The following is a 56,104-nucleotide window of genomic DNA, read 5'->3' as shown; positions in this document are numbered from 1 at the left end:
TTGCGGTGCTTATCAACATGGCAAGAATTATTGATTAACAACATTTTGCAGTATTAAGGTAAATATTTTCATAATACAACCAGAAAAAGTCTTTAAATTTATATATAATATTTTTCCAATTTATTATAAATTGAGTTGGCACACCGACCTATTTTGCCAACAAAAACTTGCATAAAGGAACACTGCTCGTGAGACCCAATAACGATGAAACTCACACTAAGTGTTTACAGGACATTTACAACCTTAAAATAAGCAACCCTTTGCTCACAGACATTTTCGAAATTCGAAAACAGACGTTTTAATCAACCACTGGGACAGTGTGGTTGGACATTGCATTGGAATAACTTTAAACGACTCTTACCTAGAACTACTGTATAATCTGATTGGCAGGTTGGTGGAATCGTAAGTTATGAAAGCGAAAATATGCTTCCCGGAAAGTATTTTTTGCCTTCATGCTCTTTGACTCCTCAAGAAAAGTATTTTTGGTTAGGGGAAGGTGGGACAGGACGGGACACTTAACTTTAATCGATGTTTTGCAGAATTCCTTTTTATCAATATCGGTAACTTTGGTATCATGTTATTTCTATTGCACACCACTACCAACCAGCAAGATACAAAGACTCAGTTAGTATCGCATGACCTTATAATTAACAAAAACAAAAAACAAAAAATTTGTCCCATCTTGCCCCACACCTGGGGCAGGACGGGACGCGTATTGTTCATATGAGGAATCACCTGTAAAACCACAAATCTACTGATAATATCTTGTAAATTCAAAAATGACTTGCATTTACAGCACACGTAATTACATCAGGGCAAAATGACAGACTACTTTTTTCCATAAAAATCACATACAAAATTGCCACGCCCATTATAAGCAGAACAGATGTCCCATTCTGCCCCAAGCAGCTCTGTCCCGTTTTGCCCCAATGACTGACATTTTGAAATTTTCTGTTTGTTTATTATATATGCAACTCACATCTAAAAAGTCAGATGCCCCAAAAAGCACTTTTATTACTGTATCTCCAGACCACGTATCATCTTCAAAATTTTTCTGAAATCATGCTAAAATGTGAAAAGTTTTGATAAGATTTCTTATAGCAACTAGCCTCTAATCAGTTATCTTGTTGCCACGACCACGTTTTTTCTTTTAACATCTTTTTTTTTTGCAAGTCATCGAGAATCATGGTGTCCTTTAACATCTAAATGGGTAGAGGACGCTAAAGCTAATACTTTTAAAAATATCCACGGTGTCCCGTCCTGCCCCACGTCCCATCTTGCCCCACCTTCCCCCTATACTTGTGCGCTGATACCTTCTGCGGGCCACACAAAACAGCGTGGCGAGCCGCATGCGGCCCGCCAGTTGGTGACCCCTGCCTTAAAACAAAATTTATTCAAACTCTTGTGTCATTCCTGATCGGCAATAGGCCTATATAAATTGACCTACAATATGCAACAAAAGGTTAGCCTAGCAATTTTGAAAAGGTCTTTAAATTTTTATTTACCATGTGAAAGTAATATTATTCGGGTTCCCATAAGCTTGACAAGACAACGTGACCAGGTCGCCATCACTAGCATATACTGCTGAGTCCTTTGGTTGTTTGAACTCTGGAGCATCTGGAAGTAGTTTAAACGTAATATTAGTATCGTATGATATCAATGTTAACGCTTGTGAAAAAATTGATAGAACAACAAAAACAAACAACTTACAGATTATAAGATACGTTGACCAAGATTGATAACGTTAGGCCTATTGTAGGCTAATCAGCAAAACAAGACTGTTTACCGACTGTGTAGAAGAGTATAAATGTAGGAGCTAGAGGTGGATTGGTAGTGATTGCATCTCTAAAATTTTTCGTATGTCGAGAATTCAGACATAATGGAAAAAAATGAAAAAAAACTAATGATTTCTTGTTTATTTTATTAAAGTTATACTTCTGTTCGCTTTTTTTCTTAAATAATTAATATTGTCCTTTAATTGAAAGTGAATGCTTCATATTCATGCAAAATTAATAAGTTTGACTAGAAAAAGTGAATGCTTTTGTCTTTTTAAACCACGAGAGTTGGATAACAATGCAACCTGAAGCAAAAAATCAGCATTATAAGTTGGGTTGGATACGAGAGAGTCTAGAATTTCAAATTTTACAGATTTGAGCTTTTTAGATGGAAAGATGAGCATCAGATGTGCACCCAATGCTTGGATAGTAAGATATCTAGCCAATTCAGCATATTGTTAAGCTTGGCTAATTGTATACTACTATTTATTAGCGGCAGTTTTCATATTTTAGGTTTTTCAGTTATAATAATGAATAAAATTAGGAAAGCTGTCGTTTTCTTATCAAACTATTGAAAAAGATTTTTATGAGAGAGATCTAGAGAACATCGTCTTATGAATCAAATTTTCAAAGTTTAGGGCAGGCAGCAAAAATCAAATGTTGGTAGTGTCGCTTAGTGCTTCTAAAGTAAACAATCAGTAACTAAACTGTTTGGCCTCAGCATTCAAGGCACACGCTCAGGGCCGGATTAAGGGTACTGTAGGCCTAAGGCTGTTTACTAGAGAAGGGCCTAATTTTTCAAACCAAGCTACAAAAAGTAATAAAAATACATACATGAAAAATTGAAATTATTTACTGTAAAATAACATCAACATAACAGAAAAATGGCTAATGATGACTCGTGATTGGTTTTGGAAACAAACGCAATTTTTAGTGTCAAATTTGAAGCAGATGGAATAGATTTTGGAAAGAAAGAAATGGATAGTAGGTACCTATGGTAATACTCTACCTACTGACACTCTAAACCAGGAGTTATCAACCTTTTTTCCACCACGACCCCCTCAAAGCAATCAATGTAGTCTCGCAACCCCCCATAAAAGTATTCAACAAAAGCATATTTAATGCAAAATTTAACCAAATTTGATTCATGCCTCCATCCAGTTATGTTTAGTTTTGCTGTTCCAACGTAAACTTCTGAAACGAAAAACGTTTTTTTGCGATGTTATTAAGGCTTTTATTACATTTTCTCAGATTGTTATTTCCATTTTCTATCAAGCTTAGCTAGATAATAGGAGAAAAAATAATGAGAATAATCTACGTTTTCGCACTTTCACGGGTTGAATTTATTGCAATCTTTTATGGATTTATTTAAATCAATTTCAGTGAGATGGTTGGTGCTGCATTTTTTTAACTATTGCTGAAAGAACTTTCAAACAAAATAGCCGACACGCCCGACACTACTTTTTTTCAATGCCATTGAAAACGATACTGAGAAATCTATATTTTGCAAAGGATTCTACATAATTTTGCTTTTTTACCATCAGTGGTTACTGGTTAACTTCAGTCTGCACAAAGCAATGTACAAGAACTTGGTGAAAAATATCGAATGCTTTTCTATAGTTAAAGCCTTGCAGCGTCTGAAAGCTTAAACGATTTAATAACCTCAAGTAGAGGAATGGTCGATTGCGAAAAAACACAGTTTTTAATATTTTCTGGCAAAAAAAATTTGAAAACAATACACTGGAATTTCAAGCGCCTCGCGACCCTCCAAAAAACGGCTCGCGACCCCCAGGTTGAAAACCCCTGCTTTACACGCAATTTCGGTAAAAATGGCGCCTACATGGTTTTGGAAATGGGCTCTTAATATGTATTGACTCAACTCAGTCATTCGTTTTTAAGCAAAATTTGTACTGGTGCTGGATCTGTATCACTATCAGCCTTACAAAAATTTAACCAAAAAATTGAGGGCCGAATTTTTGCCAGGGCCTAAGGCTATAGCCTTATTAGCCTAATGGTTAATCTGGCCCTGCACTCGCTCCTTCAGCGTCGCTTGGTGGATAGAGGGTAGTGTACTAGCTGATTGTGTGAGATGTGATCTGTAGCTCAGAGTCACACTTGTCCGAGGAGGAAGAACAGACTGTTTTAAATGTTTTCATGTTTGCAGTAGCAGCAAAGTGAGCAAGGAGAAAATGCTATGCATTTTGTGAAGATCAAACATAGCAAGATGAATGCAGCTTGATAAATGCAAAAGGATTTTTATGATTATATTATCCTGTTCAGGTGTGCATCATTTCATAGATTTTTTTAAAGTGATAAATTTGCAATGTAGTCTATATGCCAATGTGCCTGTGCCTCATAGAGTTAACGTAATATGTAACGCATAGAGTTACATAATTATTATACAGTTCTATTGGCTACTCTTGATTGACTACACATCCCTGCAATGAGGGAATAAAAAATCTGCAATAAGTTTTGCCTAAGCCCAGTCATATAAAAATAGAACTCAGCTGCAGCTTATGAGTTGGAATAGACCAGTAGCCTTCGTGAAAAGTCGTTTATGTAAGTTGCTTACAAGTTACATCAAGGACTGTGAATGCTTCATCTTGTTCAAAACTTGGTAGAGGGGTGACTTGACATCGATACTTTCCTTTATCCGTAACAAGAACCGGATGTATTTCTAGAGAAGCTAATCCAACCAGTTTGAAGCGATCTGTGTCTTTGCTGATTTTTTTGCTATCCTGGAAATCAATTATGAGCAATTGACTACAACATATAAGAGGCTGTACAAACGCCTTACGGTATAGCCTACTTTTATTCACTTAGCCACAGTGATATCAATATGACGGTTCTGAAAGCCCCTTTCTCTTGAGCTCACGTCATACTCTATAACTACAAAAACATTCATTAAAACAATAAAATTTCCTAGCAGACTCAACCAATCTTGTTTAAAAAATGTTTCAGCATTAGACTAACGTCGGTCATACAAAAATTTAAGCGAGTTGTCAAATGCACGGTGGAAATGGTAGCTCACACCCAGCTACTGTGAAAAACAAACCATCAAGGCAGCCGAAAGAAATTAGTTATTTGGATGCCAGCTACTAAACTTTTTACCTTTTTGTTCAGCCACAGATAATTTCTTGGCTATAATATTGCTACCTATGACAACAAAACACGAATTCTTCAAGCCCGGTTTACATAAAAACCAGTAACAAGTTAATCTGATGATTATGAAGAAATATAGATGATAAACAGTGTAAAAACCCACTAGGCCTATAAGCAATAAAACATAACAACTTTAGATTGCAAGCTCAATGGGGGAACCTAACTTCCTCTTGCAAATGTCTATTTAAATAACATCCAACCTACCTGTGAGTTATAAACTGTTGACATCATTCTGTGTTTGTGATTGAATTTTTGCCACAAGACAACAAATGTGGTATCTTTAGGATTCTTGTCTGTGTATGTGCATTTCAAAACCACTTTTCCATTTTTCACAGCAATCTCCAATGCAGCTGCTGTCACGTTCAGTGGAGACACAGCTAAAATGTATTTTTGTTATTCACCCATTGAGAGCAAGAATATTTTATTTCTTCTTGAGCTTGTCAACTATAATTGATGCAAACAGCATAATAAATCAACTTTTGCAACATTTCATACCTGCTTCAAATGATCGGTGGATCCAGAGACATAACCACGGGGAGCTTAGGTGAGCAATCGCTCCCCTAAAGTTTTATTTCGCCCCTCTAAAAATGACTTTTTTATGCTATTACAACGTTTTAATGGCATTGTATTACATATTGAATAACGTTTCATGAATGTTTGGTTGCATTTAGCTTCTACATTTTTAAACAAACTCTTTATTTCCAATATAAAACTGTTTGCACCCCCAACAACAGCTTTTGCCCTGCTAAAATTTTCTATCAAGCTACGTCACTGGGTGGATCTCAATTGATTTTGGTATTAAACTTCATGTTTTTGTGCAAAAAATAAACTTTTAACTCAACAATTTGATAAAATATTTGCTGTTGATTGTTGGGCTAGTAACAGCTTGAAGCTTGTAACTCAGTACTTACGCTTCACAAAATTCAGCACCAAGCATATCATGATTATGTTGTGTCCATATTGGTGCCATTCCATTATTCAAGTTCATATTTATGGAAATCAAAACCACATGTTTTCACTAAACAATTCCTTGAATATGCAAACACGTAAGTTATACAGATATGTAGCGCATAAGTTAAATAAAATAAAATTCTTACTCAATTTTGTTTGCAGGTAACTCAAAGATTTGAACGTGATTTTTTGTGGAACTAAGTTTTGTAGATTTACACTATTAATTTTACTAGATGTTTTGATTTGGCTTTCCACCGCAATGGTTTGTTAAAGAGTAGCATTAGCATAATTTTTCAACAAAACAAAATTCACATGATACGAAGTTACAAACTATTTATGATGTCACAGTATGCGCGGCAGCTTAAAAATGCATCGGTCAATAGATTTCTGCCAAACTCCATATCTGGCCTATTCTTACTAAAAAAAGCTTAAAGTCAAAGTTACTTCAAGCTTTCATTACATAAATAGACAACAACATCTGATTTCTGCAAGACACAGTGTCTAGAAACTGTGTCGCCGTCGTAGCTGAATCTGAACAAAGATCTATTCTTTGTGCTCATACGATCTCAATTGAACAAAATGCAATGCAACCACAGTTAAAGGTGCAGTGCACAATCTATTTCTAATAATCCGAAGATATTGCTGTGCGATTCTGTAAAAGAAACGTTGCTAAACAAAAGAAAAGCATTTTTGAATCAAATCACAATCTGTTCAATAAGAATCTTTAATCCTCCAGATGTGGCTTATTGTTCCAATAAAATCTCTTCTCTATGCATTATGTAACGTTTGGCTACGTTGAATATAAGTAAAACTTCACAGTTTGTGCTCGTGAGCGCGCAATACGTTTTTTATGAGTTTTTTGTTTTCTGCAAAGCTTTCATTGCTTCCACTTGGACTACATTAACCGTATTTAACACGCTGCAACAAAGAATTAGTTTCAATAATTACGCTACATTATCTATTCCATTCTCATTAAAAGCAGTATTTAATTTCATTTACCGATGTATTTTAAATGCTTCACTCAAAGCACAAACTTCAGCAACTACTATAGTGTACGTGAAATGTCGAATGGTTAGAATTGCATACAAGGTTCACACCTCTAGAAGCTGGAAACAGGCAAAACTGCTATTAAAAACTTAGTGGACGTTTTTTCATTTCATGGAGAAATGTTCTTTTTAAATACAACTATACAAAATGGAGCTCAGAGGAAACTTCTTGGGTGTTACAGTAACAGGTGGTATCAAAAAGTGGTATTTTGCTTTTGACTTAATGCAAGCTTTTTTTACTTGGAATGACAAGATAACATTGGAATGATTGAATTGGGATTTTTATTGGAAATAGATTCTATTTTCCCTTTTTTGGATAAAGTCTGAACTTTTTTCCACAAACGAAGTACCCTCTTATTCCATAGTTGGGAAGACCCTCTTATTCCATATCATTAGACTGGAAAGGCTGAAGCCTATAGGGCCTCGATTTAGAAGCCTAAAATTTTAAGATGTACCACGTACATTAAAAAGCGTTTAAACACATATTTGTAGAAAATTTTACCTGCTAATAACGTGAAATTTTCTGGCAACCTATTCCAATAAAGTAGGTTATGTAGACAACTAGGCCAGTAGGCTATGTAAGATATTTATAAACAGATAATACTGCAAATTAAGTCTCTGCTATGTTTATTTATTATTACAGAAAGGAAGTATAGCACAGTATTTTTAACTGTTAATTTGCAAACGACTTAACAGTTTATAGTCATTAAGGAAGTTACAGTATATGGTAATTTTTTCACAAACTGTTATTCTTTCCACACCTCTAGTCAGGGCCGTGCTAACCGCCCCTCGTGCCCTCCTAGTCGGGGGCACGGCTGTTTAGAGGCCTACTCATTTTAGTTTGTTTAACTTTTATCTGTTTGAAAAACATGTTACCGAAGCTCGATATTCAATAGCTTAAATGCAAGATTATATTCACTGCTTTTCAAACTCCCTGCTAGGGGCCCACCTACTTTCCAAACTCCTGGCTTGTAATATTACATGTAACATTTAGTAGGCGATCTATTTTGTTTTCCATTTTACAAAATTTTCTTGCTCTCTTTGCTTGCTCAACGACGTTTTATTCACCTCAGTGATCTTGGGCTTGCATAGTATCAGAAATGGATTAAGAGGTAAATACTTTTTGTGTCCAACAAAATCTAACAAAATAATGTAATATTCCGAAGCAAACATCGCTCACTCAAGTAGCTTAGTTAATTAACAATGGAATTGATAAATATCAGTGGTAATGTTGGAAGGCAAGTGAAACGTGCCCTGCAAAAGTCATAAGTGAAGGTAGAGGTCTCAGATAGATTTCGAAGTTCGATCCTGCTAAAAAGCATAGCCTATACTAGGCTATACAAATTTCTGGAAAATAATTTATTGAAATCGATCTGTGGTCATGAATGAAGTTTTTTAAATATGGTTGTCTAACTTAAATTTTAAACCAGACCTTCTACCCAAATCCAATTCTAATTTGATGAAGTTGGACACATACAAAGCGACCTATGCATAAGCCTATACAGCTATGGTTACTGACGATGTGTGCATTTAAAAAAAAAACAAAACATTATTGCGCCCCTAAGACCACTCATCAAACTTTACTGTTATGGACATTACAGTAGGTTTTCATTATCCATTCATCTTATAAATTTGGTTTGTTAAACCTCTGGTCCTTACCCAATTTCTTTTTCAAGATCCGCTACCGCAATGTTGACATGTTTACTATGTTTTTCTCAAAAATCTTACAGTTGAGTACACCTTGCAAAGGCATGCCTGAAGGTGGTCACGAAGATTGGCTTCCTTGCCTCCCGTCCACTTAATCCACATCTTCAAGTGCCGGGTGTAAGCCTGGATACGACAAACAAACATAGAAAACAAAAAAGAGCGAAGAGAAGTTGTGTCACGAAATGAAAAAACACGTTTTGTTTTGTTTGAAAAACTGTTTGGTAAATAAAGTCCTGCCAGTAGCAAACTTGTTCTGTTTTATGTTGATTCAACGTATACAAACGAAAACGCCTGAATAGAATAGCTTATTCTGATTTTAAGAGCAGTATGCATTTGATGAACAGTCAGCAGCCACTGTATTACCAAACCGTGCTTTTGACAAATGGCAAGTACCTTATTGTTTGTTTAAGACAATCCAGCACAAGACGATCTCATGTTTGCAGTTTTCTGTACCATCAGCCCATCTTAAAAGCTCTTCAGTATATCGATAGCGCAAAGTGCTTGAACAGATCTGGGAAATATAAGCAAGCACTTGTGTTGTAAATTCAGTTGCTGAAATGACGGTAGATGCATAACTCTATGTCTTAAAATAATTTGTCTTAATTTTTGAATAGCATTGGTAAGTCTTTTGAATAGCCTACGCAAGATCTGCGTTACGGTACATTGTGAAAAGTGTATAATAAAAAAACTCAGCTAAAATTATGCCTACTGTACATTGACCACAGCAAATTAAGCGGTTTTATATGAGAAAGATTTTTCATAGTTCAGAGCAGCTGATGGAAAGTCAGGTCTGGATAGCTTCGTCTAGTCGTACAGTACCATACATTGCATTCAGTGTTCTGTCTTGTGAATGAAGCACTCAAAAATGACATGGTCAAACGTTTGCTCCGTCCGACTACGTTTGCAAGAGGGGTCAAACTCTACGTGAGTATTGAAACGAAAGCGGTCAATTTTTGTTCGTAGTCAAGCTTGACCAAGGTGAGTTCACATCAAGGCCTATGAGAGGGGGAGGGTACGGCGTACCCTTGAGGGCCCAAGACTGTGATTACTGGAGGGGGGCCCAAAATTGTGATTTTATAGTTTACGCACAAAAATGTTTGGTTAAAATCATCCTAAACGACTAAATTCAAGCATAACAGTTGTTATTCTTTAGTCCTGGGAAGGGCCCGTGATGTAGAAAAAAGGCCCGGAAAGGCAATGGAATGCATTGCACGCAAATTAGGGGCCCAAAGTGGTGATTTCATGCTTTACGTGCAAAAATGTTTTGTTAAAAGCACCATATAATTTAAATCACAAAAGTTGGTTATTCTCGGGGGGGGGAGGCATAGTGTAGCAAAAGCAGGTTTGATACCACAAAAAAAACGCCATCTGCTGAAACAGATCGTCCTATCTACACTTGTGAAACAACTTAACTCAAGTTTATTTGTCAAACTTTTGTACTTGTAGTCTGAAGCTAGTTTATGTTTTGTTAAAAGCACCCTAAATTAAATCATAAAAGTTGGTTATTCTCGCGGGAGGGGGGGGGGGGGAGAGGGGATAGTGTAGCAAAAGCAAGTTTGAGAAAAACAAGAGCTTTTTTTTAAAAGCCCAACCCGCTAGTTTTTTTTAAAAGCTCAGATATTTTTGTGTTTTTAAAAACTATTTGAAAAAGTTAGTTTCACGCTTGTTTCAAAATGAATTTCGGAGCAGAAGCCGGAGTGAATACTTTCAGAGCAGGAGCGCAGCAGGAGTAAAAAAAAGTGACTTCGTTCACCTCGGCTAGGCATGTAGTAAATGGAAATTTAATGAAGAAAGGTTATTAGCCAGATGATTAATTTGATTTTGTTTTAACAAGCCCGGAATGACTCTTCGTACCCCTAGTGAAAATTTCTCTCAGAGGCCCTGGTCTTGAGTTTGCCTAAGCAGTCTTGAGGCCAGCGCTCCTGAGCCGTGCATAAAGTTGTGAAGTAAGGTGCCGATGGTAGGCTATACGTCACTTCACATTGCAAATATCTATACCCAGTGTGGTGCAATAGTGTACTTAGCCTACAGTAGTTATGACTGGATGATTGCATCAGTTCAAGCGCAGATAGCAGTGCTACAAACAAGTGTCTATAGACTCCACTCGTCTAGGCGATTCTTGAGGTGACATATAGAATTTGTATGAAGAGGGTGGTTAATTAAGATCGCTTTTTCGGCAAACCAGATATAAAATGGCTTAATTTTGGGGAAACTTTACGGATTAGATCGCGAAGATTAAGTCAGTGGGAGTTGGCCGCAAGCATCTAGTCGCAAGCATTTAATTGTTTCACAAAGGCAGGATCTAGCAGTCAACTTCACAATCAAATAACATTTTTTCATTTTGTCTAATCATTAACTAGCGCGACGTTTTCAGGTCAGCACAATGAACAAAGTTGTACGTCAACTATTGATTTTTAAAGTTACCAGGCCGTCAATATTGAGCTGACTATAAAAATAACAAATAAAAGGCGTAGAATGTAGACATGCAATTCACTGCAGTTTAATTAAGCTACAGGTAAAATGGACCAAGAGTTGAAATGATTGGACAAGGCTTAGCAAAGTCTTGGCCTCGCAGACCTTGAGAAAATGACATGTAGTGTAGTCTAATGATGTACGATAACCATTTTTTGGATGTTCACTTTCATAACAGGTTTTAAACACACACTAGGTTTGCAGTTTGCTCAATAGCTGTTCAGAATGTTCAGATGATATCAAAATAAGCTTACATGATACAAAGAGTCACTGTGCAAATCAAGCGTGTGTTTAAAGCTTTCTAAAAAATACAAACACCCAAACAAGCGGTCACCGTACTCCACTGATGTAGTCTATCCAGCTGTACCGTAATGTAGTAAAGATCTTTATAAGTTGTTGAGCACCAAGATGTGAAATGCTTTAAATTCAAATTTACTTGAGTTCTGTATTTTAAACATTTCAACTCTTTTTTCTCTTTTTTTTTCATTTCAAATGATAAGCATTTCAAACATTTTGTTTCTAAGAGTTTTAAACTTACTAAATCAGTTGTCTGAACATTCAGTTGAAAGTTATTTACTGCGGCTCTACAACTTTGACCAGCAACTTGCAATTTAATCTCACCTTGGAAAAGGAAAAGAAACACCTGTTTTCTATTGCAAGCCCCTAAAGATGACATCGTCAGTCAGGTAACATTATTTTATCTTAATGCTTCATGTTAGCAAATACAAAACGAGATAGTTTACGGAGACTATGAATACTGTGCACCAGTGGCGTTGACAGGGATGTCAAGGCGTACCATGGACCAGAGCCCGAGATGGCTCAACCCTATCTGTAGCGACACGGGGCTTTATGAGGACGCCCCACACTAGTACTGAAATATTTCACAAAAGGAAATATGCTAGAAATGTGAAATTTCTTGACTTTTAGTTTTTATTCTTTGCGAATTTTCTAAACCTAAACTGGTCATTTCTCTACCTTCCTGCCCTTCACAATAAGCATTTCGTCTCATGTGGCTAGACATTTTCGTGCAATGATAGTTATATATATGTCAATGTTAGCGCAATATAAATGTTAGAGCAATTACTTTGAAATGTAAAAACACCTAAAAATGGCTTATATTTATGAAAAAAAGTAATTTTTTGTTTAGTTTAGCTTTACTTATGTTATAATTCAAAAATTGCAATTTTAAAGCTATTTTTAGGAAATTTAAATAAAAACCGACTTTCTGACGTTTTCCACCTCAAACAATTTATTTCAATAAATTTGTTGGGTAAAAATTTAATTTCTATACGCACAATACACGTGACTATTATCTTGTAAAATATTTTGACTCTGTGATTTAGACCCGGTCACTAGGGTGGAGTGAAAAAACCTTTTCATAAAATTTTTATTAGCTCGGGGTTGGAAAACTTGCCAATTACTACTAAAACTAATTGTGCAAAATTAGAATGTAATCTGACGAGAGCTTGATCTGCCACCAGCCACTTGAAAATTTACCATTGGGCCATTCCGTGTCAATTCACACAGTGAAGAAATTCAACCTCTTCAATTTTTCTTAAATTTTACACACCTTTTCATTATCGTATATGATGAACACCTGTAAATTTTGAGTGAAATTTATTGAGAAACACGAGAGTTATGAAGCATTTAGTTTGGAGGGATCTGCCGAGGGGGCACAATTTTTTTTATTTTTGGCAATGTTTGAGGTCCTATTACTGCTTAAGTAAATTAGGTAAGAACCCAATTTTTTTACAGGTGATAGTACTGCTAACAAATATTGAACACACAACACCGTTCACATTGTCACTCTAAGTCTAAAAGGTCAAAGACATCCAAATGTGGTCGTTTCCAGCTCTCGGCTAAAATTTTAAAACCTTGCCAAGTCCTCATTTTTGATTGATTTTGGCTGACATTTAGTAGAAATGTTGTTTACAGGATTTTCTATGACCTGAGAAAATTTCAGTACAAAATATTAAAGAGCTTGAGAGGTATTTAATGTGAAACATGGGTCGAAATGACAAAAAGCAAAAAAGAGGTCCTTTTAATATCCCGGTTACTCATGACCCCAGTAAAAATTTACACTGAAATTTCATAGAGAATCCTGTAAACAACATTTCTACTAAATTTCAGCCAAAACCAATCAGAAATAGAGTCTTAACAAGGTTTTAAAATTTTGGAAAATTTTAACCGAGAAGTGGAAACGGCCACATTTGGATGTCTATGACCTTTGACCTTTTAAAGTGACAATATGAACGATGTTGTTTTTTTAATACATGGCAGAAGTACTATCACCTGTAAAACAATTAGGTTCTTACCTAATTTACTTAAGCAGTAATAGGACCTCAAACATTGCCAAAAATAAAAAAATTGTGCCCCCTCGGCAGACCCCCCCAAACTAAATGCTTTATAACTCTCGTGTTTCTCAATAAATTTCACTCAAAATTTGCAGGTGTTCATCATATAACATAGTGAAAAGGTGTGTAAAATTTAAGAAAAATTGAAGAGGTTGAATTTCTTCACTGTGTGAATTGACACGGAATGGCCCAATGGTAAATTTTCAAGTGGCTGGTGGCAGATCAAGCTCTTGTCAGATTACATTCTAATTTTGCACAATTAGTTTTAGTAGTAATTGGTAAGTTTTCCAAGCCCGAGCTAATAAAAATTTTATAAAAAGTGTTTTTCACTCCACCCTACCGGTCACCATAGTTCCCATTAAGAGCGGTAAATTAGCACGGGGCTAAGATAGCCCATGACGTGCTTTCCGCGTACGAAAACAGCTCGTATTAAGATAGGGTTAAGGGACCCGTAACCTTTCCAGAGGGCCCACAATCTTGAAGAAGCTACCCCATATTTTTTGAATATACTGTAGTGTTTTTTTCTTTGAAGTATCTTAATTTGGGGTCCGAGGACCTCATTGGTACCGGCCCAAAGTATTCCCTCAATGGCCCCGCAGTTTAACTCAGTTTTTCCAGTTCACCATAGCCCTGATAAACAGAAATAACTTGGTTGGTTGGTTTTGAATCTTTATCCTCGGACTGACAAAACCTTGGTTGGTTATTCATGGTTGTTTTGCATACTTGTAGAGGCTTTTGACGCAGGGCCGGTTAACGAGATTGACAAGTGAAGTTTCCGATTGTTGAAGGGTTGTTGCCGGGGAATTATTCCATTCAGTAGGTGCCGCTGAATTGAGAGCAGTCCTGAAATGTGCACAGCCCGAGAGTCGAACCAGCGCCGCGTGATCTTGAGCCAGGCGCGTAACCACTGAGCTATCAACTTATGTAGAGTGATACGCATTGCGTCAGCCATTGACTCTTTTTCTTTTATATGGGGTATGAATTCAAACCCCACCGTTGCCACCATGGTTACTGTTATTATCACACCTCGATTCTTGTGGTAAACTGTGAGGATTTTGTAACAATCAACCAATTAAAGTCAATCTCGTTTAATCTGACCACAACGGGGCCAAGGCAAACTGATTCGATTAAGCAGGAAGAACAAATTTCACTATTTTGCGTATTATTACGTCTTCGTCTTTTTGCTGTCATTCTTCCGTCTTCTGCAGCTTGGCGCCCCCTGTTTTTCTGTGTCGCTTGATCTGTACAAAGTAAAGTAATAAAAACTAATAAATAGCTAAACTAACATCATCAACAATACAAAAAAATGCTGCAAAGAATCGATAATCATTGAAAAAATGCATCCAGGGTCGATTGTCTTTTGGCGTCGTCACAAATTGTATGGTGGTTGATTTGGTTTGGTTTCATTTCATGCTAAATTTCAGAAAATAAATATCCTTATTAACTAAAAAATTTGTTTTGAATTTAAATTATACAAACCTTTAAATTTTAGGCTTGTTTCAACCAACTCCGGTTTCAACTCATCAATGGATTGAGCTTTTTGGTTGCAATTTAGTCTGAAAATATAAAAAAAAAAATGTCTGGCAACCTTGCCACTAATAGCTTTGCGTGAACATGGCATGATGTCCAACATCAACTCTTGACGTAAAATCTTGCAAAAAGCAAGTGCAAAAAGCAGAAAACGTAACCATAAAACCTATTTTTGGTGAGAGGGTGGTCCGTTGAAACAAAGTAGTGGTCCAATTAAACGGAGAAAATTGTACAAAAAAATCGATTTAGATTCGGGACCAGCGCAAAATGTCCGATTAAGTGATTTGACTGTAATTGAACATTGATTATGACGTTGTAAATGAAGCTACATGGTGGAAGCTTGTAACGATTCAGCAATGTGTTCAAAAAAGGTTTTTCAGGAGGAAAATCATTAATGGCTACTGCAGGAGAACCCCACACTTCCAAAGCTTATGCTTCAAGTTATAAAAAAAAATCAAAACGTTATTTTAAAAACGACGTGTGCAAAATTGAAACATTATTCTACCGCGCTATTTTAAAAATTATCATTTACTAAAACCACAAGCGTCTACTGGACGGCATGTATTTATACAAAAACACATAAAGTAGTCGTTTGGGTTTACCACACTTTATGACCAGTGTTTGGATAATGATACCTTGCGATAGACAAACAACTGTAGGCAGTAATGGACTCGGGAAGGCAATTGGTCACGCGCCCCGTAAAAAAAAAAAACGGTTTGCAACACCACAAAGCAGAACCAACACAAATATCTCTTGCTTCCTATCCTAAACCTAAGACTGGGTACTTTTCGGGCTTCCTCTGTGCTATTAACTCTAACTTACAACGATTACTTGGAGCTTAACTGTAGTAGGCTATACCCCCGTAGGCTATGTATTTAAACTTCCTACTGTTGATATGTTAGCTTATGTAGCATTGTATGACTATTCTTACAACTTTGATTAGCAGAGCCAGTTCGTCTGCGGGACGAAGAGGCAAACTGTCGATTTCTACAGTTACCGGAATAGGTGACCAGGCCACAGAACGCCCCCGAGTGGTCAAACTTCACAAAGAAAAAGACGGTTATGGATTTTTTCTACAAACACACGGGGTTCGTAGAAAACTTTTACTTCTTGGCAACGATAAATTAATTATAATTATTGACTCTCTAGATTTCAACAGCTTTTTTAGTCTCCGTTTTCTCAAAGACTTTACGCATATAAGCTTAGGTCTGGGTTAACTTCTAACTTTACCAAATTTACATTTCTCGATTTATTTTCATAACACTCAGCTATTTCTATACCACAAGCTATGTAGCACATAGGCGGTGGCGTACGCAGGATTTTCTCAAGGGGGGGCCATTGACAGTAGCGTAGCCAGGAATTTTGAATAGGGGGGTTTTGACGTCCGGCGGGCGAAGCCCGACGGCGTTTTCGCCTAAGACGACACCCAGTGGCGGGGGTTTGGGGGCCTCCCCCAGAAATTTTTGAAAAATTACTTTGAATTTGGTGCATTCTGAGAGCATTTTCAACAAAAATGTGGGTTTGAATATTCCTGTAAAATGGTGCTGTCAGGTGGCATAGCAAAAGGACAAAATCACGTTTTCTTCGACATTTTTTGGAAATAAAGCTAAGTCTCTATGTTTTCTTGTTGATAATACCTGGCTGAGATGTTTGAATGTTTGGTATTGGCAAAACTCGCTCTTTCAATGCAGTTTTGTTTCAAATTAAGAGACTGAAAGCATCATTCTCAATATCGTGACGTCACACGCGTGCCAAAGGGGAGGTTGTAACCCCTAAACCCCCCTTTGGCTACGCCACTGGCCATTGAAATCTCAGACGTCTTCATGATATCCCAATATGGTTTTGGTTTAGACTTTATCCATTTCTTTCTCACTATAATAGGCTTACAGAACACTATGCTACATTGGTATACCTGGAGTGGGGTAGGTGGATTGGGCCATGTATTTCGTATTGGCTTAGTCTATAGAACAACATTGTTAATTCCTTTGACAGTGCAAACCAAAACATATTAAATGCCTTAATGTACGTCGTTAACTACTAAAACATTTTTAAGGGGGGGGGGGCATGGTCCAATGCCTCCCCCCCCCCCTGCGTACGCTAGTGCACATAGGCTATGTTTTGTTAAAAAGTTTAACTTTTCCATGCATTCTCTGTTTTATCTATTTTTATTGGCAAATCGATGAATACGAATAGCTATAGCTTATATTACTTTTTCTATTTTCATTCTATTCTTTGCTTCAAATTTAATTTAGAATAGTCCCATGCATTCTATCACTGAGGTAGAAAAAAATTCGGCTGCCAAGAAAGCAGGATTACGCAATGGGGATATTTTGGCTTGCATCAATGGACAAGACGTAATGCATGCATCCCATGATCAATGCGTCACAATGGTCAGGTATCGCAGTACAAATGGCATCTTGTAAAAATTTAAGATTGGAAAATAAAGCTTAAGAAGACTCTTCTCCGTTTAAACTTTTACGAGGCAAAATCCAATATTGGCTTATTCTTGTTTAAATTATGCTGCATTCAGAGTTAGATCAATTACAGTCCAAGGGCCTCAAACACTCGGCCAGCGGGTCGCATGCAGGGGCGCCGGAACAATTTTTGACTGGGGGGCAGGATTATGAAAAAAGGGCACATTTTTTAAGTTTTAAGATAAGATATAGGGATAATGCTGGGCAGTTCGTTAATCGTTTTTTTCCTATTAGCCATATAAATAGAAATGCGAGACAGATGAAGATAAATGAATGAAATATATTGAAATAGCTTGAACAAGTAAAAACGTAAGATAAATTTCACGTTCATAGCGTCACAATCTGCTGCAAAGTATAAAATATGTTCCCGGGATAATTTGTATACACTATATAGACAAATATCAAACCAATTCAAAGTAGCTAACTGCTCTAGGCTGCTGCTGAGCTGTGTCGGAGTATGCCTTGCTTTCTGACCTACTCTTGTTCTGAAACGATCCCTGTTTCATATCTAGAAAGCTAAAACCTCAATTGCTAAGGTAACAGGGATCAGTAGTCAGTAGATGTAACAGAAAATATATTTCGCACTTGCTAGTGCATCGTCAGTTCTGATAAAGGGTTTATCCCTTTATCAGAACTGAAGATGCACTAGCAAGTGCGAAATATATTTTCTGTTACATCTACTGACTACTGATCCCTGTTACCTTCGAAATTGAGGTTTTAGCAATTCAAAGTAGGCTACATTTTACGCGCGTTGGTTGCTCGAATGAGCTCATTTGCAATAGCTTCTAAGTCAATGGTGAATAGTCGCAAACATTCAAATGCAAACATTCAACATTCAACTGGATGGCCACTATCTGGCAAGAGGAGTGGACAGACAACACCTCCAGACTTCACACCTTTGTTCCCGACGCTGGACCCATGCCATCAGGAAAGGAGCTCAGCCGACCTGCCTGGGTACGGTTCAATCGCGTCCGCACGGGTGTTGGGCGCTTCTCTTCCTTGATGCACAAATGGGGCCTATCAACATCTGCGGCATGCAACTGCGGTGCAGAGGAACAGACAGCAGATCACATCCTCTACCACTGCCCGACGTTTACTCCTCCAAGGGCAGTTGGCCTGTCAGGACTCTACAATCAAGTGGCTGCTCGAAGAATGCCCGGACATTTGACCCCAATGAAATGTAGTACAAAAAACAACCTCTCATACGAAAGAAGAAGAACTGTTTGTGAATAGTCGCAAACATTTGGTTGTTTAAATTATTGTCTGTCATTGTGGTAAGAAGGCACATTTTACTCGTCTTATGGCGCTAAAACTGCGTTCAGCATTCACCTTTCCTTATGTGACCTTTACCATAACCATGAATCCATGATAACGGCTTATTTACACTTATCCTTCTAAAAAATTTTAACTTCCAGGTTCTCGCACTCTTTGCTGTGCTAAGACGTTTATAAGCTACCATTCCTTAACTTTCCTACAATTCTGTATCACTTAGATATTTTTTCCAACTAAAACCAAGACCACGAGGAACATTTTCTTTTCTCATAAGTCTGCCATCGACAATATCCCGGCCATCCGGCCCTACGTTTGATCCTCTGCAATGCAAAACGGTTGTTAGTGGTGCCTCGAATCATTGGCGTTTGATTTTCACAGCTGGTGGTAACATCAGACATAGTTGTGACAAAACCGTCTTTGAAGAAGCATAGGAATAGTAGAATTTCAATAAATTATGTTTGTGACCTATACATAATAGCAATAGCTCATTATCGAGTAATGATACAAGAACTACATACCGGTATATAAAGAACAATGGCACGGAAGGGCATCGTATAACCTACTGTGATATAGAATTTTGTGTGTGAATATTATTTTGAGGTAAAAAAGAAAAGTTGTAATTAGGCTAAAAGCGAATAGCAGAAATTGTTATATTGAAAAATGTGCAGTAGCTCACATGACTTTAAAAAGGCACCATTGCCCTCCTTGCCTCCCATCCAGAGAAAATTTGAGGGCAGGAGGGCGATCGCCCCCCCCTGCCCCCCGCTTTCGGCGCCCCTGACATGCGGCTCGCGTAGACCTTTGGTGCGGCCCGCCATGCATTTTTAAACTTTGGTAAAAATTCACTCTAAAATTATTCGAAAGATTTGCAAATGCCCATCAAACTTCACACGACTTTTTAGCACTACTGTCGCGCCATTTTATAGTTTGCGAGAACCTCGTATTGTTAGTTATTTACTTGTTGTTTCATTACCGCAATAGTGACCTTGGCATTACCTGAAGTAAGTTTTTCAAGGGTTTAGTTTTTTCCGCGCTTTTTAAAAGTTGATTGCAAGATTTTTACCATGCAAGTCCATCGTTTCGTTTGCGTTCCTTTTTGTTTTTCCTTTTTGTTTGCGTTTTTTTGCGTTTGTGCAGTGTTTTTTCAACTCTTGTTTTTACTGCTTTTTCTTGTGATCTAACGTCCTTGGTGCGTTTTTACTACTTTTTTTTATTGCGTTTTAACTGTGTTATTTTGTAGGCTACTGCATTGCGGTCCTCGGGTTAATTTGCAAGCGTTCATTTGGCCTTTAGAGCAATTTGAGTTTGAGACCCTTGAATTATACAGTTTTCAGCTCAATAACATTACAATTACGCTATCAAATCTGAAATTTTCAAATTACAATTAGTCTACAATTGCTTTTAAATGTAATAAATTACGTGTTTCAATTATTCAATTACAAAAATTAAATGTTCCAATATTTATCTTTATCGAAGGTTTTTTTCAGTTTGATTTTACCAAAAACATTTAGTCTACAAATCCATTTGATAAAGATTAGGTTGCAATGTAAAAGCATAGATATCTTATATATAGATATGCAACTCAGTGGTGCGTAAGATGTTTGAAGGCTAACAGCGTAGCTATGGCTGTATGCATTGACTTCAAACTTGGCACAGCAAAACAATTTTATTTTTAATATATTTTTTTGGTTTTTGTTTAAATAAAACTTTCTTCGTTTTCAAGTTGACGTATGGATTGCTTGTGATGACGTCACATTCTCGTTCCGCATGGACTGCTTTATGGAGATTCTGGCGATTGAAAACAAATCACAGTCACAGAGGGTACCTCTAAATACCCTTTGTCAGGCATTGTAGGCATTGTCGGGCATTGTCAGGCATTGTCGGGCATTGTCGGCTTTTTGGGGGGTTGTGGAGCATTTTCAGGAGTTGTCGAACATTTTCAGGGGTTTCAGGTATTGTAGAGTAGGCTAACTACTTTCAGGCATTGTTGGGAATTTCTAGGCATTGTGTAGGATTTCCAGGCATTGTCGATCATTATCAGTGGTTGACAAGCTTGTGAGGCATTGTCGAACATTTTCAGGCATTATCGAACATACTCAGGGGTTGTCGAGCATTTTCAGGGGTTGTCAGGCATTGTAGAGTAGCTATTTTCAGGCATTGTTGGGAATTTCCAGGCATTGTCTAGGATTTCCAGGCATTGTCGATCAATATCAGTGTTTGACAGGTTTGGTAGTCATTATGGAACATTTTCAGGCATTGTCGAACATGTTCAGGAATTGTCGAGCATTTTCAGGGGTTGTCAGGCATTGTAGAGTAGCTACTTTCAGGCATTGTTGGGAATTTCTAGGCATTATCTAGGATTTGCAGGCATTGTCGATCAATATCAATGTTTGACAGGTTTGGTAGTCATTATGGAACATTTTCAGGCATTGTCGAACATTTTCAGGGATTGTCGAGCATTTTCAGGGGTTGTCAGGCATTGCAGAGTAGCTACTTTCAGGCATTGTTGGGAATTTCCAGGCATTGTCTAGGATTTCCAGGCATTGTTGATCATTATTAGTGGTTGACGGGTTTGTCAGGCATTGTCGAACATTTTCAGGGGTTGTCTAGCATTTTCAGGGGTAGTCAGGCATTCTAGATTAAGCTACTTTCAGGCATTGTTGGGCATTTCCTAGCATTGTCTAAGATTTCCGGGCATTGTCGATCATTATTGGTTTTTGACACGTTTGTCAGGCATTGTCGAACATTTTCATGCATTTTTATCAGGGATATCTAAAGAAGGGGATGCGAAGGCTCACAGCGATTGCCTTATTGTTATGACACTACCAGGGCGGTAGTTTGCAGCGCGTGAAACATGCAGTTCTTTTCAAAATTACAGAAAGTTTTGTAGTGCAGCTGATACAGTAAGCTACAGAAGACAGTCAGCAAATGTTACGTAGAGCATATAGAATACTTGTTTGGAAAGACAGTTGAAAAGTTACCTGTAAGCTGTTTTTCTTTACAAAGCCTTTGCAGTCGGCTAGATTTACCGTAAAGCATGTATACGGGTAGTTGAATTAACAAGTAACCATGAGCATGCAGTGAGTATCCAGGCCTGATGCTAATAGCGCAATGCAGGTTATTATAACAAGATTTATTACACTACTATCGGTGCCAATTGTCATTTTACGGTAAACAGAGATTATTTACGATAAACAGAAGCCCTTCTACTGTCAGACGTATTAAAAGCCTTCATATCCCCTTCTCTAGATATCCCTGATTTTTATTCCCAGCTCTGCATGCGCAGCAGAATGATCCCTTTCTAGTTTGCGTAGGTTGTAAACGTATTTACGGTATACACAAACACAGCAGCGTTTAAATGACCTGGCTATCATAAGTATCGACAATGCCTGACAAACCTGTCAAAACCTGGTAGGCTAATGATCGACAACCCAAGAAAACGTTCGACAACGCCTAACAAACCATCAACCACTGAATATGTTCGACAATGCCTGAAGATGTCCGACAATCAGTGGCGTAGCTAGGGGGGGGGGAAAGGTGGGGAGGACCGCCCCGGGCGGCACGTCTGGGGGCGGCAATTTCAGACTACGATTTTTGATTTTGATTATAATCTGATAAAAAACGCATTTCATTTTCACACAGGGCCGGATTTAGCTAATGGGGGGCCCGGGCACTTTTAGATCAGGGGCCCCCGTGCAAAAAAATTCGCCTACGGCGCGAAACACCCCCTCGACGTCTACAGTAGCATCAATCCAGCACTGCACAGCATTTTGCAGAAACCACAAAAGCTAATAGTAAAAAAATCACATTTTTTTCACGTAGGGGGGCCCTTTAAAAGTCGGGGGGTCCGGGGTACCTGCACCCTCTGCCCCCCCCTAAATCGGGCCTGTTTTCACATGCTTTTTCTTGAAGGGGCGGCAAAATCTGAATCCACCCCGGGCGGCACATTCCCTAGCTACGCCACTGCCGACAATGCCTGCCAGAAAGAATCTAAAGTACTTTATAATGCCTGAGAGCCCCTGACACCTAAAAATATTCGACAATTCTTGAAAATTTCCGACAATGACTGATAATGGTTGACAAGCCTGTCAACCATTGATATTGATCGACAATGCCTGGAAATCCTAGACAATGCCTTGAAATTCCCAACAATGCCTGAAAGTAGCTACTCTACAATGCCTGACAACCCCTGAAAATTCTCGACAACCCCTGAAAATGTTTGACAATTCCTGAAAATGTTCGACAATGCCTGAAAATGTTCCATAATGACTACCAAACCCTGTCAACCACTGATATTGATCGACAATGCCTGGAAATTCCCAACAATGCCTGAAAGTAGCTACTCTACAATGCCTGACAACCCCTGAAAATCCTCGACAACCCCTGAAAATGTTTGACAATTATCGCTACCGTATATCTCACCCTAAAATCGTTCCGGCGCCTCTCTATCTCAGGTTTGTAAACTGCCTACAACAAGCTTTAATGAGTCACTGGAAATAAGCTTAAATGATAGTTCCAACGATCATGAAACAGAAGTTGCATAACCTACGTGAAGAAAGATTATTGTCTTGATTTTTCATAGTAGGCTATTCTGTGAAAACTTGAAATATATGATACGCCATCAAAAATATTCCAAAGGAGCTCAAAAGCTACCACTCGCCAAGCCCAAACCGTACAATAATAGCCTACCATAGATACGCTAGCCAAGCTGGCAACCTTGATTGTTGATTGTGTCCATAAAGTCAGTCGAGCGTGACGATAATTCCACGATTGCTGAGTTGCATATCTATATTTAAGATATCTATGGTAAAAGTCCCCTTTGAACCCCAACTAACGGCTCAGAAAAAGTACTGATATCAAGCATACAACTTACCAAATGTATTTCGCAATGTAGATACTAACGATCTGTTTTAACCTGATGCTGCGAGTTTGCTGTGGTAGTAGCGGTTTGCACTAGCTTTCTTACCAAATGTAATTGTAATTATAGTTACAATTACATGAAAATTTGTAATTAATTAGATTCAACTACAATTTTAATTGATCCATGTCTGCATGCATGAGCCTGATGGCTACAGATTGAACATTACTTGATGTTTTGCGCATCCTATTAACGTTCAGGTTACAAGCATACTACAATTATTGTAAATACGGCTCTATTTTATCGTTGATTACCTGCGTATAGCCTACCTGATGTAGTATTATTATCACTCCTTGTACAATATAGATAGGCTAAACAAGGCATTTTTTGAGGAAAAAAGATAGGCCAAGCCTAAAACCATAGCTAAAACCTCTATGTCAGAGTCCAACTGTTGAAGAGAACTTGCAACCAAAGAAGAAACATTAATTGTATTTCAGAAACTCTGGCAACAGTGTTGAACTGACAGTTGCTTCAAAACATGTCATGGAAATTTTCTATCACCACAACATTTCAGTTGAACCAGATCTCCCAGACAACTGGCAGTACTTAAATGACTCTGCATTTTCTTATTCAAACGCAGCTTTTGAAGACGTCACTCATAACAATGAAACTGTAAGCATTCAAAGTCTCCTTTATCTCCATATTTGGCTAATCGAGATAGCAGTAATCTTAAGAAACTTCACAATGTCTACTTTTTGTTTCTAGTCGTTTTGTGGCCTGGAAGAAGGTGTAAGCGCCTTGATAAAAAACAACAATAACAACAATAATAACAACGACGTTGCAACCACTTCGTCACGTGCATCTCGGTTTGAATCGTCGCATCCTGTTGCTCTATTTTCAACAGGTAAAATACTGTACTGTAGTTACGATGGTAGCCTACAATGAGAACGTTTTCTTGATTTTTTTTAATGCTTTGCAACGAATATTGCATGAAAAGAAATTTTACATTCAATGATTGGCCTAAAAACACGTGAGTTTAAAACAAGTTGATGATAGTGTGCCTATTGCGTATATTTTCTTTCAAAATATAAACATAATAAGTTAGTTATTGGCTTAAAAAGTTTCAAATTAATTGCAAATTTTGCAAAAATGCAGGATCTACCAACATTTAACAAAATAATTCAAAGACTCCTTCAATAAATCATAAGTTCCATCAGGGCCGTAGCCAGACCGCAGAGCAAGGGGGGGCCAACTTTTCGTTAGGGGGGGCCGAAAAAATTTGAATGATTTTGGCATTTTAACCTCTAAAACACCGGTATCCACAAAAATTGCAATATGTCAGTTTAGTGTTAAGACCAGTAGCGTAGCCAGGAATTTTGAAAGGAGAGGTTTTGACGACCGGCGGCCGAAGCCCGACGGCGTGTTCGCCTAAGACGGCACCCAGCGACGGGCGGTCTGGGGGGTCTCCCCCAGAAAATTTTGAAAAATTACTTTGAATTTGGTGCATTCTGAGAGCATTTTCAACAAAAATGTGGGTATGAATATTCCTGTAAAATGGTGCTGTCAGGTGGCATAGCAAAAGGATAAGATCATGTTTTCTTCAGCATTTTTCGGAAATAAAGCTAAGTCTCTATGTTTTCTTGTTGCTAATTCCTGGCTGAGATGTTTGAATGCTTGGTATTGGCACAACTCGCTCTTTTAATGCAGTTTTGTTTAAAATTAGGCGATTTATTTTAGACTGAAAGCATCATGCTCAAGCATAGAGAGACTGAAAGCATCATTCTCAATATCGTGACGTCACACGCGTGCCAAAGGGGGGGGGTTGTAACCCCCCTCCCCCCCCTTTGGCTACGCCACTGGTTAAGACCAACACTGGTCTCTTATCACGGCAACCATATTACAATGACCAACATAACAAAGCAATTGTTGACTTGTTGTATAAATAGCGGTACTTGTTACGAGCAAAAACTTTAACTGGCTCGAAGAAGCTAGTGCCGAGGATTTTGATATATATGGTTGCATTCCGCCTATACCACCGTGAGCTAGTCTATTGCAATTGCAGTCGCGGTTGTTTGGATGCAAGCCGTCTCACAAACAAGTCTAAATCGATAGATTTCGATACAGAATGTTCAAAGGCCATAAGCACTAAGTTTGCCTGTCTTGGTTGTAACATGCTCCGTCTAGTGGGAGCGTCAGCCCTTGTTAACACTGAGAATCCACACTCACAAACGGCAGTGCTAGATTCAAATGTAGCAATATCTGCTGCAAGGTTGAACACTTCACAGATCAGAAAACTAGAAACAAAATTTATTTACACTGATTGGATTGAAGAAAAAAAATAAACACTGCTTAACTGCACAAATTTGGTTTATCACTGCACAAATTGGTTATCACTGACCCTTAGAATTAAGTATGGTAAGTAATGGGTATGAATTAAGTAGGCTATGGTAAGTATTTAAGAATGGTAAGAATTAAGTATAGCCTAATTTGTACCGGTTTGTAGGCCTGCTGGAAATCCATTTCCTCTTTGTTAGGTTATCATTCTTTCCCAAAACATTTTTATTTTACACAGTTTCTGACAATTTTTTTACCAACCTAACACGTGTTGGCCTTGGTTGAATTGAACCTGTTGAGGTTGCCAAAGGAGGAGTTAGGGGGGGGGGGCGAAATTGTTTAATCATCATAGCTGTTAACTAAACAAAACAATTGTAGTTAATTGGGCCAGTTGGAGCTCTGCAACGGGAAAATGGGCAAAATCATTATAATTGCAGCTGTTGCTCAAGAATGTTGGGATTTTGCCAGGGGGGGCGAGGCCCCCCCTGGCCCCCGGCTGGCTACGGGCCTGAGTTCCATAGTGACACCTATGTTCAAGCAAACCTAATTTTTTATTATTAGATTCTGCTTCGGGAGACCATGAATGTTCTCCTGCTCCTCCTCGCATCTGTGAGTTGACAAAAGAAAACGACGAATATGGATTTCTTCTCCTACGCACAGAGGATGTCGGTGGACATTATATAACCGACATACAGTCTCTCGGGCCAGCTGACAAGGCCGGCATAAAAAATGGTAAAGAAAATTGGCACGTGATTTCACAAAAAAAAATTATACTACTTACTTAAAGTGAATGTCTTCTGAGACACCGAGACCTAACCCTGGCACGCCGTCAGCAAGAAGCGGTTGACTTGATCACATCGAAAATTTTGTTTGAGAATTATTAAAATAAAGTTCAACCAGCCTCATGTTTACAAAGAATACATATTTCGCTACATAATGAGCATCTTCAGTTCTGCAAACAAACAAACAAATTACTGCAATGACTGCTGCATAAAGGGAAACTATGCTGTAAGCATAGTTTTATGCTGTAAGCCTTTATGCAGCAGTCATTGCAGTAATTTGTTTGTTTGTTTGCAGAACTGAAGATGCTCATTATGTAGCGAAATATATATTTTTTTTAAACATGAGGCTGGTTGAACTTTATTTTAATAATTCTCAAACAAAATACTACTTACTTAGAAACACGCAAATTAGTGTCTTTTTTTACAGAATGCTTTTAGAAAATAGTTGATTAAATCACATAGATTTTGTTGTTCTGTTGTGATCGACTTGAATTATTTGGAGGAGATATAAACCTTCCTTCAACTTGGTTTCATGTCTAGTCTAGAGATTTAGATTACAATAAGGCAAGGAAGTCTACTTTTGGGTCCACCTTTGAATATCATTAAATGCCTCGCTAAGACAAAGCCAAGATTTCTTGGTGAGTATGATGCGTGAACATAACTCTATGAATTTATCTTACAGTTTTCTAATAAAAGTGTTAATTTTGGTTGAAGGCGACAGACTTCTCGAAGTGAATGATGTATCCATTGGATTGAAAAGTCATGAAGAAGTGATTCAGTTGATTTCTTCAAGCAATGGAAAGGTCGGTCAATATCATTTTTCAAAAATGTGTTCAACGTCATTAATCATTATGTAGCCTAATTTGCTTTTTGGTATTTTAATAACATCTTGATATTTTTACATTAGGTGACTCTCACAGTTTTGTCTGAAGCACGAAAATTTAACCAAGGTAAGACCAAATAAATCAGACTTGCTTTTAAAGAATATTTACTGCTCTGCATTATTGTAGAATAGGCTAAAGATTTTCTTGAACTTTCTGTGTTTAATGACGCACACGACTTAAGACTTTTTAAGCCTACAGAGGTCTATAGAGCGTAGCTTGTGTTAAACAACATTAAAAGGTTATATAGAGATACTGTGACATATTTTTCTGGAAAGAGCGCTGCATACACTTTTTTAGGCCTTACCTCCAAAGACTCTGAGCAATCCCTGCAGCCACCTCGTTTTTGCGAATTGGTGAAAAAAGATTCTCGTGGATACGGGTTTGCACTCTCCTGCCTTCCGGGACTTAATGGTTGCGATCACTTCATTGATAATATCGAAAAACATGGAGCGGCAGATGAAGCTGGAATAATTCACGGTCAGATAACCTACAGTTTTGTATAAATTTTTTTTATAGAGGTGAAGCATTTTTTAAGAGTTTGGGTAGGGAGAAGGTGATAATTTCAAATTGAACTTTGGCCTTGATTTTCGTATAGCCTTATACTAAGACATCTGGTATATACTGTACATATAAATAATAAAAACTATTAATACTACAAAAAGTGCTCAATGCTAAGCAAAAACCAAAGCAGAGCGAATTAAATCAAATATAGTTATTACTATCTAAACCCTTGACAGCCTGTTTCACCTAAAAGGAGGATCATCAGAAGGTCCTTATTCAAATTCTATTCAGATAGTAATAACTATATTTGATTTACTGTATATATATATATTTTTTTTTAAAAATCTTTATCCGAAAACCTTCACTACTGAGAAAATCACTTTTCAAGAAGGACTATATTTAGCCTACAACGCTGTAAAAAAGAATCCCGTTGCATTGACGTCAACAAGAGGTTTTCCTAACAACCATTTACTTCACGCTCAACATTGCTGCTAAGAAGCATGTGTGATTCAAGCACTGGGTTGTCAGTCTGACGTTTTCAATTGGTTGTTGCAACAGAAGCATAAAAATAGCAATGTCAATCTATGTGATTGAACTGAATCCAGCAGAAAGAATAGACAGTTTATGTGATGTGGCTAATCAAGGGGTCAAATTTGCATCATTAAAAAATCGCAGTGCAAGTTATTGTAGATGAAAAGAGGTTGAAAATTCTCAATCAGGGCTTGAATCGAAAAAGCAAAACAAACAGAAGTCAAATATGTTTGATCAGGTTAATCAGTAAAGATAACAAAACTTGCTGAAGTCAAATTTGAAGTTGGTGATGAGATAGGGGAGCATAAGTATAACCTACTTCATACAATATCTGTATTTAGGCTAAGTCACGCTTTCAACTATGCATTTGGTCATGCGCGCAAATCATAACCACAACTTGCCAAGTTTTATTACAAAGTCTAGGCCAGAAAAAAACTGTTTGCTGCTCTCTTACAGCATATTGACGAGTTTTAAAAAGCAGAAAACAATTAATCTTTAAACGCGGTAGACTATAATCAAAAAGTGACGTGGATGGATAACCTACAACCTGTAATATTTTATACGCGTGGTAAAACTAAATAACCCTTTTTTTTCTGAAAAGTAATTTTTGGGATAGTGGAAGTTCGCATGGAATTTCAAAAAAGATTGTGCCAAAGGTCTTAAAATGTCTTGTATTCGAAAATCAGGGCTAACGTTGAAGTTGTAGCGTAAGTTTTACCAAATAAGCCCTTCTTGAAATTTAAGATAGAAGCAATCATAATGCATATTGCATTTGTTTTTATTTAAAATTCATTTTTTTGCTAGGAGACAGGCTCTTGGAAGTTAACAATATATCCACGAGAGGAAAAAGTCATCAAGAGGTTGTTGAACTAATTGCAGAAAGTGACGCAAAGGTTTGACATTGTGCATGTGGCTGCAGAAGTTTATTTTTTATCAATTTGAATCCATTTTTACAGATTTTGTTGAAAAACGATTATGTTCAACAGAATCTGTGGCTAAACAGACAGTTTTGTGTAAGATGAGAAGAACATTCCATATTTCAAAAATCCGGTTGTTTATCAATGTATTGCTTTTTTTTCTGCAATTAAAAAAAAATCATGCGTTCAAATAATAAGCTAAGCATTCAATTAGGCTTAATATAACTTTCTCAAATAACATTGAGAGGTTGTTTATCTGGCTTTATTGCAAAGTAACCTAGTTCTGTTCTTCAATGATTTGGTTATAATTAATATTGTAGCATGCACTTAGTCACCATGAAAGCGATAGGAAGTTTCCATTTATAGTTTCTTCAATTCTAGAAGCTCTGTCGCCAATTACATAGAATTCTACCATTTTCGTATCAACATTTACAAATTCAAAACTGCGTTTTATACTCAGATTAGCATACTGGTACTAAGTGATCGACTGCCACCTATGAGCATGGAGATAAAACCCAATGCAAGAGAAGAACTCTATCGAGGTAAAAAGTTGTTTTAAATGGTTTTACTTTGCATGAATACAAAATAGTGAGCTTCAAACAAATATAAAACAATACAAAACAACGCAAAGGCGATATCAATGGTTTTGGCATAGGAATTCACACGATTAAACTTTGGTTCCAGAGTAAACCACTGCCAAGTTGGCTATGTCGTGTTTTCGGTGTGATTGTTAGTGGTAAATTTAGTTCGGTTCAGCAGGTCCAAAGAAGTCTAAAAAAGGGCCGTAGGCATTTCTCTCTACAACAGCGTAGGCTATTGTTTATAATGACGAGAGAAATCAAGGGCTACAGCCAAAGAGGCACCCCTCAGTAACTGACGGTATGCCGTTAAGTATTTTGCCAAAGACACATACACATGCTCTTGACTCTTGAGCGGTGTCGAACCGGCGCCTTTTCGAAAGCCGAACCAGAGTTCTCATCACCCGCATAGGCGTAGCCAGGGGGGGGGGGGAGGGCGAAAGGGGCCATGGTCACCCCAAATTTTCAAAGTTTGGATTCCAAAGTTGAACCCTTTGTTGAAAATATAATATAATTTGTATAAATTTATATCGTTTTCCAATACATCTGGCTATTAACACCCCCCAGGACTTGTTTTAGACACACAGAAAGACACCAATCAATTTTGCAAATCGTAAATCGCGCAAAGTTTACGCGATTTACGTTTCTTTTAACTAATCTGTTAAAGCAATTTCAGAATCGCTTACTCTGTTGTGTTTTTGTGTAGTTTTTGTGTAGCTGAGTTTTTTGTGTTCTCTGTAATTTTAGCAACAGTTTTTGCCCGTTTGTGTGTAACAGCTACCTTAATAAGTTAATAGCTGTTTATCCGCTAATAAATTTCATACAAATATTACCCTGAAAGTGTTTCCAGAAAGCGCTATAGCCTAATCCATTATTTGAGTGTAATTTTGCAAAATTTTTCCGGGGGAGCATGCCTCCGGACCCCCCTAGAATACTCGTGCCTTCGGCACGCTCTAACCCCCCATCAGCTTTATTGCTTCCCTTGCTTAACCCACCAGGATACGCCACTGCACATCAGGTGGCGATGTCTTAAATCAAACACTTTGTCGTTCTCTTCAATCATCAAATATTGGGCCCCCCTAATTTTTTTTTCTGGCTACGCCACTGACCACTCGGCTATGCACTATGCAGCCACTAGGTCAGTGGTCACTGGTCTGAAATAATTTTTTTTTAGGTTTCACATAAACTATCGTAAGCCATTAGTAATAGTTAGTAAAGGTTAAGTATCACTGTTATGTGATGTATCATGTTCTGTTTAAAGAAATAAAAAAATTAGCTCCAGTTTAATTAAACGGTTCAAAAATGACGTTTTGATAAATTATAAATTTAAGTACAAATCTTGCCCTTTGTAGCCATAAATTTCATATCACCAACTGCAAGGATTGCAATGTTGTATTGCTCATTCTTAAACCATGGCCACCTAAAGATACGGCCTGATTGGTCACATTTTGCAGAAATTTCCAGGTTTTTCTAACTTTGGGCAAACGTTTAAATAAATTTTTCTAAAAATTAGATTTTTACGCTTTCTTTATTCTTTTCCCCAAATGACACAATAGGTTTTAACATCCTCACATGTAGAAAAACAAAGAAAATTTGATTTCGAAGATTTAAGTCAGACTGTTAATTTTCAATAACAGTCTGATTTTGCGTTTTTCAACTTAGTTTTTCTCATTTTCCACTGCTTCCCCAAGGCAACAAAAAAGTTTTATGTCATTAGGAAACCGCAAAAAGTAAAAACATCTAAAAAAATGTCAGTCAAGCACTAGCAGTAGCTGTAATCAAAATCTGCAAAATGTGACAAATCAGGCCGCATCTCCAGGTGGCCATGCTTAAACCTATTATGAAGTCGACGTCTTTGTAGCAACCTTTGCGAACCCGATAAGTCTTCGTAGCAATCTTAAAACATAACAGAACCATCAAGCGACAGTGTTGCTTTTTTTCTGTTATCAGGATCCACATCTTCATTGAGTATCTACGAATATCGGATCGTGAAAACAGCCCAAGAAGAATTTGAGTTCTTTCTATCTGATGACAGAATTAGAAACGCTCAGGTGACATAATCTTTAGTTTGTTGCCGAAAAAAAAATGTTCAGTTCAGTTTAATCTGGCAGATAGGCTAACAAAACATTAATTCTCGTAGCTTTTTTAAGCCCTTGACAGACAGGCTATCTAGCATAACTTATTTTTTGACAGAAAAACAATGCAATGGAGCTGCTAAAGTTGATTTGTACACATTGAAGCCTACATTGGGTCGGCATCTTTTTCTAACTAGCATCTTTCGTTGAAACCGTGATCTTATATCCTACAGATAGAAGTTTAGATAGCCACTGGGCGGTGGACCTAGCTTAAACCACTGTTGAAAGCTTTTATGCCCTTAAAAGAAAAACATGTTCAAAGTTTTGGCAATTTAAGTATCGATTCTACGTAGAAAAGGAGAATGACAGGAAATATGAACATGGGACCTTTTGAATAGGATTTTATGAAACTTTAGTTTAACTTTAAATACAGAACCATTGGCAACCCTTTCTACAGATATTTGTCAATGTGGGTAACGCCTAGAACATCACACAACTAAGACGAAAGAGCCATGTCCATTGAGTCCTGTCTTTGTCATGAGTTACCAAGGGGGGTGGGGGACTTGTATATCTGGGACTGGTATATAAGTCCCCCCCACCCCCCTTGGTAACTCATGACAAAGACAGGACTCAATTCAATTTTCTCTTTCGCCTTAGTTGTGTGATGTTCTAGGCTTTTCCGTCAATGTGGGCAGCCACTAACAAGAAGAAATTCTGCCACTGCATCTGAAACCTCGAACCAATCAGAAGCTGCGTTGTCTGTGACGTCAACCAATCAGAACATGTTATAAGAGGCTACCGTCCAATTGTGAACCTTTTAGCAATCAGCCAAAGAGTTATATTAGGCTACTTTGAACTTTGTTTGGTAATTACAGAAGAAAAAGATCAATAGCAGTGGTGGGAATCAAACCCCCGTCAATGAAATGACCACTCTCTAGCCCTAAACCCTAGCCAACCAGCTGATACAGAATCCATGACTTGATTTGCTTTGTATCACCTTCTTTTCGCCTTTTTTTACGTCACGGAAAACAGAGCTTATGATTGGTTGATTGGTTCGAGTTTCAGATGCAGTGGCAGAATTTTTTCTTGTTAAAGTTCCTACCGTCAATGTGCTACAGCCTATAGGTTTAAAAGCAATGTAAAATTATCATTTTTTTAATATAGCCTAGACCTATCATTTTTTCGTCGATTAGGTCATCAGGTGAATACCATTTTCCATAGGTCATCAACTCAATAACGCGTGGAGGCCCTGCTGACAGATGCGGTTTGAGAAATGGAGATACAATTATAGAAGTAAACGGAATCAATGTTGAAAACAAGCCTCATAACCAAGTGGTGACAATGATTAAAAACAGTATGCCGGCCAATGAAGTGAGATTGTTGGTACACGGCGAAAGCAGGAGTTTACCTCAATTGGACAAAAAGCTGTATCAAGATCACCAGAAAGAAAAATGCTTGATATCGTAACCAAATGCGCCGTTTTTTCACAACAGCTCATTAGAAAAATTGTTGTGATGCTATATATTTTTTTTTTTTTGTTGCAAACCTGTTTAGTGTTAAAACGTGTTGCACTGATTTGGTGGTACGCTGATTTGATTTAAATATGAATTTTGCTTATTTTTTTGCAATTTGATTTCCTGATTTGTACAATATTATTTTTACTGCTTCGTTTTTTAGCATAGAATTTCTTCATGTAATTTTCGTTTCTGTACAGTTTTGAAATAAAACAATTTATATGCAGCACACCTAGCGATCTGTGACATTATTGTAAATTAGATTTGGTTTTCAATCTTTTTCCTCGAACTTGCAAAGGTTTGGGTTTGAATGTTTATCCTCGGACTGACAAAGCCTTGATTGGTTATTCCTGGTAGTTTCGCATACTTTCAAGGGCACTTGACACAGGGCCAGTTACCGAGATTGGCAGAGTGAAGTTTTCTGATTTTTGAAGTGTTGTTGCCGGGGAATTATTCCATTCACTAGGTGCCGCTGAATGGAGAGCAGTCCTGAAAGTGCGTTGCTCATGCGCACACCCTAAGAATCGATCTTGCGCCGCGTGATCTTGAGTTCAGCGCGTAACCACTGAGCTAACGGGGCGACACTAACGAGCTTTTGATGGAGTAATCCTGGCAGTTTCGCGTGCGTAAACTGACGACATCCAAAGTGACTTTCTGTGACCTTTGTGCATTTGCAGTTTGTGTATTTTTTCGTTGTTTTGTATATGGACAGCTTTGTCTGACGCAAATAAACAGTATATAAAAATTTTAAACAAATAAATTTCTTTGCACCTTTCACCCAAGAAAACCCTGTTTAAGTCCACGTCTCTGTAAGCATGCTGAATGTTAGACTGTAGGCTACGTTGCCGCTTGACTGCACCGGTGAGTGTACGAAGCAAAACAAACGATACTCCACCTGAGAATTGCATCGGCATGGCCATCATTAGGCCTACCGCCTACACCACCGATGTTATTCAGTTGAAAAAACAACTTCTTCAATCAAAATTTTATGACAAGTGGCCTGGTGAAGTCCAAAAAACACAACCAGGTAGCATAGCCTACGGAATTTTTCAGGTCAACAACTCCAATTGCAAAAGCTCTGAATTTTATGGAAATCGCATATCTTTCATAAGTAGACTACAAGTAGCCTAATGTCGAACTAATAAATCAGTATTTTTCACATTGGGATACCGAGGCGTAAAAGTTTTCAAACTCTTGCACAAAACTAAAGAGCATACAAGTAGAACTCGGTTAATCCGGATTCGATTTGACCGGCAATTCCATCCGGATTAGGCGAAGATCCGGATTAACCGATGACGGTTCCATCAAGCCTGATGCCTGACTCATTTGTACTTCCAGTTTCATCCGGATTAGGCGAAGATCCGGATTAACCAAATCCGAATTAACCGAGTTCTACTGTATTTTACTTTTTTGGAGGAAGTCTAATTAATTTAAACATCGTAACGACTAACGAGACAATTGACGCAGAAAGGTCTTAAAAACTAGCCTACTTTATAATGAAAACGACGTTATGCATCGAACATCTCTGATGTCTAACTCACTGTCAACAGTGGACAATGATGAGCAGAACAACAGCGTCGCCAATTTGAATTGCAACTTTAGAGTCGGTTATAAGAACCCAAAAACTTGACAAAATTCGTGATTTCACCAGAAAAGAAATCATACGTTTTTCAAATATCAAACTACAGTACATCATAGTTACCACACATCTTCTTAATCTGCGCTCTTTTTGCGATACATAAATTATAGGAGCAACTAGTAGACTATTGTTTGATAAGCCAAAGCTATATCCTATTGCACAAATAAGTGCAACTTCCCGCTAGCGAGTTAGATGTCCGCACTGGAGTTTTGAAGAAGAGCTAGCAAACATCTAGGGACGAGTTTGTTGAGTTGAGATGCTGTATTGTATGCTATGATATCATCTTTTCCCATAGGACGCTAAGTTTATTTTTCACCAACCCATACAACGCAATATGTTTGGCAACCCCTTCCATTGAGGATGTCATTTCGTTCATGAAAAAGCAATGATGGGACAATTTTCAGTAAGAATCCCCAACACCTTTCGCACGATGTTTGAATGATACAAACATTTTTAGGGTGCATCATCTGCCCCTCATTTTTTTCTTTGATTTTCTGCAGTGGATTAAAATGTTCCATTTTATGATTGTTGAAGATGTGCAACTTTTCAGAAGAATTCATTAACATCTAGGGGTACCACAATTGGATTAAATTATGTCATTTTTTGTTATTTTGGGGTCATTTCGTGGCTGCTGGTACAGTTGTGGAACCGTATGTGGTAGATTTTTATGAAATTTCATATGTAGAATCTCTGTGCAATTCTGAGAAAAGTGATACCAATTTTACCAAAATCGGCCCAGTACTTTTTGAGATATCGGCGATTGAAAATTGGCCCTTTTCGTGATCGCTCATGCGTAAAAATTAACTGCAAATTTTGTTTGACCTATTAGGCTATTATGAAGGTGTTTCAAATGGTAACTTGAAAATTCCAATGCATATGAGTTATCCAAAGTAAGGAGGTTCTGCAAAGATATATTTTTTGTTTGTTGTTATATCACTACAGGCCACCAAGTGGCTAGTTTCACACATGACTATTTGTGATCACTCATGCATGACGAAACTTTGATCGCTTATAGCAAAAAACACTCTACTTCGATTTTTCTGCAACTTGGCTTAAATGAAAGATAATATCCTTGGCTTTCTAGCTTCCAAATATGAAGTGGAATAATTGAGTAGAAATGAGGTAGTTTGCTGTAGTAAATGCACCATGCATTTTTTAAAGTGAAGAAAGGATAGGTAGAACAGTTTAAACAACTGACTGAGGGGGGACGTTAAAACCAATTCCGTGGCCGGTTACAACGTCTTATACAACAGTTACAACGTTAAATTGGGATTCTCATGAATTAGACAAACATAAACTGAATGGGTTCCGGAAGCTGCTACCAAAAACGCACCATTTTGGCCTTAATGTGCAAAATATTGACAAACCAATCTTCATATCTGGTTGTCTCTTTTTAAACTCCTGATACAACTCATTTAGTGTCACCAAAACCAATCTTCCAAAACCTCAACCACGTCGACAAAGGGCTTTCCCTCAAGAGATTATTGATTCTGTGTTGAAGTTCTATGAAGATGATGAATTTAGTAGGTTACTTCCAAGTCAAAAGGATAAAGTGTCTGTGGGCAAAAAATGTTATCAACAAAACAGATTGGTTTTGGTGACACTAAATGAATTATTGTATCAGGAGTTTAAAAGAGACAATCAGATATGAAGTTTGGTTTGTCAAAATTTTGCACATTAAGGCCAAAGTGGTGCGTTTTGGCAGGAGCTTCCGGAACCCATTCAGTTTGTGTGTGTCTAATTCATGATAATTCCAAGTTACTGATAGAGGCGGGACATTTGGCAGAATCTTACAGACTTGCTTTCTTTAATGGTATGTGATATTACCTCAAGAGAATGCATGTTTTGCAAGTGTGACCAATGTCCATCTTCAGAAGTTTTAAGAAGCCACCTTCACTCGCTGTTTGAGGATCATGATGAAGACATCACTTTTAAACAGTGGACAACAGTTGATAGAGCAGAAATTGTTACGATGATCACGAGTGTTTCAGATTTCATAGAAACCTTGATTGAGAAGCTGGTCTAACTTCTTCCACATAGTTATGTGTCCAAAGCACAATCAAGTCCAGAAAAAAAAATTTGCAAGAAGGTGATGTTTTGATTGCAATGGACTTTTCAGAGAATTATTCCTTTCATGTGCAAAATGAAATCCAGGGCTTTCACTGGACACATGCCCAAGCAACTGTGCATCCAGTATTTTGCTATCACAAAAACACCGACTCCGACATGGTTGAACACTTATCCCTTTGCATTCTATCAGACATACTGGTTCATGACGTGCAAAAGGTGTATTACATACAAATTGCAAAGTTTAAACGTCTTGTCAAATTTATCTTGTCGTGCTATGGCTGGTGCTGGTTTTTAGCACCGTGCCAAGTCAACGCACCAACAAACGACTTGCGCTTTATTGAAGTCTTACACCAATACAAAGAAGAAGACAAGCTGGTAGCAGAGGTAGCGCTCAAATATTTCATGCTACACACATGGTACTTGTCTGGAGAACTTTCTCCCTTAGCCCTTTTCAGCACCAAGACACTGCCAGCTAAGAAAGCAGCAATGGCAAGAGCAATACTGAAGAAAATGAAAAGTTTCAGACAGCCATTAAAAAGATTTGTAGAAGGTTTTGGAAAACTAAGGTTGATTCCAATGTTGTCAGCCACCAAGTTGGCTGATCTAATCAATGAAGATTCCTGGTTCCTTTTTGCAGCACTAAAGCTTGGCCATTGTACAAGTTTCATGGACGAAGATGTTCTTCAGTGAGACAGCTGTCCTTCATATGCAGCTTGCTGCACAGTTGTAAGGCTGCTGAGAGTAGTGAATGATGCAGCTGAACGGGGCGTCAAGCTTGGATGCGACTATGTTTCATCGGCAAAGTCTGAACAGAGATTCCCAACTGTTCTGCAGACTGTTGAAGGCAGCTATCGGCAGCGTCCGAATTTACGGAAGAAGGAAATGAACAACAATGTTCAATGGATACTGCATATTTTTTTGAGCAGGCAACTGTGCCCTTTCTAACTGAGTTATTTCAATTCGGAAAATACAGAATTTTGCAAATTCGGCAACACAATGTGCATTTATTGGTGTTTTGTGACCAAAACAGTGAATGTTAAAGTTTAGATAAAGTTCAGCGAATATTTTTTTGCAATATAATGATCAAAAGGTGTGCAGTTAAGAGTGAAAAACCCTAAAATGAATGATTTAACGCTTTTGGACTAACGGTACATATGTATACCACAGACATGCCATCTGAAACAAGGCTTTTCACATTTTTCGCTCGACGTCTATATGTCAAAAATTCATTCGCGATGTGGTACCCCTAGATCCAAATCATTTCGCATAAAACTTCACAGGTGTGTTTACTTTGACAAAAGGAACACTTCTGACAACTGCAGAGCAAAATTTAAACGAAAAAGGGCAGATGATGCACCTTAACAAACATGCAACATAACACAACCAGATTATGAGTACAGTACGTTTTATTTGATATTGGAAGGCCGAAACCGCAAAAAGAAATAAAAAGCACCAAAATGAACCTAGACAACGTTGGTTTTCGGGCGACGAGCAGTTGCTTGGTGAGTTACATCTAACTCCATGCAAGGTGCAAAGGGCATGGTTGAGTAAACAAACACAGGTTGAACAAAGCAGAAATGACGCTGAATACGATCTGGCCAAAGTGCTCAAAGAAGACAAAAAACATTTGTTAGCCTACTGTGTGACAGGAACAGAAAAACTTTGGCACTTTGTATTCTCAAAACTATCGTTTAAAAGTATTACAAAGTACATTTAGTCTAAAGTTTAAAATCAAAATTTCTTTGGCCTCCAGTTATTGTTATAGATTGGCGTATAGGTCGCTATGGTTTGTGATAATCAAGCATCAGTTCTTCAATTGTTTGGTAATCAACGGTCAACGCACATAAACCAAGCAGGCTAATTTATTCAAAAATGCAGCCATGTCACATTGCCAACCATACACAACAAAAATACAAATAAATTACGTAATAAAATTACACCATTTTCTTCGATAGGAATTCTACGGGTGTTAAAACATATGGAACACAGCAATTTATTCGGCAAAAATATTTGTAATGTTATCTTTTAAAATCAAGACATGAAATTAACAACACTACAAAGGTAATGGAATGAATTCATATTTTTTTATGCATGTCCATACAATTTGGTCAACTGGTCACATTACCATATGCTTATATTACTACCCATAGGTGTACGAGCCGGGGGTGCAGCCGCACCCCCAATCTGTCGAGAATTAGGGCAATATTTCATATTTGGGCAAGATTTTATACCTTTCTACCCTATACTTAATCGTCGAAAAGAGAATTTTTGGAAGATACCTTGCTAAAAAAAGTTATAAAAGTGAACGTATAAATTCCTGCTTGCTGGAGAATGCAGCTTTTACCTTGTTTAGTACAGTCATACAGTCCTTGACAAAATTTAATAAATTTGATAATATGGAAGCACATATCAGAATGATGGAGATGGAGAAAAGGAAAAGGACCCGAAAACCTGTGCTGATGGCAGGGGTCTATTTGTAGCTGTGATGACCAGTTCCTTCTGGGACTAGAAGAAATCACAGGAATGAGGAAAAGTTCTTTAACATTTGGAATGATGTTCATAAAGCTTTCAAACACACAGTGAACGAGACTCAAGTACCGGTATTTCTTTGCACCGTCAATCCAAACCTTCAAAAAGGATGCAAGCCTTGTGTGGTGAAAATAAAGCTACAAAACAGAAAATGAACAAACTGACATTGAAAGAGCTCGTGTTGATGTAGGCTATAGGCTACTATGATGCGATTGACAGGGTCACTGTAGAATTATCTGAAAGATTTACGAACAAAAGTTCGAAGATACTGCTTTCTCTTGCAGATGTAGTGCTGAGAAATAATGCCAACCAACAAAGCTTGAAGTTGATATCTGGATTCTACACCGTAGAACAGGATTTCCTGGAATCGGAATATCAACTTTTTCACTATCTCACTCGCAACAAAGAAATAAAAACTGCTGTAGCTACAATGTACAAAATCCCTTATTTCAAATGGATTAGATAAAACTATGCCCCACTTTGCAAAAGCTGCAAAAATTCTAGCAACAGTTCCTGCAACTTCATGTTCAGCTGAGAGGGCTTTTTCCGGATTACGACGACTGAAGTTATATCTGAGATCAACAATGGGCCAAACACGCCAGGATTACGCTCTTCAAGAAGCTTTCCCAGTCCGAGGATAAATATTCAATCAATCAACCAACAACAAATAAAGTGGATGTCAATCGTATTGTAAATATATTTGGACAACGAAGTGGGCGAAACGAATACTTCTTTTAAATTTGTTTATATATACCTCAAAGTCTACCAGTGTATTTAATCTACTAATCAATACTTTTTAGTATTAGTTTTGCAGTTTTAGAGCCAGGTAGTACTGCATTCTACTGGTTCGTTAGTGTAGTGTCAATTACTCCCTTCAATTGTCTTTTGATAAATTTGTTGTTTTTTAAATTTGCATTATGGTATCCTTACCATACCAGTGGCTTTGTGTAAGTCTTGTCAGGTGATGCCTTATGCTTTTTTTTCTTGAAGGCTATATTATTGCTTTTTCTTACATGTGTGTGTAGGCTACTTTGATTTAGGCGCAGTTGGTTATATTTAGGCAAAAATTCTTTCGCACCCCCAAAAAATATGCTTCCCGTACACCTATGTTACTACCTCCTTTTTAAGGTGATAGCCTAAAAGTAGCAGTTCCCAAACTTGTAAGGCCTCTTTGGGGCAGTGGTGAAGGTGATCCCATACTTGATTCCAAGCGTCGTTGATGAGAAAATAAGGTACTCACTGTACTAAGCCTTCAGCACTCACGAAAGTAGGGTGGTCAGCTTTCTCTCGACCGCCTTTCCTTCAGTAACTATGCCGACCCAATTTATTGCACCCTAGGCACAGGTGAGCGGTGTTTATTAACAACTAGCGTAAGCCGGGTGTCGAACCAGGTTCGTATTATTAGAAAGCCAACGCCTTGTCCAGGCCATTGGAGATGCAGTAAATTTTAAAATAAAAGATCTGAAATCGCACAACAATATTTTTTTCAATGTACACCTAATACCTATGTGAGGCCCATATGGTAACGATGTGATAAGGAGTTAGGAACCACAGCATAAAGGAAAGGGGAAGGGAAGTCATTCTATACTATCTGTGGAGGCTTTACGTGTCAGTGAAAGATTTCTGTAAGATACGGAGTGACGCAGGGGCGGATCCAGGTATTAACGTTAGGGGGGGCGATGTCATTGACATTCAGACAAGTGATCAGCCTGGCACGAACAACGACGGGAGGTCTCCCTAGAAAATTTAGGTTGAATTTGGTGCGTTCTGAGAGCACTTCGAACACTAATTATGAGAAATTCTATAACTTAAAAAAAAAACTCAACAATGCTGTTGTTAAACAAAAAGGAAGGGATAAAGGGCTGATGTGCCCTTGCCATGTCAAGTTGAACTTAAAGCCTGAACAACCTAGCCGTATTTAGGCCTATAGTTGAGATGATGGTTTCACTCTTGATTGTTCCACAGCAATTTAAAAATTGGCCACCGAAAGATAATAACAGGTAATTAATTCTATCTTCGCAATGTCACAGCATAATATTGATAGGCTATAGACATTGAGGTTGTTATAACTGGTTCGCAATGTGTTGTCTTGGTGTGTGGAAGGTCTTCAGAAAATCTTTACCCCCTTCCACTGCATCTCTATGGTATACTGCTGTTTCTCGTGAGTTGTTAGATCGCCATCTTTTTCAAGAAGCTTTGCAAAAACAGTCAAAGGCTTTGTAACAAGTTTTTGAAGGGGTAGGCCTACGTGCTTGTGAGATCCTTCAACACGCGGCCAATAACAAATAAGCTGCAATATTTACAAAATAGTCCTTTTTTGGCATCAGAATAAACCAACCATGGAAATTTATCCAAGTGGGACTAGTTCCAGCATCTTTTTTCTTCCTTTCCTTTTTTATGACGAGTAGAAAATGGCAGATTAAAATCATGTGAAGGTCTCCAGGGTTTCTTTAGAAACTCGCATTTTGTTAAGTCATCAATATTAGAAATCGAATCAATGTGGCATCCTACGTTATTCTGTCGAATAATGGAAGTCTTATTGGTAGGCCTATCACTGACATTAGCGACGGCAGCAGAACATTCCCCAGTCAGTTCAGTGCTAACAAAACTGGCATCACAACTGAACAAAGACGGTTATTTTTCTTAAATGTATTAACAAAAGAAAAATGATCGAATCGCAATTTCTGCAACAAAATACACAACGTAAGATTGTTAAACTCAACACTAGAACTAGAACAAAAGAAGCTGTTGTTCGCTAGCCTGCCAGAATGAAATGATACGAATAAAACAGAGTACTGCCTCGCGGAGTACACGTGACAAAAGGAGTGCAGAAGTAATCAAGGAAGCATGCTAACTGCAGGCATTTGTGCATCCCCCCCAGCTCGTAAGGCGAAACTGTAGACTTACGAGCTCGACCCCTTGATTACCCATTGACCAGAGGATGCGTCTAAATCCAATGCCGGCCGTCGGGACCGCGTGGAACGGCGCAAAACAGGCGATTTTTCAATGTGAGGGACTCCACTTGTAGGTTCGGTTGGTTCCACTGAATCGAACGGTAGCGGCTGCTTTGGAGGTTCAGGTGAGTGCTGTGGCTCACAAAGCTTCGGGCTTGAGGCTGGTGTCGGGCAGGTGAGTGCGGGCGGACTGTGATCTGCATCGAGAAGCAACATCGGAGATTCTCCAATTTCTGGGCTAGGGCCTATTTCGTGATGCGGAGGGTGGGGAGGGCAGTAGTCCGTTTCAGGAGGCTGGGCAAAAGAAGATGATGGGAGGCTCTGTGGGTGAGCAATGATGTTTGGTTGAGGAGGGATGGGATCGGCACATGCTTTAGTATGTGGAATTACTCGCAAGAAACGTCGATTCCGTTTTGTGATTCTGCCCGACCCGTCAACTTTCACTACATATTTGTCATGCGGCAACGTTTCGACAACCATTCCCACTTTGTCCCATTTTCGAGGATAGTTGCCGTTTTGGTTTTGGATAAATACGCATTTTCCACATTGTAAGGTACGTAAAGGACGAGTATGCTGAAACAGCGCCTTATCGGTTCGACCAGCTCGCAGGCGAAGGGCGTCTTCCTTTGCCTTCCATGTATCCCGCCATGTACGACGAATGTGACGATTGGAGAACTTGACTAGGCGGTTTACAAAACCGAATGCGTCGCGCAGAGGGTGACCGAACACGATCTCTGCTGGAGAGATGTCACAGTCAGGATCAGGTGTGTTTCGCAACTGTAACAATGCACGTAAGAAGGAATCGTTGTTCAGGTCTCCGTTTGGGCTCACATTAGTCATGAGCAAGCGTTTTACAGTTTTGACAGCCACCTCAGCTCGACCATTAGATTGAGGGAAGTAAGATGACGATATGCGGTGCTGCACACCCCAATTTTTAAGAAAGAGTTCAGTGACGGCAGCCGTAAATTCGGGACCCCCATCTGTAGATATTTCCTCAGGAACACCAAACGTGGCAAAGTACGAGCGCAAGAGTTGAGTCAAAGCAGCTGCTCCTGCGGCACTCGATCCTGATGGCGTGGCAAATACATCCGACCACCCAGAGAATCTGTCCCCAATGACCAAAAAGTGACGGCCCCCATAGTCAAAATAATCTGCAAAAATTTTCTCAAATGGTGTAGCTGGGGGATCACATGGCGTCGGGGGAGGAGCTGCTTGAGATGGAGCATTACGATTACATGAAGTACACGAGTCACGAATAGCATGGATATCATTAGTCATACCGGGCCAAAATACTATAGCACGTGCCCGGCGTTCCATGGCAGACACACCTTGATGACCAGCATGCAACGTTGAGAGTACTCTAGGCCTAAGCGATGGTGGTACAACAATACGATCATGATATAGAATAACGTCGTCTTCAACAAAGAACCCGTCACGATAGGGGAGATATGGGCGAATGTCGCCGGTGTTGGGAAAGGTGAATCCCGTTTCAATAGCTACCATTAACTTGCTAAGGTTTGGATCGGCGGCTGTTTCCCGAACGATTTCAGGCCATTGCAAGCAAAAGGCATGGGCGGCATCTGCCTGTATGGCAGTAACCAGCGCCATTTCTGCTACATTATTTTCTGCACACGACGCTACAGCAATGAGATCGCATGATACTGGGTGACGTGAGGCAGCATCGGCTGCGCAGTTGGTTGTGCCAGGTAAGTGTGCGATATCAAAGCGCCACATTAGTGTACGCTGTTTTAAACGAAACAGGCGAGTGTTAGTGATTTCGTCCAACGTACGGTCACCGAATATTTTTACCAATGGCTTATGATCCGTTACAATAACCAAATTATCACAGCCTTGCGTAAAATACTTTGTCTGTTCTAGGCCCCACGCAACTGCTAGGGCTTCGCCTTCTATGGGAGCATAACGTCGTTCGGCCGATGAGAGGAATCGGGATCCTGCAAGAGTCACTTTCCAACCTGATGAGCAGCAGTCCGGTATAGTGGAAGCACATACGCAATGTTTTTGGAGAAGGAAATATCCGATGCCTTTGTTGGACCAGTCAGGGCGCAAACATGTTCGACGGCAGGGATCAAAGATTTCTACCCCATGGCGAATAGCATCAACGATTGCCGATTTGGAGGCGGCAAATGCGGAATCCAGCTCCTGAGACCATTCGAACTTATGCTTTGGGCTAAGGAACGGCTTGAACGGTGCCATTAGGTCACGCAGTTGAGCATAGTTTCCTACTTGGTTGATTAATCCGAACCAGCTGCGTATGTCTGTGATATTATTCGGGACTGGAAATTCTTGGATGGCGAGCAAGTATTTAGGGAGGGGCTCGACCATTGCTTCTGAGATACGGAATCCAGCGAAATCTACGGTGCGTTGGGCAAATTGAAACTTGTCCGGGTTAAGGACAATGCCCGCCCGTCCCACTAAAGTGAGGAATTTTATGGTTCGCCACCAATGTTCCTCCAGTTGGCTATCATAGAACACTGTGTCGTCGACACAGCGTTCTTTGCGCACAAAATCGGTTAATATGGTATTGAAACGGCGATTGTAGCCATCCCCAGAGGATAGGAATCCTTGCGGTGCCCTAGTGTAGCGCCATCTTCCAAAGGGAGTGATGAAAGTTGTGAGATGCCGATCAGAAGGACGCAGTGGAACACTGTGATAGCCGTTCCATGCGTCAGTCACCGATTTCCAAGTGTTTCCGGGGACACGACGGGACAGCTGGAATGGAGCTTCGGAGGCGAAGGTTTCTCTCTGGCAGAATTTGTTTAAGGGGGACAGGTCGACAGTACGGCGTGGTGAGCCATCATTTTTGCGTGTGATAACCATGCGATGACACCATGTGGTGGGTTCGCCGTGGGGGACTTTTTCAAGGATTCCCAGAGCCTCGTCGCGGAGGAGATCAGCGTGTACTTTTTCTTGCCAATGCAAGGGGATAGACGCTGGTGTATGAACGGCCACTGGTTTCGCGTTGGGGTCAACATGTATTTCTATGGGAGGACCAGCCATACAATGTAGCGCGCGGTGCGGGCAAGTGTTGAAAGTGGATGCGGCGTACCTCTGGAGTAGCCAGTTTGCCATCTTGTCATTGTTTTCAGGTGTGCATGGGAACGGAAGCTTGGTTGGGGGAGCTGGAACTGCACCACGTTGAGGGCAAGTGCACGACTCCAGTTGCTTGCTGGGTACTGTGCATCCACCGTTGACAAGTCTGACGACGTTGATTTCTGGTTCGATAAGATTGTGCGCCATTTCTTGCTTGATCTGATGTTCCCCTAGAGTTGGGAACTTCGGGGATAGGGCACCTAAATGCAATAGTGTGTCATGAGATAAGTATAACTTGTCAACGTCTGGACTGATGTAAATCATGCACCGACGTTCAACATTGCAGCCGTGCGCTGTACCCCGAATGATGGCACGAAATGCTCCTGTAATGGAAATAGTAGAGCGATTTGCAGCTATTAGGTTTGGTGCGGGTACAAGGGTCTCTTGTCCAAAGCCGGATTGCACAAAGTTCTTCAGTGACCATACATTTATTTGGGCACCAGTATCTGCGATTGCTGTTACTTGTGCTATCACGCTAGTGTACCTGCCTTGATGACATGAGTCATCCATAGATATGTCTACCCGAACTGTGGGATGTTCTCGCATGCGGGATGGTGTCCAATGCCCTTTTTGGAATGTGTGGTGAGGACCACGAATTGTTGAGAACATTGGGTCTCGGGCTGCGATGTCAGTTTGTGTTGAGGCAAATGTGCCTATTTGAGGTACAGTAGGTGCTACACAGAGTGCTCCGACTGATGCATCTTTAGGAGGAGCGCCCCATTTGTTTTTATGACGAGATGACCGAAAGCATTCGAGACAAAGGGAATAAGGCGTAGTGTTCCAACCTCTGGGGCCTTCTCTGTAACGATTGAATAATCTATTGCATTTAGGGCAGTGAGTTTTTTGTGACCAATTGGGAGAGGAAGGTGCTGCCTGGATGTGTCCACGGTCTCTTGGAATAGGGCTTTGGCTTTTCTTGCGCTTGAACGTCGACACTGCCGAAACGTCATGAGATGGTACCGCATTGCGAGCCATTTCTTTAATCTCGACAAGGGCGATGATATCGTTGATGGGAATCGACAATACTTTGTCCATTCCCATCATTTCGCGACGAATCTCACTGTCCGAAATTCCACTGAGTAGTGTGTCGCGGATCATGTGATCTGTATAACTAACTTTCAGCCCGCAGGAACATTTCGTAGTGAACGCACATATATCCGCTTTTCCTCGAGCACGAGCTGCAAAAGCGCGAAATTTTTCGTCGCGCATTTGGTGCATCGCCATAAACTCCGACCGTAACACCCCTGTGGCGACAGGTATAACGGCCAGTTGTCGCATTGCAAGCAAAAGTTCATCTACAGGTTTGCTCACTGTCTCAGCGTCAGCTTGGAGAAGGCTGTCCCCTAGGGCTTGGCCGGTACATTGAAATAACTGGACTGAAGCTGCTTCATCAGGAATGCTGCAACCTTCTTTAAAAGCCTTCCATCTTCTGGTGAACACGCTCCATTCTTCTGGAGAAACTCCAATATCTACAGTAGGTCGATTTAGCTTCGGGCCAAGGTTTACGGGCGCTGGAGCGTTGCGCGTCGTAGCAGCATGACTGTACGTGTGACTTTGCAGCACCACACAAGCAACCGCTTCGGGCACGTCGGCTGTTTCAAAATTACAGTTGGGAAAGGCGCATGTTATCACCACCATTCCACAAATTTCTTTAAATTAACCTTATCCTATTGCGATTCGATCATGAACAAAGACGGTTATTTTTCTTAAATGTATTAACAAAAGAAAAATGATCGAATCGCAATTTCTGCAACAAAATACACAACGTAAGATTGTTAAACTCAACACTAGAACTAGAACAAAAGAAGCTGTTGTTCGCTAGCCTGCCAGAATGAAATGATACGAATAAAACAGAGTACTGCCTCGCGGAGTACACGTGACAAAAGGAGTGCAGAAGTAATCAAGGAAGCATGCTAACTGCAGGCATTTGTGCAACAACCATGCTCTAACGGTTCTTTCGAAACACAACCTGTCACTCTTTTATATAAAAATCCAAGGTTTCTTGCGATCTGCGTCGTTTAATGTTGCTGACAACTTTTAAAGCATGTAATAGCCTACTGCAATATAGTTTCATTATGGTGTCGCTCCTCAATCCTCAGCTCCTTTAAGACTAAAAGAGAGATATCATATTAAATGCTCTACAAAAATAAGCTTACAAATTAACCTCGCATAATTACACTTCTTCAACTCAAAACATATGTAAGAATTCCAATGGCTTTAGTTCCACGTATGACCGCCTGTTACGGCCAATCTCTGTACAAATCAAACGTCATATAAAACCGTTCAAGTCTACTGAATATTACGTCATGGAAGTTGCTAGAAAATGTGCCAAAATTGCACCATCGTTCATAGACTTGTGTCAAACTTGTTAGGACTTGTTTGGGCCTGTTTAAACAGGAAATATTACATTAGCTTTAAACACCTGTTGAAATGACTTCATAATTGTCTTTCATTATTGCGTCACAGTACTGCATACGTGAATTTGAGATATTGCTATCTATTCTGGTCATTCATAAAATGATTGTTTGAAAGTTGGCCGCACATTTAACTGTTGGCTTAGTGCTTGCTAGCTGGACAAAGGTTCCGTCTTTTATCCAAGTAATTTGTATTGTAGTGACAGTTTTTAGGTGTACGGCGTTGCACCAGTCATTTCGATAGCCTCGGGCTAATTTTACTGGAATACACTGTTTGAATAGACGTTTCGAAAGTGTGTTTATTTTTGGGTCATTGCATGCAGACGAACGGATTTGGGAATCTTACGTTACAATTTTCCCACGAAGAGATTATGGTTTACCGCTGTGACCACCGCCAAAGTTGCGGCTATGCTCAAGTGCCGGCAAAAAGTTTGGAAACTTTTTTAAATTTTAGTAATTTCGTTCGGTAATTAGACTAATGTGACGAAATAATAGCCTTATACTCAGTGCTGTATTCGAGGGTATACTCTCTGCTTTTTCGAATAGTATACCCTCTGGATTTCTAAAAATAAACAATTTTGTACCTCTCGTCCAATTTTGATAATTCATGTTATGGTAGAACAAAGCTTAGTAGCCTATTTTGCGAGTTGTGTATTATTTTTCATTTTGGCAAATCTAACAGTGTGCCCTGTGCTTTTTTTTACGAAAATAGCACTGCTTATAGGCTACTATGTTAGTGACAGATCGCTCTGGAGAAAAAGAACCAGGGAAGGCAAAATGTCCAAGAACCAGGGAATACAAAATGGCCAAGAAAAACGAAAGATTAGAAAAGAAAAACTAAAACTACCACGCCCTCCATACAATGTGCCTTTTGCCCACGTCTTTTCCATCATAGACTGGGCCTCCAAAGCCACATACGACATCACCATCCAAAGCCAAATTCGATTTGAAGACAAACCAATGCTCGGACACGAGTTGGAGCCCTCAATACTATGTTATTATTATAGCCTACCTTAGCCTAACTAACCTAATCTTTGAACATGGCGAAAGACTTATTCAACATTGCTTTCGATATGTCGTTTTCCAAATCGTAGCCTATAGCCTACATATAAATGAAAAATAAAGCTACTTTCTTAGGTTTTAGGGGGGGCGATCGCCCCAATCGCCCCCCTCTGGATCCGCCCCTGAAGTGACGGGATGTAAAGGCGTGTACAGTTTTGTCAAGGTAACGTCATCTACATAATTTATTTAGTTAAAATTTGATGGCTGAAACACACGGCATTACGGTACGTACAATAAACATCAACTAACTTAATGGCACAAGACAAATCTGGCAACATAACAACACAAAAACCAGCTAAAACGCTATAACAAATAAACCATAAAACGTTGTTTCGCCACAAACCTTTAAACCAACAGCAAATGTCGCTTTGTACATTAATTCAAAGTGAGCAGACGTTAAATCAATGTGAAAAAAACGACCGATTTGCTGTTTGGGAATCCTGATGATATTGATCAAATGTATGAAGACGTACTATCAATATACGACATTGAACACTAAAAACAGCAAAAATTGCTCTAACAACTGCTTTGAAAAATATTGCAACTATAAGACATGTGATCTATTCATTTGTGTCCTTGTTTCAATTTAAATTGTCATGTTTCTTGTGATTAACAAATCTCGCAAAGCGTGAATCGTCATTATATGTTATCGAGATCACATCTGCTGAGAAAATTCAGCAAATCTATATTTGTGGTGAATGAGTCACGATAACGTCACAATAGTTTCTTGACGATTGTAACCGAGCCGATGGTTGTGTTAAAACACTCAGTGGTTGTGCTGACAAGCCTGACACATGGCGTACGATACGATATACCATTGTATACAGGAAGAAAAAACATCAAATTTTCTCTTCTACAATGTACTAAAATCAGAACATTAATTGCAGACTAAACTTTAGGCAAAAAAATGGTGAAAAAGTTGATGTGGAACTTTACGACAACACCAGCAAAAGTCTCTAACATCTGAAATCTATAAAGTCATGTATCCGTATTGAGATAATTGAACACATGTCGAAGTCTCTGGCTTGCTCAGGTGATACAAAGGAAAATTTGACTGAACGACTATTGCACATAATCTAATAAATAATGTGACTACAAAGATGAAACACTACAATCAATATATGACACATTATAGTTCATACGTTTAGAAATCGGTCTTTGTTAGATGTCCCATGATCAGAGTGAATCTTTCCTTGTCATGATATAATTTCAACTAAAAATTTTAAAAAGCTCAAAGAAAATACGATGCACTTGTGTTGCTGAAAAATTTAAAACGTTAAGACTAAACAGTTGAACAGAAAATAGATATATTAGGAAAACGCCTTGGAAAAAAATAAAATATCAATACAAATTGACAGTCATACATTATCCGTAGTTGGTGTTGTTGTCATTTTCGAAATATCTTCCTTGACATACATTTTAACAATAACAAAAATTATGATCGCTAATATAGCAACAAAACATAATATTAACGTTGACCCTTTGATACCCCAGCTAGCACCATTATACTCCTTGGGAGAACCTGATCCAGGAAGAGGTAGAGGATGGTATCCTACAGAACCGAGGTTTGATACAACTTCTTCAAGGACTTCATTTCTCTCGGGATCAAGTTTGTCATTGTTTTTAACGTTTTTTCGTATTTCTTTGTCAACGTTTTTCAAAAACTTACTGGCGTTATTGCAGTCCACAGCATGATCCTTGGAATGCACTGGAGGTTTGGAAGTTAAGAGACTGTTGCTTTCATAAGTGTCCACAGAGTCAAGTTCTTCCTCAAAGTTATGATATACATCATGAAAGGCAGATGACGCATTTTTATTGTTGTCATCTTTATGACGTGGTCTATGGTGATTTGAAGAAGAGAACAATCGAGTGCTAGTCAATGATGACGAAGCATCTGGACGTCTTTTTAACTCTTCCTCTTTTTCTGTTAAGAGCCCATGACGTTTTACAGGAATTTTTAGGCGGCGCAAAGCAAACAAGTCTTGTTCATTAATTAAACTGTTAGCTCTTTTGATGTCGTTAACCTGGGATTAAATAAATGTAAAGATTACAATCCAAGAAACTACATTATATAACATATAAAACTACATCAACAAAGTAATATATATGCCAAAGAAGAAAGAACAGGAACATATTAATTGTCCAAATCTATGAACAGATCCAGTTACCATACAGTTTGTTTTATCGTGTAAGCCAGACATGAGCGGTCGGTGGCCCGTCATGTTGTTCTGTGCGGCCCGCGTATCATTTAGCATAACACTGAAAATGTATGTTGTGTACAAGCCTTCTCAAATTATACTTCATTGTTTTCATCTTTGGGGGTTGAATCGGATTGAGGGAGTAATGAATCGCAAAAGTTTGTGAATAGCTGAGCGCACTTTCTGATGTGGTTCCCATCAAAGCAAGTGTAAATTTTCGCGCGCTGTGTATGTTGCGCTGAAGCTTTGTGATATATACGTATTACGTAAATATAATAATGCTGGTTTACAATTTTACAATACGAAATTAGCACATCGATGTGTGTTGCTTTGAAGTTTTCCCATAAACTTGGGCTTTTATTTTTTTTGAGTTTGCGTAATTTTTTTCAGATTTGCAGTTTGTTTGTTTTGGTGCTTGTTTTTTTCATGTAACCTTTTTAATTTTTTAGCTTGATTTTGAGGCTGAACTTAAGAATGTTTTGTTTCAGTCAATATCCGCCATTTCCCAATTTTTTCTTGTTTTCAAAATAATGGTATCGTGAAAAGACGTCACAGTACTGCTGTTGAAGTGCAGAGAGCATATGCCACCACCGTTTTCGGAAAGTTTTCAGGTTTTTGGGAACAAAAATTTGTAATGACAAGGTAGGGCATACATAAATCTGTTTCTTGACTTACTACTTTCATAAGGAAATGATACTAAATTTTCTTGTTAAAAAAATTGATGCGGCCGCATTATCATTCAAAGTTTCAAATTTGGTCCGCGAATAAAAAAGGTTGCACAATGCACATGCCTGATGTCAGCCAAGGAGTAGAAATCCCAGACAATTTACACTAATTTGATAATTACATAAAATTGCTTCTGTTTGAAATCTTGGCAAACTGATTCTGCAATACACTAAATATGATACTGTAGAAAGATAAAAGTTCCTTCGATAATAACAAAAAATTCATTCGGCACTTCAAATGATGCACTGTACCTACTATTGAACCAAAGTTATTTTGATATAGCATTTAATACTAGCTCAAAATTTCACAAGGCTATATAGACAATACAGCCTAGGTTATGGAAAGTCTGGGAATAATCCTTCGACATTTACATAGTCAAATACTTTTGGTTAAACTGCACAGCCCCTGGTATTTTACATAACTGTATAGGACAGTGATGGTTAAACTAGGAGAAAACAAATCAATAGCTTTTTTTCCTTTTTTTCCACTTTTGATTAAACTAGGAGACACGCCCTCTTAGCGGGCTTAAAGATTCTCCAAGGGGGCGCGAAGGTGGTGGAGATTGCACGAGTATTCTACTTATTTTACAAGTGGAAAACAGAAATCTTGGTACCGGTAGCACATTTTGTCTTACAAAAGTGCACAATTATTGACTGGAAATGTGACCTAGTTTTGACTTTATTTTCCAGCGTTTATTCTTGTGATTGTTGTTTAGTCCATTGTTCGCTAACAATGTCTGTTTGTTACGTTTTGTGAGTGAAAGTTGTTTTTGTTCAGTTGCAAGTGTTAAGACACAAGCTTGAAACAAACTTAGCTGCGAATTTGACATGCGATGCGCGTTGTCTTAAACTACACCACGAATTAAACTGCTGGCTTCAAAAAAGCAGCTACATCTCCTTCTCATTAATGCAAAGAAAAGCAGAGTATAATCTATTTAATCTTTTGATTTATGTACAATGGAAAATAGGAAACTAACTATATCCAAAACATGTAAAATTTATGTAGTTGGACTTTGATTTATAACTTAAATGAGAAGGGGGACACAAAGTTTTACAAGTGATGTCAAGGGAGCACAGCCCTAAAAGTTAAAAAAACCCTGGTATAGGGTTACTTCATAGCCAACAGCCATCTTCAGTTAGAAGCCTAGAAGGTTATGGGTTACTTCTATGTTTTTGTACTTAATACTTACAGTGCAACCATACAGAAGAGAAAAAGATTGCAGTGTGTCATTTGCCATAATTTCTCTTTCAAGATAAACCACATCTGCAGGAGGGGCTTGCGTCGATTCTTTTGAGTAAGATTGAATATTTGTACCATTTCCTCTAGGTCTGAGATATGTCATTTCAGTCGAATCCTCTTTGTCCAAGGAATTTGGATACTTCGAAGGGTTTGCACCAATAGTTTGAAACATGTTTTATCAATTTTATTCTATTAAGATAGAATACAAATTTACTAAAATTACAATTAAAGTGCTGTGTGTTTATCCATTCTGATAACAAAAGAAATATATATATATACTAAGTTTATTGCAAGCAAGATACTCATATAATATTTGGAAAAAATGCAACAAGTGACAGATATAATTATGGTGCATTGATTTATATGCTTGCTCAAATAAGTATACACTTAGGCTTGTGTAAATAGGTAGCAATCAGTGTGAACAACTGAACATGCTTAGTTAATAGGCTAACATACAAAATGATGAAAATTATTTTTATATCAGTGGTTTTCAACCTTTCTTGTAGCGCGCCCTCTCAGAGCAATCAATGTGGCCTCGCGACCCCCCATAAAAATATTCAATGAAAGCATACCGGTATTTAATGCAAAATTAAACCAAATTTGATTTATGCCGACATCCAGTCTATGTCTTCTTTCGTTGTTTTAATGGACAGCTTTGTCTGATGCAAATAAATACTACCGTATTTATCCGTGTATAAGTCGCAAAATTTTGCACTTGTAAACCAGCACCTTGTAAAAAGCTTAATCGCACCATAAGAAAACAACGAAAATCCGGGATTGCAGGGAACGTGTTAAAGTGTAGCAGATTTATTAATAGTGGCAAACCTAATCAATATTTGATTATATTTAAACAATATGCATACCATATAATAATAAAAATAGACTCTCGGATTTGAATGTAAAGTTGCGGAACCCCTACACTTACTGGCGGAACCCTGGTTAAAAACCACTGGCCTAAGCTAATGATGAAATATCATATTACTGAAAAAGAATGAGGCTGTTCACCAGGCATTAAATTAAATAATATGAGATCGAGATCTTAAATCTTGCATTAATGAACACAAAAGAGCTTTCAAATATCAACGCCTGGAACATTCTGCTTCTTGCATGCATGCCATAACTTCAAATCATAAAATAACTTGGAGCAATTCTAAAAGTTGAAAGTGATTATAAAAAGCGAATGTTTTCTGAAAGTTGGTTCATCAATCAAAAACCTCATGTAATGAATCGCCCTTTTTTGAATGATTGTCCATACCACAATCTTTGCTTCTTTTTGGGTGTTTCATTTTCATCACTCATTTTTGTAAGAATACCGGTACTGTAGAAGACTTCAGTTAAGTTTATAACATTAGAGCTACACTAATACCGGTAGTCGTACGGTATTTGAGTCTTATAGCTTAGGCAGCCTAATACCAATACCCCTGAGAAGCGTAATACATGATGACAAATATACGTATCAATTAAAACCTGCTCACAACAACTCACTAGACTAATGTATACCAGCTGTACCTCACTGACTACACTAGCTGATGCAAAAAACATTACCTTATCATTTTTGTGTTGCAATGTGGACCATTTACCGAGGAGCCAATTGTGCCTTAATACCGAGCAAGCTCTGTACAAAGTTAAAAATCAAAAAACCTAGATTTACCTAAATTTGAAAAAAAAAAAACTTAAAACCCAGATGTGGTCAAAAAAAACCCAGATCTACGTGGAAAAGCCAAGCTCTGGCATCCTTGTGTATGGTGTACTGTAGTGATGCAAGCCGCGCCGCGCCGCGTACGCGGCCGCTTTTGACTTTTTCGCCGCGTGCCGCGCCGCGCCGCGTGGAAGGTTGAAATGACAAAGCCGCGCCGCGCCGCTTGCCGCGTAAACTTTCAAGAAATTAATTTTTCGTAAACGTAAACTTTCAAGAAATTAAACTTTCGTAAACGTAAACTTTCAACTTTTCAAGAATCAGCTATGAAACTTCAAATTTAAATTGGAAACACGGATCAGTTATTTTTCCCTTCGGAAACCCTAAGATGGAAAGCTATGCAAATGCAAATTGCAAATGGCTTGCAGTTGACAGGGTTTTAGGGCTTGCTTGTCAGGGAAGCTGTACGAATGTTTTTGGTTAGTAGCCTAGCTGATAAGCTCAGTTACCAGGCTATAGGCCTAGCGCAACTACCGCATTATTTACTATATCAGTTAGCCCAGTGAGTTCAGGCTATAAGTTTTACTCTTGTGTGTGTAGTTCATATAGCCACTGGCATTATAATTGCATTATTGCTTACAAAAAGTGTTCAAAAGTCCTGATACTGGATCCAGGAACATTCTATTTGTCTTAGTTTGTATTATGTCTTAGAACTTAGATGCATTGCTGATAAGAGAATATGATCTGGTTAGCCTGGCCAATTAGTGCACAACTGTATTGGTACTAGGTTACCAGTTATATGCCATGGA

General features: G+C 38.6%; 2 protein-coding genes across 2 annotated transcripts; one reads left to right on the top strand and one right to left on the bottom strand.

The window, feature by feature from the left end:
* The first annotated feature begins 11,621 nt into the window (after window positions 1–11,621).
* LOC145781144 (Na(+)/H(+) exchange regulatory cofactor NHE-RF3-like) lies at window positions 11,622–34,340 on the top strand. The gene is made up of 13 exons (XM_082592906.1): window positions 11,622–11,799; window positions 15,944–16,085; window positions 17,250–17,392; window positions 24,099–24,273; window positions 24,367–24,505; window positions 26,497–26,667; window positions 27,432–27,520; window positions 27,625–27,667; window positions 27,899–28,078; window positions 29,438–29,526; window positions 30,011–30,092; window positions 32,079–32,179; window positions 33,425–34,340. The coding sequence occupies exons 1-13, from the start codon at window positions 11,783–11,785 to the stop codon at window positions 33,668–33,670; spliced, it is 1,617 nt and encodes a 538-aa protein (XP_082449032.1). The 5' UTR covers window positions 11,622–11,782; the 3' UTR covers window positions 33,671–34,340.
* Window positions 34,341–49,661: 15,321 nt separating this feature from the next.
* On the bottom strand, window positions 49,662–53,832 carry LOC145781126 (lysM and putative peptidoglycan-binding domain-containing protein 3-like). The gene is made up of 2 exons (XM_082592884.1): window positions 53,610–53,832; window positions 49,662–51,520 (listed from the first exon to the last, which is right to left on the bottom strand). The coding sequence occupies exons 1-2, from the start codon at window positions 53,829–53,831 to the stop codon at window positions 50,855–50,857; spliced, it is 888 nt and encodes a 295-aa protein (XP_082449010.1). The 5' UTR covers window position 53,832; the 3' UTR covers window positions 49,662–50,854.
* Between the last annotated feature and the right edge of the window lie 2,272 nt (window positions 53,833–56,104).

The sequence above is a fragment of the Aplidium turbinatum genome, chromosome 12 (assembly GCF_918807975.1).
Source record: "Aplidium turbinatum chromosome 12, kaAplTurb1.1, whole genome shotgun sequence".
NCBI lineage: Eukaryota > Metazoa > Chordata > Ascidiacea > Aplousobranchia > Polyclinidae > Aplidium > Aplidium turbinatum.
This window is presented reverse-complemented; position numbering and strand designations above follow the sequence as displayed.

What these genes read in the sequence shown, in the direction of transcription:
- LOC145781144 (XM_082592906.1), top strand. An exon ending in CAAGGCCGGCATAAAAAATG is followed by an intron (nt 26,668 to 27,431) that starts GTAAAGAAAATT and finishes TTTTGGTTGAAG; the next exon opens with GCGACAGACTTCTCGAAGTG. An exon ending in TTGCAGAAAGTGACGCAAAG is followed by an intron (nt 29,527 to 30,010) that starts GTTTGACATTGT and finishes TTTTATACTCAG; the next exon opens with ATTAGCATACTGGTACTAAG.
- LOC145781126 (XM_082592884.1), bottom strand. Translation starts at nt 53,831, where the DNA reads ATGTTTCAAACTATTGGTGCAAACCCTTCGAAGTATCCAAATTCCTTG. An exon ending in CTCTTCTGTATGGTTGCACT is followed by an intron (nt 51,521 to 53,609) that starts GTAAGTATTAAG and finishes ATTTAATCCCAG; the next exon opens with GTTAACGACATCAAAAGAGC.